Below are 72,089 nucleotides of genomic sequence, written 5' to 3' on the forward strand. Positions count from 1 at the left end.
CTCCGATGAAGTGTGATTAGTTTACCTCAGACCTTCGGGTCCATAGTTAGTAGCTAGATGGCTTCTTCTCTCTCTTTGAATCTCAATACAAAGTTCTCCCCCTCTCTTGTGGAGATCTATTCGATGTAATCTTCTTTTTGCGGTGTGTTTGTTGAGATCGATGAATTGTGGGTTTATGATCAAGTCTATCTATGAATAATATTTGAATCTTCTCTGAATTTTTTTATGTATGATTGGTTATATTTGCAAGTCTCTTCGAATTATCCGTTTGGTTTGGCCAACTAGATTGGTTGTTCTTGCCATGGGAGAAGTGCTTAGCTTTGGGTTCGATCTTGCGGTGTCCTTACCCAGTGAAAAAAGGGGCAGCAAGGCACGTATTGTATCGTTGCCATCGAGGATAACAAGATGGGGTTTATTTCATATTGCATGAATTTATCTCTCTACATCAGGTCATCTTGCTTAAGGCGTTACTCTATTTTTAACTTAATACTCTAGATGCATGCTGGATAGCGGTCGATGAGTGGAGTAATAGTAGTAGATGCAGAATCGTTTCGATCTACTTGTCACGGACGTGATGCCTATATACATGATCATGCCTAGATATTCTCATAACTATGCTCAATTCTGTCAATTGCTCAACAGTAATTTGTTCACCCACCATAGAATACTTATGCTCTTGAGAGAAGCCACTAGTGAAACCTATGGCCCCCGGGTCTATTCTCATCATATCAATCTCCATCACTTTAATCTTGCTTTGCTTTTTTACTTTGCTTTTACTTTTTACTTTGCATCTTTATACCAAAAATATTATATCTATCAGATCTCACTCTCGTAAGTGACCGTGAAGGGATTGACAACCCCTAATCGCGTTGGTTGCGAGTAGCTATCGCTTTGTGCAGGTACGAGGGACTTGAGCATGGGCTCCTACTGGATTGATACCTTGGTTCTCAAAAACTGAGGGAAATACTTACGCTACTCTGCTGCATCATCCCTTCCTCTTCGGGGAAAACCAACACAAGCTCAAGACGTAGCAGTAATCATGTGAACTTGATATGTGTTCGATATTTTGATGGTATGTATGTTGTGATTCCCTTAGCGGTGTCATGTGAACGTCGACTACATGACACTTCACCATCTTTGGGCCTGAGGGAATGCATTGTGGAGTAGCTATTAGATGATGGGTTGCGAGAGTGACAGAAGCTTAAACCCTAGTTTATGCGCTATTCCGTAAGGGACCGATTGGATCCAAAAGTTTAATGATATGGTTAGAATTTGTTCTTAATACTTTTCACGTAGTTGCGGATGCTTGCGAGGGGGTTAATCAAAAGTAGGAGGTTTGTTCAAGTAATAACAACACCTAAGCACCGATCCACCCACATATCAAATTATCGAAGTAGCGAACACAAATCAAACCAACATGATGAAAGTGACTAGATGAAATTCCCGTGTACCCTCAAGAACACTTTGCTTGTCATAAGAGACGATTTTGGCCTGTCCTTTGCCTCAAAACGATTGGGCTACCTTGCTTCACTTTTTTTACTATTATCGTTACTTTCTCGTTACAAATTATCGTGCTATCAAACTACTCGTTACTTACAATTTCAGTGCTTGCAGACATTACCTTGCTGAAAACCACTTGTCATTTCCTTCTTCTCCTCGTTGGGTTCGACACTCTTACTTATCAAAAGGACTACATTGATCCCCTATACTTGTGGGTCATCAACGCTCTTTTTTGGCACCGTTGCTGGGGAGTGAAGCGGTCTTGGTAAGTGGAAATTAGTAAGGAAAAATTATTACTACGTGCTGAAATTTGTTGTCACTTGTTACTTTGGAAAGCAATCCTTTGAAGGGTTTGTTTGGGGTATCTTCATCTTGACTGGAACCACAATTATTCACCCCTTAACCTACTTCACCTACTGAAAATATTGAATATGAAATTCCTTCGGGTATGATAGAATAACTTCTAGCTAATCCTTATGCAGGAGATGGAACCGAACATCATGATATGCAGTTGATATATGTGGAAGAAATTTACGGATTGTTTAAGCTTGCAAGTTTACCCAGGGGTGAAGTTAAGCAGAAGATTTTCCCTTTATCTTTGAAGGAAAAAGCATTGGCATGCTATAGGCTATGCGATGATACTGGATCTTGGAATTGGAATCAATTGAAATTGGAGTTTCACCAAAAAAATTATCCTATGCATCTAGTTCATCGTGATCGGAATTATATGTATAATTTTTGGCCTCGTGAAGGAGAAAGTATCACTCTAGCTTTGTGGAGGCTTAAGTCAATGTTATAATCATGCCCCAATAATGAGCTCTCGAAGGAAATTATCATTCAAAAATTTTATGCTCGGCTTTATCATGATGATCGATCCATGCTTGATACTTCTTGTATTGCTTCCTCAATGAAGAAGACTATTGAATTCCGATCGGATCTTTTGGAAAGAATTAAACGAAACTCTGAATATTGGGAACTCGATGAAGGTAAAGATTCAGGTATTAAACTTAAGTATGATTGTGTTAAATCTTTTATGAACACCGATGCTTTTCAAAAATTTAGGACTAAATATGGACTTGACTCTGAGATAGTAGCTTCCTTTTGTGAATCATTTGCTACTCATGTTGATCTCCCTAAAGAGAAGTGGTTTAAATATCACCCACCTATTAAAGAAGAAATTAAAGAACCATTACCAGTTAAAGAAGAAACTATAATTTATAATGTTGATCCAGTTGTTCCTACTGCTTATATTGAGAAACCTCCTTTCCCTATTAGGATAAAGGAACATGCTAAAGTTTCAACTATGGTCAGAAAAAGCTATATTAGAACACCTAAACCTGATGAAAAAAATTAAAGTAGAACCTACTATTGCTATGGTTAAGGATCTCTTGGAAGAAAATGTAGATGGGCATGTTATTTTCTTCTATGAAGAAGCTGCTAGAATTGCCAAACCAGATAAAAAGGATAAACATAGACCTGTTGTTGGCATGCCCGTTGTCTCAATTAAAATAGGAGATCACTATTATCGTGGTTTATGTGACATAGGTGCTAGCGTGAGTGCTATTGCTTATTCCTTAATCAAGAAATTATGAATGACATAGCACCCGCAGAGATAGAAGACATAGATATTACTATCAAACTTGCTAATAGAGACACTATATCACCAATTGGGATTGTTAGAGATGTTGAAGTCTTGTGTGGGAAAATAAATTACCCTACTGATTTTCTTGTTCTTGGTTCCCCACAAGATGTCTTTTGTCCCATTATCTTTGGTAGACCTTTCTTGAACACTGTTAATGCTAGAATAGACTGCGAGAAACATGTCGGTGTTAGTTTTGGTGATGAGTCTCATGAGTTTAATTTTTCCAAGTTTAGTAGAAAACTTCATGAAAAAGAATTGCCTAGTAAATATGAATTAATTGGTCTTGCTTCTATTGTTGTGCCTCCTACTGATCCACTAGAACAATATTTGCTACACCATGAAAATGATTTACATATGCATGAAAGAAATGAAAAGGATAAGATTTTCTTTGAACAACGTAATATGCTTAAACACAATTTGCCTATTGAAACTCTAGGAGGTCCTCCTCCACCTAAAGGTGATCCTGTGTTTGAATTAAAACAATTGCCAGACACTTTGAAATATGATTATCTTGATGAAAAGAAGATATATCTGTTATTATTAGTGCTAATCATTCAGAAAATTAAGAAGAAAGATTACTGAAAGTTCTATGGAAGCACCGAGCTGCTATTGGATATACTCTTGATGATTTAAGGGCATTAGTCTCACTCTATGTCAGCGCAAAATTAATATGGAACCTCATGTTAACCCGTTGTTGATCGCCAACGTCGGTTAAATTCAAAAATGAAGGAAGTGCTAAGAACGGAAATCTTAAAATGTCTGGAAGCGAGTATAATCTATCCTATAGCTGATAGTAGATGGGTAAGTCTTGTTTATTGTGTCCCTAAAAAGGGAGGTATTACTGTTGTTCCTAATGATAAGAATGAACTTATTCCACAAAGAATTGTTACAGGTTATAGAATGGTAATTGATTTTAGAAAATTAAACAAAGCAACTAGAAAAGATCATTACCCTCTGCCTTTTATTGATCAAATGCTAGAAAGATTATCTAACCACACACATTTTTGCTTCCTTGATGGATATTCTGGTTTTTCACAAATACCTGTTTCTCAACTGGATCAAGAAAAGACCGCTTTTACTTGTCCTTTTGGAACTTATGCTTATAGACGTATGCCTTTTGGTTTATGCAATGCACTTTCTACCTTTCAAAGATGTATGACTCCTATATTCTCTGACTTTTGTGACAAGATTGTTGAGGTATTCATGGATGACTTTTATGTTTATGGGAAGTCTTTTGATGATTGTTTAAGCAATCTTGATTGAGTTTTGCAGAGACGTGAGCAAACAAATCTTGTCTTAAATTGGGAGAAGTGCCACTTTATGGTTAAGGAAGGTATTGTTTTGGGACATAAATTTTCTGAAAGAGGTGTTGAGGTGGACAAAGCTAAGGTTGATGTAATTAAGAAAATGCCATGTCCTAAAAATATCAAAGGTATTCGTAGTTTCCTTGGTCATGCTGGTTTCTATAGGAGGTTTATTAAAGACTTTTCTGAAATTTCTAGGCATCTTACAAATCTTTTGCAAAAGGATATTCCATTTGTTTTTATGACGATTGTTTAGAAGCCTTTGAAATACTCAAGAAAGCCTTAATTTTTGCACCTATTGTTCAACCACTTGATTGGAACTAGCCTTTTCAAATTATGTGTGATGCTAGTGATTATGTTGTTGGTGTTGTTCTAGGATAGAGAGTTGATAAGAAACTGAATGTTATTCATTATGCTAGTAAAACTCTAGACAATGCTCAACGAAATTATGCTACTACTGAAAAATAATTCTTAGCAGTGGTATTTGCTTGTGATAAATTCAGATCTTACATTATTGATTCTAAAGTTATTGTTCACACTGATCATGCTGCTATAAAATATCTTATGGAAAAGAAAGATGCTAAACCTATACTCATTAGGTGGGTTCTCTTGCTACAAGAATTTGATTTCCATATCATTGATAGAAAAGGAGCGGAGAACCCCGTAGCTGATAACTTGTCTAGGCTTGAAAATAATCTTGATGACTCACAACCTATTAATGATGGTTTTCCAGATGAGCAATTAGCTGCAATAAATGTTTCTCATAGTACACCTTGGTATGCGGACTATGCTAATTATATTGTTGCTAAATACATACCACCTAGCTTTACTTACCAACAAAAGGAAAAAATCTTCTATGATTTAAGACATTACTTTTGGGATGACCCACATCTTTATAAAGAAGGAGTAGATGGTATTATTAGGTGTTGTGTACCTCAGCATGAACATGGACAAATGCTACGGAAATGTCACTCTGAAGCTTATGGAGGACATCATGCGGGAGATATAACTACTCACAAGGTATTGCAATATGGATTTTATTGGCCTACTCTCTTCAAGGATGCTCGTAAGTTTGTCTTATCTTGTGATGAATGTCAATGAATAGGTCATATCAGTAAGCATCAAGAAATGCCTACGAATTATTCACTTGTTGTTGAACCATTTGATGTTTGGGGTTTTGATTGCATGGGACCTTTTCCTTCCTCTAATGGGTATACTCATATCTTGGTAGTTGTTGATTATGTTACTAAGTGGGTAGAAGCTATTCCAACTAGTAGTGCTGATCACAACACCTCTATTAAAATGCTTAAGGAAGTTATTTTCCCAAGGTTTGGAGTCCCTAGATATTTAATGACTGATGGTGGTTCAAACTTTATTCATGGTGCTTTCCGTAAAATGCTTGCCAAGTATGATGTTAACCATAGAATTGCATCACCTATCACCCTTAGTCCAGTGCTAAAGTTGAACTTAGCAATAGAGAAATAAAATTAATTTTAAAAAAGAATGTCAATAGGTCCGGGAAGAATTGGTCTAAGAAATTAGATGATGCACTTTAGGCCTATAGAACAACATATAAAAATCCTATGGGTATGTCTCCTATTAAAATGGTTTATGGAAAAGCTTGCCATTTGCCTATTGAGTTAGAACATAAAGCTTATTGGACAATTAGAGAACTCAACTATGATTTCAAACTTGCCGGTGAAAAGAGGTTATTTGATATTAGCTCACTAGATGAATGGAGAACCCAAGTTTATGAAAATGCCAAGTTATTTAAAGAAAAAGTTAAAAGGTGGCATGATAAAAGAATCCAAAAGCGTGAGTTCAAAGTCGGAGAATAAGTTTGTCGGGGGTTGGGTGCGACATATGCCAAAGGTTGGCTTATCATGGTGGGAGCGAGTAGAACGTCGCCGGTGCCTAGAAGCGGGATGAGGCGTAGACACGAACGCCGGCGCACTTTACCCAGGTTCGGGGCTCTCCTAGGGGATAACACCCCTAGTCCTGCTCTGCGAGGTCTTCGCATGATCACTAAGGCACTAGTGAGTACAATGGTGCTCCTCGAGCTGTATGCGAGAGGTAGGAGAAGGCAGGAACGCTCTCTCCTTCATCTAGGTATGAGTATAGTTCTAACAGGTTGGGAACCCTTTGCATGGGTGCCCTAGGAGGTTTATATAGGCCTACCCCCAGGGGTACAATGGTAATCCAACCGAATGTAGGTCCCGGCTGTCAGTGTCACTGGTCACTGGCTTCTCCGCCGGCTGCTGGGGCCTGCCGCTTGGTGGGCCCCATCGACTGGTCTGGTACGGAGCCGATAGGCCGCTCCCGCCGCTCGCGGGTCTTGCCGACTACTGATTAATGTAGCCGTGAGGCTAATGACGCACGCTTGTTCAGGAGAGCGTGGCTACAGTCCCACCGCTTGGTGGGAGATCACTGTAGCCACTCTGGGTCTCATCTGGTTTATGCCGCACGGGTCTTGAGGAAGGAACGAGCCGCCTGCCGGGAGCTGGCCTCCCTCAGGTCCGACTGGTCAGGCTTCCACCGTCTTCCAGGCTCTCGCTGCCCAGTAGGGCCCACCACCCGCAGGCCGTACCGACAGGTCGTCGTGGGAACATGGCTCCGCCTGCCAGCAGTGACGTCAGGAATGGAGTGGCAATAGTGGCCACGCCTGGCCCCGGATACGGGGGTGATGGGCTACACTGTAGCCTTACCATGTCTTGTCTTCTTTATGGGAGCGCAGACTTTGAGGGCGCCGTGAGCTGCCGGGTAGGAGCCGGCCTCTTTGGAGGCCGCCTGCAAGAAGTCGGCCCGTCTTGGAGCCCCCTTCTTGAGCTTAGCCGCCTTCTGGCAGCTGGCCGCTTGGGACAGCCGGCCGCCGGAAGGCGACGCTTCTTCTTGGTGTCTTGAGGGGCGCAGCCAGACCGATGTCTTGAAAGGCTCAGGGACTCGGGTTAGGCTACCCTTGGCGCATTACTCCGACAGTAGTCCCCGAAGTTGGTGACACGTCGCAGCTGATTAGCCGAGAAGCCTCGGCAGTTTCCTTCTTCGAGCGCCCTGGTCTGAAGCTTCATCCGACTCCTGGCGTGCCGCACGGAAGGAGTTGGCCACAACCAGACGGACTCATCCGAAGACTTCGAGCACAACGGTGGGAACCAGGTGGCGTACTAGCGAAGCCTCCAGGACCGCCGCCCGCCGAGGGCATGCCACTTGGCGTCAGCCAGTCGGGCCAACCTGCCAGCCCACGTGCGTGATGGGACGCGATAGTAGGCTGGGCCCACCACAATCGTACCTTGGCACGCAAGCGGATCTGCTGCGGTTGAGGTGGCCAGTTGAGCTTCTCCGCGGAGTTACTGCGCGCGGTAACTCACGCGATAAACATGGGGACGTGGGGTCATGGGCACAGTTAATCTCATGATCCCACGCCCGCCCCCTCGGCTTCATATCCCGACGGCTATAAGTAGGCGGAGGAGGGCAAGCGGCGGAGCACGCACGCCCTCCTGCCCCATTCTTGCCTCTTTCTTCCTCCTCTTGCCGCAGTGCCCCCGAGCTCCACCGGAGTGCTGCCGCCGCTCGTTTCCGTCGAGCTCTTCCGCCCCGAGCCCTCTTGGCCCTGCGTCGATCCTCAGCTCCCCTACCACGCAAGCGTGGAGGAGATTGGGATGGGTCGAACATCAACGACGACCACATCGCCTTCCTCCATGATACGTGGCGCCTTCCCGGCACGGGCTACATGAAGGCGCGCATGCCTCCCGAGGGGGAGATTTCGCTGGCGCCGGGGGAAGGCGAGCGGGTCGTCTTCCGCTCGCACTTCATCCGCAGCTTTGGCCTATCGGCGAGCAGCTTCCTCCGCTCGTTCCTCGAGTTCTACCATCTCCAACCTCACCACATCACGCCCAACACCGTGATGCTTCTGTCTGGCTTCGTCACGATGTGCGAAGGCTACCTCGGCATCCTCCCCACCATCGAGTTGTGGGGGCGTTCTTTTACACCAAGTTGGGCACCTCCGCCATGGAAAAGGCGGCCTAGTGTGGTGCCTTCGTCGCGGTGCGCCGGCCGTCGCCGCGGAATGTCTTCCCCGCCATCAAGCTGCCACAGTCGGTCAAGATGTGGCAGCAATCTTACTTCTACGTGGAGAACGTCGACCCGACCATCGACTTCATCAATCTACCGCCTACGAAGCCGGCCCACCGCCTGAGCCTCGGGCCAACTGGGGCTACAAGCCGAAGCCGGTGTCAGCAAACGGCGCCGCCGCCATCAACCGACTTCGGGTGCTGACAGTAGCCGAAGGCCTCAAAGCGTCCAACTTGTTGGTCGCCTTTGTCGTGCGCCGGGTTCTCCGGCTCCAAGGCCAGCCTCACTTGATCAGTTGGATGAGCGGGCACTACGACCCGTGCCGGCTGAGTACCAAGGAGATGCCGGTTGTCGAGGTGGCAAACTTGGTGAACGAGATCTTCGACCTCAAGATGGACGGGTCCTGGCAGTTCGGCAAGCAGTCGTACTCCCGCGCGGACCTGCCGCCTTCCGTAAGATCTTCAACCTTTTCCCTCTTTAGTGCTTCATCTTGATTCCGTTTTGTTGTATCGACCAGTCGGCCTCTTACTTTTCAAACAGATCTACATGTCCGAGGCGACGACCGCCATCATGGGGGCGGGCGGCCCCTACTTACCAGACCGAGTTTTGAGCAACATGGACGACCCCAACTTGGGGGCGGCCGCCTTGGAAGATGACGCCACAAGCGGCGTCTACGGAGCAGGCGGCTCCGAAGAGGGGGCGGCGTCGAGACGTGGCCGGACGACTTCGAGGAGGAGGAGGAGCCGCTCCCTTCACGAGGCGCCGACAAGGCGGACGTGGGCCCCTCCACCGAGCAGACTGCCTGAGGCGGTACGCGAAAGCGTAAAAAGGGCGCCGCCTTGTTTGGCAGCGCGCCGAAGAAGGCCAAGAACCCGACCGCCGCAACTAGGCGGAAGGAAGCCGCCGCGAAGGCGGCCAAATTTCAGAAACTCCCGAAGGTGCCTCCCATGGTGTAGGCGTAAGTATTTTTTTTCTCGTGCCTTCCTTTCTTGTTGATTCTATCTGAGCTTCCTCTCCTTGTCTTCTTGACTTAGGGCACTGCTCTCACTCGAGAAGTCGGCCGCTGCCTCCGTTATCGGGTCGGCGGAGGCCTCCACCACTAGCCGCCGAATCGATCATGCGACCGACATCGGGGACGAACAGGAACAAAACGCGCGCGAGGTGCGTGAGGAGCAAGAGGCCGCCCGGCTGGAGAAGGCGGAGGTAGCGAAGGTGGAGGCCGCCGCGCTGAAGGAGCTGGCGAAGGTCGAGGCCGATGTCGCCGCGAAGAAGTGGCTTGAAGAAGCCGCACGCCGCCAGGAGCCGTTATTCGTCGTCCCCCTGAACTCCACGCCGCCATCGCTAGAGTTTGTGGCGCCGACTGGTGGTGCCGGTGATGATCACCCGATCATGGAGAGGGAAGACAGCGACGTCGTCATGCCGGACGTAGCCGTGCGGCCACCATCACCGTCTGAGGGAGCGCAGGACAAGCAGCCGGCCGACCCGCCAGCGCCACCGGCCAAAAGCGAGATGGTGACGGGCCTAACTCCTAAGGTCCGCACACCATCGCGCCGCCGGCTTGAAAACGCGGCTTCGGCGCCGCGCCCGCTGGAAGTCGGTGCCGCGAGCTCCTCGATCCCGAACGCCGAGGCGACCAGCGCCGCGCCCGCCGACTGGGTACGAGGACGCGGGACGGGCCCTTTGAACCAGGCGATCTTGGACGTCCAAGGCAAACATCGAGCCGAAGAAGACGCCCTGAAGCAGTGCAACCAGGCGTTCTTGAAGTCGCGAGCAGCCATCCGGGTATGTTTCTTCATTTTTGATTTTTGTATTTCTTATACTTCTCTGTGGGGGCGCGCCAGCGCACCCACAGTGTGTAGTCCCCGAGTTTCGGGCCGGCTGCCGAGCAGGTGGCTCAGAACTTCAAGTGGCAAGATCTGAGTACTAACTTCATCTGCTATCTTCATTATAGGACTATCACAACCACTGTGCGGTCGCCTTCAACTCTAACGTTCCAGAGCTGGACCAACGGGCTGTCGATTTGTCGGAGTGCCGGAGTAAGTCCTTGTTTTCTTTCTCTATGGGGGCGCGCTGGCGCACCCGCGGGCTGTAGTCCCCAAGATTCGGGCCGATTGCTAAGCAGTCGGGCCGGATCTCCCTGGCAACTGTTCTTCTTCTCCGTTGGCTGATGACGCCTTTTTCTTTTCCTCTTCTTGCAGAGGCCAACGCTGCCCTGCAGTAGCAGTTGGGTGAAGCCAACACCGCGCTGCGTGCCAAGGAGGAATACTGCAGCAAGCTGGCCGAGGAGCGTGACCGGCTGGCCACGCAACTGGCGGAGCAGGTGGAGCTTCTCAAGACGGCTCAAAAGGAGGTGGAGACAAAGGAGTACAGTCTCCTTGCCTAGTTCGAGACCGAACGCTCCACCTGGACTGATAAGGAGGCATTGCTGACTGCCGGTTTCGGCAAGATTGAAGACATGGTTGACGGTAAACTTCTTCCTTTTTCTTTCTTTGAGCTGCCGACTGCTGACCAAGCCGACCTCTAGCTTCTGGCTTCTGCCTTACTTGCTTTCCGCTCATGCAGACTTCTTCCCTGGCCACTCTGGCACCGCCAACCAGGCTATTGAGGCCTATCATGAGGAACGGGGGGGGGGGGGGGCGGAAGGAGCGCAGATTGCCGTCGATGCCCCCCAGTCCCTTAGTGAGCAGCTTCTCAGCATCCAGACCCGCCTTCGGTCGGCTCATCGGATGTTGCGTCGTCTTCAGCGTGTCGGGGCCCAGGCGATCTCCGCCCTGTGGCCAGACATGCCGGCTCCGCGCACTCCCAGCCGGACTGCCGACTGGCTGGAAGTGGCGGCCGGCCGTCTTGAGGCTTGGAAGGGCTCCTCGGCCCAGGCTGGAGCACGCCGGGCCTTGGAGTTCGTCAAGGCGTGGTAACCTGGGCTAAATCTAGCCCAGTTGACCACGTTTCGACAGGAGGCCCAGGAGGAGCTGGTGGCGGTGGAGCGTGATCTCATCAAGCGGGCGGCGGTGATCACCGAGTACACCAACACTAGCGTCTTCATCTCGGAGCTAGCTAAGAATGGTGCTGAGGCACCACGAGAGTGGTTCGGGCTGAACCCGGAGGATGGCGAGGACTCGGCCTAAGTGATCGACTCTAGCGACGAGGGATAAGATGAGGAGGACGAGGAAGGTGAAGAGGAAGTGCCATAAGCTGAAGTGGACGGCCTGCCTCAGCTCGACCGTGCCTCCAGCAACAAGCCACGCCCGAGCGAGCCGACTACCGCTGAAGGCGACCAAGCGGAGACTGACCAGCTGGCCACTCCACCAACCGGCACCACCGACTCCACCGTTCCGCCGAACCCGTCTGCTGCTCCCTAGGCTGCCAATTTATCTTTGTTTTTACCTGCTTATCAGTCTCGAAAAACTTTGTTAGCTTCACACAATTCCACCCGCGGGGTGTATTTCAAACTTCTGTTGAATGTTGGCCAAGGGCCTTTTGATATGTAAATTTTTTGGCCGAGTTCTATCTCTTCTTTCTTTTTGCTCCTTGGCCTTTTTCCTTTGCCGCCGTCCCTCAGTTCTCGTCTTGCCAGCCGAGCAGCCGCTCTGCGGACTGTGGCTGGGTCGAGTACTTAGCCACTTTCGGGAAGGCAAGTACTTAGCCGACTAGAGCGTTTAGCAATTTAAGTAGCAGCCGATCGACCGACTCCATAGTAGCCGGTCGGCAAAGCGGGGAGCTGGCTTGAGCTATGTACATGCTTTTCGGTCCTTACCCATTTTTCATGTGGGCACCCTTTTCTGCCTTTGACTCATGCCTACCGGACAGCCGCTCTGCGAGCTACGGCTTTGGCAGGAGAAGGCTTAAGTGCCAACACATTACTTGTTCGGCTGCTAGAAGCATAACATAGTACAAGGCGGCGAGCCCTCGGGTCGACTGGTCGAACCTGGTGCCAGGCGAACTAACACGTTCATAGGCATAATACTTATCATACAGATAAAGGAGGGAAGTCCCCGAGCTCTTCTCCAGGGACCCAGAGGCTTCATACTTAATACAAAAGTTGGCTTGGTACATACTGCATCAACTGTAAAACCTTCGGAGGAGGTTTGCATTCCATGGTCGTTCGGTCTCCTTGCCAGAGTCGTCTCTTTTGCGTGCTCGAGGCTTCTGAGCGTCGATCAGGTAGTAGGAGTCATTGACCACCACCTTGCTGATAATGAAGGGGCCTTCCCAAGGTGCCGAGAGCTTGTGTTAGCCGGCTATTCGCTGGATCTGCCGGAGCACAAGGTCTCCCTCTTGGAAGGATCTTGGCTTGACCTTCCGGTTGTAGTATCGGTGTAGACTCTGTTGGTAGATGGTGGACCGGCTGAGTGCCAACAGCCGGCCCTCTTCCAGCAGATTGACACCGTCTTCTTGTGCTTATTTTGCCTCCTCTTTGGTGTACATGGTGACTCGAGGGGATTCGAATTCTATGTCCATCGAGATGACGGCTTCGGCACCGTAGACGAGGAAGAAGGGCGTGAAGTCGGTTGATTTGTTCGGAGTTGTGCGCAGGCTCCAGAGGACGGCCGGTAGCTCGTTGAGCCAACAGCCGGCCGAGCGCTTTAGAGGCTCGACCAGTCGGGGCTTGATGCTGGACAAAATGAGGCCGTTTGCTTGCTCCACTTGGCTGTTTGACTACGGATGGGCAACGGACACTAAGTTCAGTCAAATGCCCTGCGTCGCACAGAAACAGGCCAAGGCGCCTTTGGCAAAGTTTGTGCCGTTGTCGATGATGATGTTGTGTGGTATGTAATACCGGATGGTGATGTCGGTGATGCAAGTCACAACAGTCGGACCATTCAACTTCTTGATTGGTTTTGCTTCTATCCACTTGGTGAACTTGTCCACCGCGACAAGCAGATGAGTCATGCCGCCGCATGCTGTCTTGAATGGTCCCACCATATCCAGCCCCCAGACAGCGAAGGGCCAGGCAATGGGGATGGTCTTGAGTGCAGAAGCCAGTTGATGTGGCTTGGAGCGGAACTTCTGGCACCCTTTGCATTTCTAGACCTAGCCTTTGGCGTCTTCTAGAGAAGTCGGCCAGAAAAACCCATGGCGGAAAGCTTTGGCAACAAGTGCTCTTGAAACCGCATGGTGGCCACACTCGCCTTGGTGGATATCTTTGAGGATTGCTTGACCTTGCTCTGGCTCCACGCAGCGCTGGTACACACCATTGACACTGCGCCTCACAAGTTCTCTTTTGACAATGGTGTACACTGCTGCCCGGCATTGGACTTGCCTCGCCGAGATATCATCAGTCGGAAGCTCTTTGTTCACTAGAAAGTTTAGGATGGGTTGTGCCCATGAAGGTGCTGCTATTTCTTCGACTGCCAGAACTACAAGTTGCACGAGGGCGGTTGGGCCGGGAGGCGGTGGGTTAGAGTCGGTTGCCGCCTGCTGAGTCGATGAAGTCCCCGGGCCGACTGCTGCAGTCCCCCGGCCGGGTTCTGAAGTCCCCGGGCCGGGTACAGCTGCTGCAGTCCCCGGGCCGCCTGCCAAATTCCCCGCGCCGGCAGCTGAGGTCCTCAAGTCAGATCCGACTGCTTTAGGAGGGGCCAGCATGAAGATGGAATCCGACTCTGGCGATGGCTTGACAGACGGCTTAAGGAGGCGTTGCAGGGCTACGCCGGCTGGTATTGCTTGCCGAGTGGAGCCGATTTGTGCCAAGGAATCTGCTTGCTCATTGTCATTTCTTGGCACATGTAGGAACTCACACCCTTCAAAGTATCCACTAAGTTGCTAGACGAGGAAGCGGTAGCTTGCCATGTTTGCATCTTTGGCGTCCCAGTCGCCTAACGACTACTGGACCACCAAGTCAGAGTCTCCATAACACAGGATCCAGCGAATGCCGAGCTCCTTGGCAAATCGGAGCCCGTGAATGAGTGCTTCGTATTCAGCAACGTTGTTGGAGGCGGCAAAGTGGATTTGAAGCACATATCTGAGCTTGTCTCCTTTGGGAGAGGTGAGGACGATGTCGGCTCCCAAACTGGTGCGCATCTTGGAACCATCAAAGTGCATCCTCCAATGGGTGGAGTCTGGCACTGGCGGCAGGTACTAGGTCTCGGCCCAGTCGACGAGGAAGTTGGCCAGTGCTTGTGACTTGATGGCGGTGCGAGGCTAGTAGTAGATGGTGTAGGGGGCCAAATCTATGGCCCATTTGTCCACTCGGCCCGAAGCATCTCGGCTTCCAATGATCTCAGCAAGAGGAGCAGTGCACACAACAGTGATTGGGTGCTCTTGAAAGTATGGCTTCAGCTTCTTGGCGGCGAAGTGTACGCCATAGCACATCTTCTGATAGTGCAGGTAGTTCTGTTTGGAGGCGCACAACACTTCACTCAGGTAATACACCGGCCTCTAGACTGGTAGTGCTTTGCCTTCTTCCTTGCGTTCCACAACTATGATTGTGCTGACCACCCGGCTGGTGGCGGCGATGTAGAGAAGCATGGGCTCCTTAGTAGTCGGAGCCGCCAGGACAGGCGGAGTGGTCATCATCTTCTTGAGCTGGAGAAAAGCTTCATTCACATTGTCGTTCTACTCGAAAAAAGTGGTCTTCTTCATGAGCTGGTACAGGGGAAGAGCCTTCTCGCCCAGCCGACTGATGAAACGACTGATGGATGCCAAGCAGCCGGTGAATTTTTGCACGTCCAGTAGACGGGTGGGCACCTCCATCCTCTCGATGGCCTTGATCTTCACAGGGTTGCACTCTATGCCGCGCTCTGAGACCAGGAAGCCAAGAAGCTGGCCGGCTGGTACTCCAGAGATGCATTTCTCCGGGTTGATCTTGATCTAAAATCGGCGCAAGTTTTCAAAGGTCTCCTTGAGGTCTTCTAGTAGCGTTCCACGCTTCTCCGTCTTCACCACAACATCGTCCACATAGACGTGGGCGTTTCTGTCGAGTTGCTTGCGGAGACACTTCTGCATGCAATGCTGAAACGTGGCATCGACATTTCTCTAGTCGAACGTCATGGTCAGGTAACAGAAGCCTCTGAATGGCGTGATGAAGGCGGTCTTCAGCCTGTCAGCCGGGTTCAGCTTGATCTGATGATACCCTGAGTATGCATCCAAAAAGCTCAACAACTCGCATTCGACTGTGGAGTCAATTACTTGGTCAATTCTTGGCAAAGCAAATGGGTCTTTGGGGCAAGCTTTGTTGAGGCTAGTATAATCAATACACATGCGCCACTGCTTATTCTTCTTCAGCACGAGGACTGGGTTGGCTAACCATTCGGGAAAGAACACCTCCATGATGAAGCCGGCTGCTAGAAGCTGGGCTATCTCTTCTCCAACAACTCTTCTCTTCTCTTCTGACAGGCGGCGCAAGGGTTGCCTGACTGGCTTGGCTTCAGTTCAGACATGTAGCTTGTGCTTGGCGAAATCTGTCGGAACACCCGGCATGTCCTTTGGAGACCATGCAAAGATGTCATGATTCTCATGGAGGAAATCGACGAGCTCGCTTTCCTATTTGCTGTCAAGGTTCGCACCTATGACAGCGTGCTTCTCTGGGTTCTCCGGGTCCAAGGGTATCTTCTTTTTTTCTTTGGACGGCTTGAATAAACCCTCAGCTTCCGACTCCTTGGGGTTGGGTGACCTTTCCGACTGCTTGCCTGCCATTGCCACAACCCGGTCAAGGAGCCGCTTCTCAGCCGCGATCACGAGGGACTCGGCTAGCCGGCTACTGTCTGTTGCGCAGGCGGATGACTTCTTGTAGTCCCCAGTTATGGTTAGGATTCCCTTGGTGCTTGGCATCTTCATCTTGAGGTAGGCATAGTGGGGGACCGCCATGAACTTGGCCAGAGCAGGTCGGCCAAGCAGTGCATGATAAGGGCTCTCAAGGTCCACCACCTCAAACCAGACTGGCTCTCAGCGAAAGTGCTCTTTGTCTCCGAAGAGGACGTCAATTTGAGTCTTGCTGATTGGTGAGCAGGAAATGCCAGGAACTATGCCATGGAATACTGTCCGACTGGGCTGAAGTTGCCTCTGTTTGATTCCTAACTTCTCCATAGTGTCTCGGTACAGGATGTTGATGCTGCTGCCACCATCTATCAGGCCTCGGGAAAAGCGAGCAGCCCGCCTCTCTGTGGCGAAAGTGGCATCCAAAACCAGGGCATAAGAACCGGGATTGGGCATCACGTCCGGGTGGTCAGCTCTGCTCCAGCTGATGGGCTTCTCAGACCAATGCATGAACTCGGGGGGTCTCTGATGCGACTGCATTTACTTCTTGTTGTCGCTGCCGTCTATTGTGCCTATCGTCAGCCATGCTGGTGAACACGACATAAGCTCCGTGCTCTTCAGGGTATTCATCTTGTCTGGCACCGACCGGCCGAACCGCCGGCTGCTAGCGAGGAGGAGGCGGTGGGCCGGCAGGCGGAGGAGGCGGGAGTCCATCACCTTTGGCGATCCTGGTGAGCCAGTGGCATTTCCGAGTGGTGTGGTTGGACGGCTTCGCGCCGCTGTGGAACTTGCAGGGGGCATCGAGTCTGCTCGTACGAGAAGGCGGGCAACCAGTTGGGCTTGCCGCCATTCTGACGCTTGGGTGGAGGCTGCCCTTCTGGCCGCTGATCTTCGACTGTCGCCACCTACCGGCTTGTGGAAGCCTGCTGTGTGGCCTTGCGCTTGGTGTCATTCGGTTGCTGACACTGACTAGTGTCGCCAACCGAAATCTGAGGAGCTTGAGGAGCCACCTTGCCAGATGCGTCAACTTTGATTTCCACCTTCATGGAGGAGTCTGCCATGGCGTACTTGTCTGCTATGATCAGCAGATCGTCGAGGGTCGCCGGCTCGTCGTAGAGAAGCCGGTGCTTGAGAAGGGTGCCTTCTCGGTACCCGGCAGTGAAGTACTCGATGGCCTGCACCTTGTGCACGCCCTCGCAAGAGTTGCGCAGCTCGGCCCAGCATGTGAGGTAGTCACGAGTCAACTCGTGGGGGCCTTGGACGCATAAGGAGAGCTGGTGAGGCTTGGGCGGCCGTTTGTACGTGCTGGTGAAGTTGCGGATGAAGGCTTCAGTGAAATCAACCCAGTTGTTGATGCTGCGGGGCTTCAGGCTGTTCAGCCACGTTCGGGCTGTGCCCTAGAGCATGAGCGGAATATACTTCACGGCAACGCGCTTGTTGCCGTTGGCGATGCTGTCAGCTGTGGAGTAGTCGACCAGCCAGTCCTCCGGCTTCACGGAGCCGGTGTACTTGGCCGTATCTCTCGGGAGTGTGAACCCTTTGGGGAAGGGCTCATCTCAGATGCGGGGGCCAAAACAAGGCGGTCCCAGCTCGTCTTCTTCTTCTAGTGCCAGGGATCGGTTGAGGCGGTCGATCCGGTGGCGGGAGTCATTCTCTTCGACTCCTTCTCGACGACCGAGGTAGTCGCCGAGTGTCGGGTGGTCAACAGGCGTCTAGGAAATGCGCCTCTCCTTGCGGGGAGGGGAAGGCGGACAGTCGTCTCGTCGCCGCACAGCTCTTGTGCGGCCGTCTTGGTCGCGCTCGATGGTGATGCGAGTCTGGCTATGGCTGGCAGCCGGCTCCTTGTCTCTCCCATCGCGGACGCCACCAGTCGGTGTCTGGGATGTCGCGCCATGGTCCCGGCAAGGAGGCGGATCATCGTTTCGCCGGTTCAGCGCTTCAGTGCGGCAACCGGCCTCTTGCTGCTCAGCAGCCGCATCAAGGAGCTGCTGGACGCGCTCCGTCATGTGGCGACGCTCGTCGCCCTCGAGCTTGTCTAGCTCTTCTGCTACTGCCTGGGCAGGTCGTAAGTTCTCTGCAGGCGTGGCATAGATGGGACGATCTGTCCCGAACATGCTGGCGATGGTCGCGCCACGCTGCCAGATCGGGCCAATGCGGCTAGGCCCACCAGGAGCTGGCATGCCACCAACGGCACGGTCCATCTCACGCTGGTAGGCCTCCGAAAGGCGTCTCATGCTGGCCAGCCGATTGGCGCTTTTGATCAGCTGGACATGGCGTGCCTCCAGCATCTCTGTGTCAGAGTCTTCCGGGATGGGCGCGGTCAGGTCTTGCATCGCCGCCTGCAACGGATCCTGGCCATCTCTGCTAGAGTGCTCGTCGTGGCTGATGACAAGCACCTCCGTGACGGTGCTGCCGCCGCTGTCCGCACGAGGAAGCGGTTCATCATAGATCACCATGTTGGTGGGGAACACGTCAAGCGATGCCGTGTCGGAGTCGACAAGCATCGGGTCGATGGAGCAAACCGACTCCAATTCCATAGCAGGCTCGTTGGCGAGGTGGTGTTGATCGAGGAGGCTAACGAGGCGGCTCTCGGGGCCTTCTATGCCTGCATCAGACGCGGGCTCGTCGGAGAGGCGAATTTCGCCAACAAGATTGGCGAGGCAGCTCGCCACATAGGTGACCTCCGCGTCATGCAGCGCGTCGGTGCAGACGCCGTCTAGCGTGTCGGGCTGGCTGTGCTCGCCAGGAAGGAACAAGGTTCCCGTCCAGAACAGGTCGAGACGGTGCACCTCGCCCCACGGTGGGCGCCAAATGTTGGGGGTTGGGTGCGACATATGCCAAAGGATGGCTTATCATGGTGGGAGCGAGTAGAACATCGCCGGTGCCTGGAAGTGGGATGAGGCATAGACACAAACACCGGCGCACCTCCAGACACAAACCCAGGTTCGGGGCTCTCCTAGGAGATAACACCCCTAGTCCTGCTTTGCGGGGTCTCCGCATGATCACTAAGGCACTAGTGAGTACAATGGTGCTCCTCGAGCTGTATGCGAGAGGTAGGAGAAGGCAGGCACACTCTCTCCTTCATCTAGGTAAGAGTCTAGTTCTAACAGGTTGGGAGCCCTTTGCATGGGTGCCCTGGGGGGTTTATATAGGCCTACCCCCAGGGGTACAATGGTAATCCGGCTGGGTGTAGGTCCCGACTGTCAGTGTCTCTGGTCTACGGCTTCTCCGCCGGCTGTTGGGGCCCGCCGCTTGGTGGGCCCCGCCGACTGGTCTGGTACGGAGCCAAGAGGCCGCTCCCGCCCCTCGCGGGTCTTGCCGGCTGCTGATTACTGTAGTCGTGAGGGTAATGACACACGCTTGGTCAGGGGAGTGTGGCTATGGTCCCGCTGCCTAGTGGGAGATCACTGTAGCCACTCCGGGTCTCATCTGGTTTATGGTGCACGGGCCCTGAGGAAGGAACGAGCCGCCTACCGGGAGCCGGCCTCCCTCAGGTCGTGAGTTTTATCGATCTGGAGCCATCAAAATAAATAATGCCGAAGGTACTAACCCGAAGGTTGTTAATGGGCAACGAATAAAACATTATATCTCAAGTACGCCCATTAATGTTGACAGCAATATTATCCAAACTATGACACCGGAAGAACACATAAAAGAAACCTTCCAGAACACTCCAGAATCGTGAAAAAGAGGAGGTACGTAATACGATAAGTAAACGGACTCTGAAAAATCCGCAAAAATATTTTTTTGTCAGTTTTGGAATATTTAAATAATTAGGAAAATGAGAAACTACCAAGGAGGTGACCCTGGTGGGGACAAGACACTAGGGCGCGCCTGGCTTGCCAGGCGTGCCTAGGTAGATTGTGACCACCTCGGGTACCTTCCGGACTCCGTTTTTCTTCCGTTTGCTTGTTTCCCAAGACAAAAAATCTTTATATACCCCCTGAACCTATTGATCACCGTATCGCGGAGAAATATTCTGTTTTCTTTTCTTGCTATTTTTGGTCAGATCCGTTGAGCCAGGCATCATGTATTCTTCTTCCTCCAACAACATGGAAGAGGATGCTTGGTTGATGAAAATCGATCTGTAGAGAGAAGAGCACGTAGAAGCCGTCAAAGGGGACAAGAGCAAGGAGGTTACCGAAGATCAATCACCGGTGGTTGAGCAGGACTGGCCTGCCAAGGAAGAAGAAGAAGATATCCTTAAACCTTACTACGATCATCTCACCCCCACCGAGATCGAAGCCTTTCGGATTATCGAATGGTTCGTGTGCAAAATAAATATCTCACTCGTGAAAATATTCTATTGCAGGAGCACATCATCATCCTCTGGAGCGTCATCCATAGATTGGAAAATCTCTTGATCATGAAGGACAAGATCGCTACCACTTTATCACCACCACCTCCTTCATCACGAAAACAAAATTGAATATCGGGTATAGGCACCCCCTTGGCTTACGCCAAGCTTCGGGAAGGTGCCCCGGTATCATATCACCTCCACTACCTTTTGCCTTTACTTATCTTAGTTCGATCCATAGTAATCTTTTGCTTTAGATGAATAAAAGTTTAGTTCGATCCTTTCTCTTCCAGACTTTACTTAGTGATCAATCTTTGTAATCGTGTGCGAGATATAATAAAGTTTAGTTTGAGTTTTGATTTCTTTACTTTTATGTTCAATAAAAAAGAAAGGAAATACATGAAAAAGATCATATGCTAATCTTATGGTAAGTAATGACACCACATAAGGAAAAGTGTAAGTAGAAATTTTTATTGAAGATTGAAAAACATAGCATTGGTCAATGATGAAACTCATGAAAGAATTAATAAGGGAAGAGAAGATTCACATGCAAATACACTATCTTGGAAATCTTTTGTGATTGTGAGCCTGCATCAAAATATTATATGCCAAAATTGTTGACATTGGACAAGGAAGACAATGTAATGATTTATGTTTGTTCATATTCACATAGAAGTTATATTGTCATAGATCCTTCAACATGTGGTGCTTTCTGCCCATCTTTGCTAGCCAGAAATTCCGCACCAAGTAGAGATACTACTTGTTCCAAAACCCTTAAACCAAAATCTTATTTTCAAGAGTCGACCATACCTACCTAAAGATTGAGTAAGATCCTTCAAGTAAGTTGTCATCGGTGTAATAAGGCAATCAAAACTTGCTTCTATAAATGTTAGATCATTTAGTGTAAGAGAAAATTGAGCATTGTACGAACTTGTGATGGCAAAGAATAAAAGAAACTGACTGCATAATAAAGGTTTCTATCACAAGGGGCAATATAATGTGACATTCTTTTGCACGAAGGGATTGAGCATACAAACAAAAAGCGCATGGCAACTTCTGCTTCCCTCTGTGAAGGGCCTACCTTTTACTTTTATGTATTTACCTTTATGCAAGAGTCAAAGTTCTTCTCTCTATTCCTTTTTATTTTCTCTTTTGGCAAGCATCATGTGGTGAGGAAAGATCGAGGTACATATATCCAGTTGGATATGGGTAGCATGAGTTATTATTGTTGACATCACCCTTGAGGTGAATACGTTGGGAGGCGAAACTATAAGACCCTATCTTTCTATGTGTCCGGTTGAAATGTTTTGCTAATGTGTATGCGGTGAGTGTTAGCAATCATAGAAGACTATATGATGGTTGAATATGTGGACTTGCCTAAAGGCTTCGATACATGCACTACAAAAAAAGACACATCCGTGACATTTTGGGCCGAACAAATTTTTTTTCTATCATACTTATGACACTTCTATGACGATAATTGTGACAAAACCCGGTATCCTCATAGATGTGGTGGTGTCCTACTTCTATGACAAAAAATCATGACAGAAAATGGGCTTTTCGTCCTGGGCGGGCCGATGACGTAGCTGCATGACATTCTTTGGGCCATCCATGATGGAAAAAATCGTGGTAGAAGCGAGGTCGAGGAAAATATCGGGGAGTTCTCAGTTACGGTGGGTGGTCGGGGGCCGAGCAATGCGCGTTTCTCTCGTACGTACGCGTGTGTGTGCGAGGCGTTGGGCTCTAACTGAACCCGAGCGATTGCACTACAGGCTACACGTTACTGAACCCGAGCGATCGATCGATCCCTTGTTGTTAACTCAACCCGAGTGATTCCTTCGCTACTGCAGCTAACTGAAGCCAATCGATGCTGCCTCTGGATGAACAGTGAGCATTGTTGGGAGGTTTGGATGAACAGTTCCCGGTGGGGGTTGGATGAACAGGACCCTGTGGTAGTAGAGGCCGTTGCCGCTGGATGAACAGTACCCCGATCGATCGAGCCGGTGGATGAACATGACCCCGTGGAGGGCTGCATGAACGGGACCCCGTGGAGGGCTGGTTGAACAGTAGCCAGTGGAAGGCTGGTTGAACAGTAGCCGGTGCAGGGCTGGATGAATGGTATCCGGTGCAGGGGTGGTTGAACAGGACCCCATGGAGAGAGCTGGTTGAACAGTAGCCGGTGGAGGAGCACGCGGTGGAGGCTGGATGAATAGGAGCCCGTGGATGAACAGGAGCCCGTGGCGGCAGTCAACGGTAGATGAATAGTAGCCCGTGGAGGTAGACGACGGCGGAGATGAACAGTATCCCATGGAGTCCCGTTTTGCGGTACGCCGCAACCCCTCCCGATGAACAGGACTCCCATTTTGACCGTATCGCTCCAACACAAGTCCGTTTCCTCCGTTTTGCGGTACGGCACTGAAAGTGCGTTATATCGACTAGAGGGGGGTGAATAGGCGATTTTTATGAAAGTCTTCAAAACGTGGAAGTTTCGAAGACAAACGATAGAAATAAACCTATTACCATGCAGTGGAAGGTAGACTACACTAGGCAAGCCATAGTCATGTATTCAAGTGAGAGCACAATGACTAGTAGCAGCAATGTAGTAAGGATCAGGTAGGAAGGTATTATGATGCCAAACAGAACACGCAGTCACTTAGTGAAGACAAAAGATAGTGCAAACATACAATGACTTCACAAGGAGTAACAGTAAGTAGAGGGACGGGAAGGATTAAACCAGTGACTCGTTGAAGACAATGATTTGTTGGACCAGTTCCAGTTGCTGTGACAACTGTACGTCTGGTTAGGGCGGCTAGGTATTTAAACCAGAGGACACACAGTCCCGGACACCCAGTCCTGAACACGCAGCTCAGGACACCCAGTCCTCACCGTATTCCCCTTGAGCTAAGGTCACATAGACCTCGCACAATCACTCTGGTAAGTCTTCAAGGTAGACTCCCAAACCTTCACAGACTTTGTTCACCGGCGATCCACAATGTCTCTTGCATGCTCAGAATGCGACGCCTAACCGGCTGGAGGATGCACAATCCTCAAGTGTAATAAGTCTTCAGATCACACAGACACGAAGACTTAAGTGATGCCTAATTCTCTTTGGCTCTGGGTGGTTAGGGCTTTATCCTCACAAGGAATTCTCTCTCAAAGGATTCAAGGTGGGTTGCTCTCAAACGACAAAAGCCGTACACTAACTCTAAGCAGCCAACCGTTTATGGTTGTAGGGGGTGGGCTATTTATAGACAATAGGAAACCCGACCTGATTTGTCTGAAATGACCCTGGGTCACTAAGGAACTGACACGTGTTCCAACGGTCAGATTTCAAACTCACACGGCAACTTTACTTGGGCTACAAGCAAAGCTGACTTGTCCGACTCTGGACAAGATTCGCTCTCATAGTCTTCACTCGAAGACATAGGTTTTGTTTAAGCATCACTTCAGTCATTCTGAATGGTTCTCTTGGACCCCACTTAACAGTACGGTGGTTCCTATGACTCAACAAGGAAGAGGAAAAAGAGCTACGAAAGATCTAAGTCTTCGAGCTCCATAGGCTTCATGCGATGTCTTCTCTTGTCATAGTCTTCAATGTGAATATCTTCATATACCACCTTTGACATCAATGTCTTCATACATTTTTAGGGGTCATCTCTGGTAGGAAAACCGAATCAATGAGGGACTTCTACCTGTGTTATCCTGCAATTCTCACAAACACATTAGTCCCTCAACTAGGTTTGTCGTCAATACTCCAAAACCAACTAGGGGTGGCACTAGATGCACTTACAATCTCCCCCTTTTTGGTGATTGATGACAAACTAGTTGAAGTTTTCAACGGGGAATATAATATGTGAAATTGTAAAGGATAAGGAATTGTCTTCATAAGTTGCAAGGGCTCCCCCTGAAGATGTGCATATAAGTAATTTGCTTTTGGAATGCAAATGCACATGGCAGGTTGTGCTTGTGGAGATCCTCTTCAACTTATGATGACAATCCACTATGCATGTGAAGGTATGTGAAGATAATGACATGCATAATGGAAAATGGACGTCTGCAAAATGATCTAAGTGCGGAATTTATCGTCGCACATGCGGAATTTATCATCGCATCACAAAATGGCAAATAGGTAGCAGACGACCATCGAGTTTAAGTGTTACAACTCAAAGAACCAAATGTATCAAAACGAGAGTTGTAAACACGAAGCAAAATATAAAGCACCCGCCCATATAGACCCGCTTGAAGACTATCAAACTCATATGCTTCTCCCCCTTTTGTCAGTAAGGACCAAAAAGGTTTGAAGACATAGAGCATCTACTCGTTCCCATGAAGAGTAGGTGAAGCAGCAGGGTCGTTGGTGGTGTTTGGCGGTGCAGAAGAGCTTGGAGCAGAGTCGAAGCGTGCTGAAGGAGGTGGCGGTGAAGTAGCATCGTCTTCATCCTCGATCACTCTGGCATTCACAGTTGCAGCAGAGGAAGAGAACTCAGAGTCTTCAAGAGATGGAGTTCGTCGCAGCACTGCCCTTCGAGGAGGTGTGGAGTCAAACTTGAAGCGCTCAGAGAAGCCATCCTCTTGAAGATCATCTTCAGAACACATCAGCGTCAGCCCTTTCCATGTGCGGCGAGAGGTTTCATGGGCAACAAAAGCATTCTTGGTGGCAAGATTGCGAATGCGATTAACATCCACCAAGAGGCTTTGCATTTGACGCTTCAGCCAGTCATGATGCCTATCCTGTTTCTGATGAAGAGCCACAAGAAGCTCTCGGTCATTGAGAACACGAGTGCGCTTCTTGGGTCGTGGAGCAGTTGTACTGTCAGTGGCTTCAGTGAGAGCAGGATGCGGTGCACGTGTAGTGCCAGCCAAAGGATACACACGAGCGACTGCTTCAACTCCTTCAATGTTCTGAGAAAAACTCTGATGCTCTGCATTCTGAAGACTTAGAGGTTCCTTGGCAGGCTCAGGATAGATGGCTTCAATAGACATATCCACATCAGGCAGAAAAATCCGATGATTGCGAGCAGATGGCTGATATGAGATAGTGGAGTGAAGTTTGATCAGCCGCATGACCCATGGGGCGTAGAACTTCAAGCCAAACAGATCAGAGCCTGATGCAGCAAGTTGGCGAATGAAGAAGTCCTGTGCATTGAAGCATTTTCCATGAAGAATATAGAAGACCAAAGTCTTCATTGCACCTTCCAGCTTGGCATGTGGAGAGTGCCCTTTGATGGGCCAGAGAGTTCGCCTTATGATGTGATAAATAGTCCTTGGCAGATACTCTAGGTCTTCAACAAAGAACTCTTTGGGATATGCAGCATCTTGGGGTAATGGCTTCATCATACTGAGCATCTGACTCATGTTAGGTTCAGGCCTCTGAAAGATGCTCTCCACAGCTTCACTGTGAAGTTGACAGCCAGATTCGTAGAGATCGCCGGGAGTGGGCAGACCAGTGAGCTCAATGATGTCAAAGGCTTTGGCTTCGTGATGAACGTTTCCTGTCATCCACTCCAGGACCCAAGTCTTCGGATCTCTGTTATACCCGCGGATGTGAAGTGTGGCATAGAATTGGAGCAGCAACTCTTCATTCCAATGCTCTTGGTCAGTGACGAATGGCAGCAATCCAACTTCTTTGAAGCAATCCAGAGCTTCTTCCAGACAGGGCAGACCAGCTATTGCTTCAATGTCAAGACGCTTGTGTGGGAAGATGCGACCTTGATTGTATAGAATGCAGGAGTAATAGCTTCGCTGCGGATAGCTCCAGAACCGATCAGATGATATTCTTTCCCTTGAGTAGGGGTTCCTGGAGCTATTGAAGAATGTGTTGTCTGCTCTGAAGCCATTGATATTGAAGGATCCAGGTGCTGATGCAGGACCTGGGAACCTGGGCAATCTTGGGATTGGCTTCTGTACCTGAGGCCTGTGCTCAACATGATAGTCGAACTGGGGACCGGCAGCAGGTGCAGGAACAGAAGCAGTGGGATCAGTGGCTTCGCTGACTTCTGGTGCTTTTGTGGGTGAGGGCTCCACATTAGCTTCAGCCATGACTGCGTCAGTGGCTTCAGTGGTGTTGGTGGTGGCAGCCTCAAGATTTTCAACCTCCACTTGACGAGCTGGAGGGTCAGTCACAATCACGTTCTCCTCGAGAACAGCTTCTTGGTGGGACGGGGAAGTAGGAGCTTCTGGGGTTTCTTCTTCATCGGCTGATGCAGCCGGAATGTCTTCAGTAGCTTTAGCTTCAGACTCAGAGATTGGAGGCCTTGGTCCTTTGCAAAGCCTGCGTAACGCTGACGACGCCTGTGGAGTTGGTGTTGGCTGGGCCTCAAAGTCTTCTTCCTCTTGTGGACGATCAGCCCATGAAGCATCCTGAGCAATTGGCGTCAGAGGATGACCAATGCTGATGAGTTCGTTGTGCTCGAGCTGAGGAAGGACTGCACCATCTCCTACATGGTCATGGTGACCAATATCTTCAGCAGCAATGGGATCAGCTACTGGAAAGTCTTCAGCTTCATGAGCCTCTGTGAAAGCAGGCTCATGGATTGTCAGTTGGCGTTCAGCGTCAGGACGAACCATGGAAATGGGTTCAACAATCAAAGGCTCTGTGGGAGCAGCCTGTTCTTTCTTGGTCTTCCTCTTCTTCTTGGAGGGGGCAGTAGGAGAGGCTTCAGGATGTTTCCTCTTCCTGGCTTCAGCCTCAGCAGTCCTTGTCTTCTTCAGCTCTGAAGCGGTTGACCGGGCATTTGGCTTCGAGCCAGTCATGCTGGTTGGGAAGACAATGGGATCTGCTTCCTGCCTTGGTGCGTCGGGTTCAGCCGTAGCGGGCTTCTTCTTCTTCTTTGCAGCCATCCTGGGGTCGATGCCAGGACGCCCAAGGGCCTTGCGCTTCTCAGCCTCATTGTAGGCTTGTACACACCTGTCAGCCAGAACCTTCATGCGCTCACGAGAACCCTGAGCTTCTGCACGTTTCGTGAGAAAGGCTTCCTTGAGCTCGTGCAGCATAATCTTGAAGTTCTTCACTTCTTGCACGCTGAGCTTGGCCATATGCTTCTTGAACTGAGATTTCTCAAAGTCAATCTTCTGCTTCAGTTCAACAACGCGCTGGGCGATAGCTAACTCTGAAGCAATGGCGCCATGGAAGGCGACACTGAGGCCAATGGGAAGTTGCAGATCGTCGAAGCTGATGTTGGGCGTGTCAAACCATTCATCAATGAAGTTGTGGATGATGGCCACGTCAAAGAGAGGCAGATTATTGAAGATTTCTGCTTCTTCTTTGCTCTTGATGAGTTGCTCAAGAGCGTCATCTGCAAGATCTTCATCACTTGACAGATCAATGGCATCATTGCGCAGAATGGCCGCAGCTGTTAGCTCTTGGCCGGTGTGTGGCAGAGGCATCTTGACCTTCTGGGGCTTGGAGATGCGTGACAAATCTTCAGACTGCACACTGTCTTCAGGAGGTGCAGTTGCCAGTGGCTTCGCCCGTGAGATTTTTGGTGCAGAGGCAGGCTTTGAAGCTTTTGGCTGCTTCAGCTTCTTTGGCTTCGGCGCTGCAGGCGCTTCATCTGATTCAGCGTCATCTGCAGGCTCATTCACGGCTGTCCCTTGAACCAAGATATGAGTGATGAGACCTTCAAGGTTGTAGAAAGGACCGACGACATTGGGTTCTGCATCACGTGTGCCGTCAGCCCTTGGAGCAGAAGGACCAGGGTTGAAGTCTAGTCCCAATGTCTTCTTGTTCTGCTTTGCTGAGTTCTGGGCAAACTGGAAGTTGCGCTTGAACAGAATGTCGTCACGACACCATAGCAGTGACGATGGGTCAGCATCCGCAGGCTGTGGTCCACGGACCATGCAGGGATAGAAGCCTTGTTCAATGGCTTCATCTCTGGTCCTGGGTTGAAGATTTTTGTAGAGGATGTCTCCCCATGGTCGCTTGATGGCATTCTTTTCAGCATATTCCTTGGTCACAAATCTGTACTTGAACCACTGTTCTGCCCAATAGCGTCGAATCCATTGGATTCGTGTCTTGCGCTGATTGTAATCCTCTTCAGGATCTGTCTTGTACAGCTCTGAGAGGTCATCGGGCAGATCTCTTGATGTTTCTCCTCGACGCTTTCTGCCACCCTTCCTTGCAGATTTCTCTGAAGCCATGAATTTTAAACTGAAAGGCTTCAATACGTTCAAAGGCTTCAAAGGTTTTCGCTTGCTGGACAAACAGGAACTGGCTTCGGGAGAATTTATATGATGCTGTAAGAATTCTGCAAATGAATGCAGACTATGAGAACCAAGGGATTCTCCCACGGACATGTACCTGTGACAGCATTAAGGTGCGAGGGAAGGGGAAGAGGTCATATGCATTCTCAGAAGATTTTGAAGATAAATCAGTTTAGAAGACATTGACCTCATCGTGCGAAGACATTCACTCATAGATAAGGAGTTGGTTCCAGATTTGTACGAATCCAGAGATCAGTACAAGTGAGGAATCTAACTACTTTGTGAAGCATAAGTGAATATACTAGGCATGTTATGAGATGCAGTATGAAAGAGATCCAACTTGTGTGAATAGAAACTGCTTGTGGTAGAAAGTGACAAAGCTATAGGATCAACGGGGCCGTAAAAAGGAAGTTTTATTTACCACACGAAGAACTGCTAGACGGAGTGGAAGAGGAGGCCGAGCAGTTCGATCTTCCGTGCCCTAACTTGGCGACGGAGGACACCTACGGCGACGGCGGAGAGGACGTTGTCCGCGGTCGGTGTGAAGACGGCATCGGAGAGGTTGCGGCAGCGAAGCGCTTCGTCACCGGCGCCGTCGAGGGCTAGCGGTGGCGCTAGGGTTCGTGCGAGAGTGGAAGAAGAGATAATGACTGTGGTGAGGCGTGTATTTATAGGTACAGGGGCGGCACTGTGTTATTACCTAGGTGCCCCTGGCGATTCACATCTGATGGGCACGTGGCTGTCATGCAGCATATCAGGGGTTGTTCCATGTCCCACGCACGCCTGGATTGTCGGGTGGTCGTTCCCACTTCTCCGGGTTTCAGGTGAAGGAATGAGCATTGAAAACGGACTTAATGTTTGTCTCTGTATCTTCTGCTGACAAGGACGCAGAGAAGACATTCGACAGTTTCAATAGAATGCATATGATTTGGAGAGATAGAGTTTGAGATAGAAAGCATAGAGAGGTTAGGGTCCGATCACATTCACTTAGTTCAAAAGATTCAACAAGAAGACATAGCTATAAGTGAATGTTGTAGAGGACAGAACACTAGTATATATATATAATCAACATACTGAAGATAATCATGAAGACATGTTGAGATTGAAGCCAAACCAAATGTGAAGACATAGCTAATGTAACACCATGAGTGAAGCACTTCAAACAGAAAGTTTGGTGGTGGCGTTACCCACCGTATAGGAAGTATTAGACCCAGACACGGCGCACAATTATCATGGCGCTCCGAAGTCAAATTCCACATTAATGTATTCACACTTAGAATGTATGTCTTCATTGATTGAAGATATACTTTTCTTCGTGTGTTGCACATCTAAGTCATCAATATGCATAAGTGTTAGGATGTGTGCCTAATCACAGGACATTTGAGGATTCCAAGATATTTAGCTCACACCGTAACTTGCAAAATCTCTTCTCATCCAAGGGCTTGGTGAAGATATCTGCCAATTGCTCTTCAGTGTTGACGTGTATGATATCAATATCTTCCTTCACAACATGATCTCTGAGAAAGTGATGACGAATTTCAATGTGCTTTGTCTTCGAGTGCTGAACTGGGTTGTTGGCAATCTTGATGGCGCTTTCGTTGTCGCAGTAGAGTGGCACTTGCTTCAGATGAATGCCATAGTCCTTGAGTGTTTGCTTCATCCACAGAAGCTGAGCGCAGCAAGATCCAGCAGCAATGTATTCAGATTCAGCAGTAGAGAGAGATACACGGTTCTGCTTCTTTGAAGACCAACATACAAGTGATCGTCCCAGAAAATGACATGTGCCTGATGTAGACTTGCGATCCACCTTGTCACCAGCATAATCAGCATCCGAGAATCCAACCAGATCAAACTCTGAGCCCTTTGGATACCATAATCCTAGAGTTGGGGTGTGAGCCAAATATCGAAGAATTCGCTTCACAGCTAAGTGATGCGACTCCTTTGGTGCGCTTGAAATCGAGCACACATGCAAACACTAAGCATAATATCTAGCCTAGAATGCACATAGATAAAAGCAAAGAACCAATCATGGAGCGGTAACCTTTTGATTGAACTCTTTACCATTGTCGTCAGGACCAGATGATGCTTGGCTGGCATTGGCGTCGTGGAAGCCTTTGCAGTCTTGCATGACCAACTTCTTCAGGCAATTCTTTGATAAACTCTTCTTGAGAATGAAGATGTCGTTGCGTTGCTGTCCTATTTGAAGACCGAGGAAGAACTTAGCTTTCTCCATATGGACATGCTGATTATGCTCTTGCTCATAGTATCAACTCTTCACTGTAGTTCTGATTGGTGCGGCCGAAGATAATGTCATCCACATATATTGGCCACAACAGTTCACATCAATATGTCTTCGTGAAGAGAGGGGGTTAGGGAACCAGGTATGAAGCCTTTGCTCTCAGGAAGATTGAGTGTGTCATACCGCCCGAGGGGCTTGTTTGACGCCATACAGTGCCTTGTTGAGCTTTGTATACCATATGTAGGGTGTTTTGGATCTTCAAAGCTAAGGCAGTTGTGCAAAGTACACGTTTCTTCAATTTTGCCATTGAGAAAGGCGCTCTTCACATTTTGATATAGAATTATTTATGATGATTTTCATTAGGCCAGCAGTATGCGTATGGGCTTCAAGTTAGCCACGAGGAGCAAATGTTAATCGAGTCATGCCTTCCGTTGAGTATATCCTTGAGCAACGAGACGAGCTTTGTTTCTGACAACTTGACCATGCTCATTTGCTTGTTGGGTATAATCTTTTGGTGCTATTATGTTGTGCTCGAGGATACAGACGCTTAACCAGTTCCATCATGTTTCAGCTCAAACTGTTGAAGCTCTTCTTGCATAGCTTGAATCTTCAGTCCATGAAGGCTTCTTAAACTTCTTGGGTTTGTTATTGAACAATGCGAAGTGACCACAAAATTGCTACTGAGTTGTGCTTGATCGAGTGAGTGGACTGGTGCATTGATGCTATCATTAATTCTCTCATTCTGACTTCACTGGCAAGGAGGATGTACAGGACGAAGATTTTGCTCTTCTGATATTGTCGTTGTTAGAGGGATTGTCTTCAGGCTGAGCTTGTTTCAGGTTGATCCAGGTGTGGAGATGATTAGTTCCTCTCAGGCTGAGCTCAGGAGGGCATGATTTCTCCGTTCCATCAGCTTGATGATTGCTTGGATGGAATTCATCTAGCAATTTCCCAGGTATTCTCTGAGCTCAGAGGGCATGATTCTCTTTGTGAACCGTTAGTCTCATCAAATTGCACATCCACTGTTTCAACCACTTTATAATGAAAGAGATTTAAGACTCTGTAGGAGTGTGAATCCTTTCCATATCCAAGCATAAAACCCTCATGTGCTTTTGGTGCAAATTTTGAAGTGTGATGTGGATCCTTGATCCAGCACCTGGCGCCAAATACTCTGAAGTAGCTGACATTTGGCTTCTTGCCAGTAAGGAGCTCATAAGATGTCTTGTTCAGAAGCTTGTGAAGATAAACACGATTGATTGTATGGCATGCAATATCAATGGCTTCAGGCCAGAAATTTCTTAGGGTCTTGTATTCATCTAGCATCGTTCTGGCCATCTCAATGAGTGTTCTGTTCTTGCGTTCGACGACGCCATTCTGCTGTGGCGTGTACGGGGCTGAGAATTCATGTGTGATGCCCAAGGTATCAAGATATGTATCAAGGCCAGTGTTCTTGAATTCAGTGCCATTGTCACTTTTGATGTGCTTTATCTTGGCGCCATAATTGTTCATTGCTCGATTGGCGAAGCGTCTGAAGACATCCTGCACTTCAGTCTTGTAGAGGATTATGTGCACCCAAGTATATCTAGAATAATCATCAACAATAACAAAGCCATAGAGGCAAGCAGCAGTAGTAAGAGTTGAGTAATGAGTGGGACCGAAAAGATCCATGTGGAGCAGTTCGAAGGGTCGAGTGGTTGTCATGATTGTCTTCGAGGGATGTTTGGCCCTCGTCATCTTCCCTGCTTCACAGGCACCGCATAAGTGATCTTTCTTGAACTTGACGCCCTCGATGCCTATGACATGCTTCTTCTTTGCAAGGGTGTGGAGGTTCCTCATGCCGGCATGCCCTAGCCTCCGATGCCAGAGCCAGCATTCTAAAGCCTTTGCTAGAAGACATACGGCAAGCTGTGGTCCTGCTGAGAAATCTACCACATACAAGTCATCTTTCCGATACCCTTCAAACACTAGAGACTTGTCAGATTCCATTAGAACAAGGCAGCGATATTTTCCAAATATTACGATCATGTTCAAATCGCAAAGCATTGAGACAGACATTAAGTTGAAGCCAAGGGATTCAACAAGCATGACTTTATCCATGTGTTGATCCTTTGAGATTGCAACTCTACCTAGACCCAATACCTTACTTTTACCAGTGTCAGCAAATGTGATGTGACTCTTGTCGGATGGACGTAAGGTTGAGTCCATAAGAAGGCTTCTTTTGCCAGTCATGTGATTGGTACACCCACTATCAATAATCCATTCTGAAGACGCTGGTGTCGTACCCTACAGTGCAGTTAGGGGGATAGGCTTCACGAAGAGAATTGTGAAGCAAAAACATTTGACGAACCAGTGGGTTATGAAAGCTTAGATCCAGATTAGGACTGATAGGGAGAGTAGCAAGCAGATTCAGGAACGAAGTACATAGTAAGACCATTCGGGCATTTGATCTTGCGCCCTACAAGATGTTTAAGGTCCCCAGCAATAGCGTCAGACGATTTTGGTTTCTGCTGGAGACCTTTCCCTGCAAAAGAGAGTTAAGCTTTCTTAGCCACCCACATCTTCAAGGGTGCCTTAGAAGCAATAAGTCTAAGTGCAGCGTCTGAGAATTTTGGCTTTGGAGCCCTAGCAAAAAGTCTTGCAGGCGGACAATAGTACTCATAAGAATACGCAGAATAGTTCTTGGTCTTATGAACATGGCGGTTTGATGAACCGCGCTCATATTCATAGGCCTGAGTATGGTTTCCCTGCAAAACATTTGCGTTAGTGCGACTCAAGTGAGTCCTCTGTCTGTATGAAGCCTTTGGACCGTATGAAGCCTGTGGTCTGAGGTTTGTCTTCTTCACGTGTGGTGTCATGATGAAATTCACAGGAAGATTCTCCAGACACTTTCTCGGAACCCAGATCTTCTTCATAGGCGGTCCATTCCTGCAGTTAGTACCAATGTACCTGGCAAACACTTCACCTTTCTGACTCTTAAACAGTTTATAGTTTGCATCAAAGGATTCATCAATGACAACGGGGTTAGCACAAGTGAATCCAGATAGATTTGATGGATCTGCTGAAGGTTCCTTTGCAGCAACCCATGTGGTTTTGGGGTACTGCTCAGGTTTCCAGTAAGAGCCACCAGCATTCATTTTCCTTACGAACCCAACACCCTCTTTCCTAGGGTTTCGGTTCAGGATCTGTCTTTTGAGGACATCACATAGTGTCTGATGCCCTTTGAGACTTTTGTACATCCCTGTTTCAAGCAATGTCTTCAACCTAGCATTCTCATCAGCAATAGCAGTGGTATCCTCAATAGAGGGGTTAGTTCCCACATCAGCAGTTGAAGATATTGCAACAGTAGCAGCAGTAGAACATTCAGCAACAGAAGTAGCTTTTCATGCTCAATGCATTTAAGACATGGTGGTTCAAATCCTTCCTGAGCGGAACTGATCTGTTTGGCGCGAAGTGACTCATTTTCTTTTTGAAGATCTTCATGAGCTGCTCTCAATTTCTCAAGATCTTGCTTCCTTTGAAGATAATCATAGGAAAGCTTTTCATGAGTTGTTGAGAGCGTTTCATGACGACTTTCAAGTTCCTCATACTTAACGTGAAGATTTTTTATGTCTTCAATTAAGGACTTAGATCGAGTCATTTCAGCGCCTAACAGATCATCGCTTTTGTCTAACAGTTTTTCAATATGTTCCATGGCTTTCTGTTGTTCAGTTGCAATTTTAGCAAGTGTTTTGTAGCTGGGTTTTGAACCACAATCAGAGTCATCGTCACTTGATGTTTGATAGTGAGTAGTGCGTTAGTTTAACTTGGCACCGCGTGCCATGAAGCAGTAGGTAGGAGCAGAGTAGTCCTTGTCATTTGCATCGATGTCGGTGGTGAAGTCATTGTCTTCAGTGTTGAAGATGGACTTGGCAACGTATGCTGTAGCCAGACTTGCAACGCCAGAATCGGACTCCTCCTCAGACTCCACCTCCGCCTCCTCAGAAGCGGACTCCTCCTCTGAATCCATTTCCTTGCCAACAAACGCACGTGCCTTGCCAGATGAGCTCTTCTTGTGTGATGAAGTCTTTGAGGAAGACTTGGAAGAATACTTTGAGTATTTCTTCTTCTTCTTGTCGTCAGAGTCATATTCCTTGCTCTTCTTCTTCTTTCTGTTCTCATTGTCCCACTGCGGACACTCAGAGATGAAGTGGCCAGTTTTCTTGCACTTGTGGCATGTTTTCTTCTTGTAGTCATGAGCAGAAGCTTCATCATTCCTTGAGCTTGATCGTGAAGACTTTCTGAAGCCTTTCTTCTTGGTGAATTTTTGGAACTTCTTCACAAGCATAGCAAGTTCCTTTCCAAGGTCTTCAGGATCATCAGAACTGCTGTCAGATTCTTCTTCAGATGAGGAGACAACTTTTGCCTTCAAGGCACGAGTTCGCTCATAGTTTGGACCGTAGATATCTCTTTTCTCAGAAAGCTGAAACTCATGGGTGTTGAGCCTCTCAAGTATGTCGGACGGATCGAGTGTCTTGAAATCAGGTCGTTCTTGAATCATCAGGGCTAGGGTGTCAAACGAACTGTCAAGTGATCTCAGTAGTGTCTTGACGACTTCATGCTTGGTGATCTCAGTAGCGCCGAGGGCTTGAAGCTCATTTGTGATGTCAGTGAGTCGATCAAACGTGAGCTGGACATTCTCATTGTCATTTCGCTTGAAGCGGTTGAAGAGGTTGCGAAGGACACTAATTCTCTGATCTCTCTGGGTTGAGACGCCTTCGTTGACCATGGAGAGCCAGTCCCAGACCAGCTTAGATGTTTCCAAAGCACTCACACGACCATACTGTCCTTTGGTCAGATGACCACAGATGATATTCTTGGCGGTAGAGTCCAGTTGAACGAACTTCTTGACATCAGCAGCAGTGACACCTTCTCCAGCCTTGGGAACGCCGTTCTTGACGACATACCATAGGTCGACGTCAATGGCTTCAAGATGCATGCGCATCTTATTCTTCCAGTAGGGATATTCAGTTCCATCGAAGACGGGGCACACAACGGAATCTTTGATTATCCCTGCAGTCGACATAGCTAAAACTCCAGGTGGTTAAACTGAATCACACTGAACAAGGGAGTACCTTGCTCTGATACCAATTGAAAGTGCGTTATATCGACTAGAGGGGGGTGAATGGGCGATTTTTATGAAAGTCTTCAAAACATGGAAGTTTCGAAGACAAACGATAGAAATAAACCTATTACCATGCAGCGGAAGGTAGACTACACTAGGCAAGCCATAGTCAAGTATTCAAGTGAGAGCACAATGACTAATAGCAGCAATGCAGTAAGGATTAGGTAGGAAGATATTATGAAGCCAAACAGAACACGCAGTCACTTAGTGAAGACAAAAGATAGTGCGATCATACAATGACTTCACAAGGAGTAACAGTAAGTAGAGGGATGGGAAGGATGAAACCAGTGACTCGTTGAAGACAATGATTTGTTGGACCAGTTCCAGTTGCTGTGACAAATGTACGTCTGGTTAGGGCGGCTAGGTATTTAAACCTGAGGACACACAGTCCCGGACACCCAGTCGTGAACACGCAGCTCAGGACACCCAGTCCTCACCGTATTCCCCTTGAGCTAAGGTCACATAGACCTCGCCCAATCACTCTGGTAAGTCTTCAAGGTAGACTCCCAAACCTTCACAGACTTCGTTCACCGGCGATCCACAATGTCTCTTGGATGCTCAGAACACGACGCCTAACCGGCTGGAGGATGCACAGTCCTCAAGTGTAATAAGTCTTCAGATCACACAGACACGAAGACCTAAGTGATGCCTAATTCTCTTTGGCTCTGGGTGGTTAGGGCTTTATCCTCGCAAGGAATTCTCTCTCAAAGGCTTCTAGGTGGGTTGCTCTCAAACGACAAAAGCCGTACACTAACTCTGAGCAGCCAACCGTTTATGGTTGTAGGGGGTGGGCTATTTATAGCCACTAGGCAACCCGACCTGATTTGTCCGAAATGACCCTGGGTCACTAAGGAACTGACACGTGTTCCAACGGTCAGATTTCAAACTCACACGGCAACTTTACTTGGGCTACAAGCAAAGCTGACTTGTCCGACTCTGGACAAGATTCGCTCTCATAGTCTTCACTCGAAGACATAGGTTTTGTTTAAGCATCACTTCAGTCATTCTGAATGGTTCTCTTGGACCCCACTTAACAGTACGGTGGTTCCTATGACTCAACAAGGAAGAGGAAAAAGAGCTACGAAAGATCTAAGTCTTCGAGCTCCACAGGCTTCATGCGATGTCTTCTCTTGTCATAGTCTTCAATGTGAATATCTTCATATACCACCTTTGACATCAATGTCTTCATACATTTTTAGGGGTCATCTCTGGTAAGAAAACCGAATCAATGAGGGACTTCTACCTGTGTTATTCTGCAATTCTCACAAACACATTAGTCCCTCAACTAGGTTTGTCGTCAATACTCCAAAACCAACTAGGGATGGCACTAGATGCACTTACAGGCACACCCCTCCCGATCAACGGGACCCTGTTTTGACTGTAGGAGGTTCGTTTCCTCCGTTTTGCGGTACGCCAGACCCCTCCCGGTGAACAGGATCCCGTTTCGACCTTGGCCGGTCGAACACAAGGCCGTTTCCTCCGTTCTGCAGTACGCCAGGCCACGTTTCCATCGGTTGTCCCGTCCAAGCCGGTTGGCTCCCGATGAACACGACGACGCATTTCGTTCTGACCCAGCCGGTTGCCTCCCCATGATCACTACGACGGCGCAGTTTCTCTGTTCCGACCCAGCCATGTACACGAGCCCTTGTCGTACGTATACGCGAGTAGGCATTCGAGACCCTGCACGTATGTAAATGCATGGCCGTATTTACTTTCTTGCACCCTGGCCGCTGTACGTACGTGTACACGCTACGTGTGCGCCTGTACTACAACACGTTCCCTTCCTTACACGCCCACAGTTCATTGCAGACAGACCGATCGTATGTACGTACACATTCGCGACCAGAATGACAACGCTACGTACGCTTCGACCAGGTGGGTCCCGACTATCAGGCACTTCCTTGCGTGCGAAGATGTAGCTGGTGGGTCCCAGCAGTCAGGGGGGCGAATCATTTTTTGCCCGTAATATGGACGCACTTCCTTGCATGCGAAGATGTAGCTGGTGGGTCCCAGTAGTCAGGGGGGAAACATTTTTTCACAAAATACGGTGGCCCGTCTAGTTGGTCCCTGCTGTCAGGTGGAGGAATAATTATTTTGCGTGTAATAAGGAGGCACTTCCTTGCTGCGGCCGTGGACCCAGTTGTCAGTCTCTCAACGTACAATACTCTTCTGATGGAAGTCGTTTGTTGACCACATTGACCATGCCGCACCGAGACCACGCAGTGGTGGAAGACAGCGAGGCAGAACGACGCGGAGCCGGGGAAGACGCGGTAGTGGATGCCCACACGGAGAGGAGTACAAGGGTTCACTGGTTCGACTGTGGTGTGAGGCTGCCATCGCCGCAGGGCCTGGCTAGCGGTGGGAGTAGTAGGGGCGGTGAGGCCTCCGCGGCAGCACATCCGGCCACAGGAGGCAAGAGCACGCGGTGGTTTGGACGGCTGGATCAAGAAAATTAAAGGTTGAAGAAGCAGGACGACCGTTGGATGTTAACAATCCAACGGTCACTGGTGATAGAATCGTTTGTTGACCAAGTTGACAAAGCGCTCTGTCTGCGTCAACTTAGTAGGCCCACAAGTCAGCCTCCCACTATGGTGGGTCCCAGCTAGCAGGGGAGTATTCATTTTTTTGTCTAATAAGGAGGCACTTCCTTGCGTGCGAAGATATAGCTGGTGGGTCCGAGCTGTCATCGGGATTATTCATTCTTTTTGGTGTAATAAGGAGGAGGTACTTGCTTGCATGTGGCCCCAGACCATGTGGGTCCCAACTATCAGCCTCTCCATGTACGTCCCTTTTTCGATGTTGTCGTTTGTTGACAACGTTGACCACGCCGTGCCGAGAACACCAGCGCGATGGACGACGGCGAGACCCAGGAAGGGAATGACCCGGAAGCGGCAAAGCCACATCAGTGGAGGGATGTGGGTTAGTAGGGGGATGGCCTGGCCAGCGGTGGGAGTAGTAGGGGCGGTAAGGCCTGATACGTCCATTTTGCATCATGCTTTTATATCGATATTTATTGCATTATAGGTTGTTATTACACATTATATCACACTACTTATGCCTATTCTCTCTTATTTTACAAGGTTTACATGAAGAGGGAGAATGTTGGCAGCTGGAATTCTGGGCTGGAAAAGGAACAAATATTAGAGACCTATTCTGCACAACTCCAAAAGTCCTGAAACTTCACGGGAGCAAGTTTAATAATATATAAAAAATATTGGGCGAAAGAAGTACCAGAGGGGGGCCACCCACCGTCCACGAGGGTGGGGGCGCGCCCTACCCCCTGGGCGCGCCCCCTGCCTCGTGGGCCCCCTGCCAGCCCTCTGATGCCCATCTTTGGCTATACGGAGTCTTTCGTCAAGAAATAAATCATAAGCAAGCTCACGGGGAGAAACTCCACCGCCATGAGGCGGAACCTTGGCGGAACCAATCTAGGGCTCCGGCGGAGCTGTTCTGCTAAGGAAACTTCCCTCCGGGAGGGGGTAATCATCACCATCGTCATCACCAACAATCCTCTCATTGGGAGGGGGTCAATCTCCATCAACATCTTCACCAGCACCATCTCATCTCAAACCCTAATTCATCTCTTGTATCTAATATTTGTCCCAAAGCCTCAGATTGGTACCTGTGGGTTGCTAGTAGTGTTGATTACTCCTTGTAGTTGATGCTAGTTGGTTTACTTGGTGGAAGATCATATGTTCAGATCCTTTATGCATATTAATACCCCTCTGATTATGAACATGAATATGATTTGTGAGTAGTTACGTTTGTTCTCGAGGACATGGGAGAAGTCTTGCCATAAGTAGTCATGTGAATTTGGTATTCGTTCGATATTTTGATGAGATGTATGTTGTCTTTCCTCTAGTGGTGTCATGTGAAGGTCGACTACATGACACTTCACCATTGTTTAGGACTAGAGGAAGGCATTGGGAAGTAATAAGTAGATGATGGGTTGCTAGGGTGACAAAAGCTTAAACCCTAGTTTATGTGTTGCTTCGTAAGGGGCTGATTTGGATCCATATGTTTCATGCTATGGTTAGGTTTACCTTAATACTTCTATTGTAGTTGCAGATGCTTGCAATAGGGGTTAATCATAAGTGGGACGCTTGTCCAAGGAAGGATGGTACCCAAGCACCGGTCCACCCACATATCAAATTATCAAAGTACCAAACGTGAATCATATGAACGTGATGAAAACTAGCTTGACGATAATTCCCATGTGTCCTCGGGAGCGCTTTCCTTTATATAAGAGTTTATCCAGGCTTGTCCTTTGCTAAAAAAAGGATTGGGCCACCTTGCTGCACCTTATTTACTTTTATTAATTGTTACTCATTACAAATTACCTTATCACAAAACTATCTGTTACCGATAATTTCAATGTGTGCAGAGAATACCTTGCTGAAAACTGCTTATCATTTCCTTCTGCTCCTCATTGGGTTCGACACTCTTACTTATCGAAAAGGCTACGATCGATCCCCTACACTTTTGGGTCATCAAGACTCTTTTCTGGCACCGTTGCCGGGGAAAGCGCCTTTGGTAGGTGGAATTTGATAAGGAAAAAATTATATAGTGTGCTGAAATTTACTGTCACTTGTTACTATGGAACATAATCCTTTGAGGGGCTTGTTCGGGGTATCTTCACCCCGACCAGTAGAGCAAACAGTTGCCCCTCAACCTACTAAACCTACTGAAAATGTTTACTTTGAAATTCCTTCGGGTATGATAGAGAAAGTGCTAGCTAATCCTTTCATAGGTGATGGAACATTACATCCCGATTTGCACGTAATCTATGTGGATGAAGTTTGTGGATTATTTAAGCTTGCAGGTATGCCCGAGGATGTTATCAAGAAGAAGGTCTTCCCTTTATCTTTGAAGGGAAAGGCATTGACATGGTTTAGGCTATGTGATGACATGGGATCATGGAATTACAACCGATTGAAATTGGAATGTCATCCGAAGTTTTATCCTATGCATCTTGTTCATCGCGATCGTAATTATATATATAATTTTGGCCTCGCGAAGGATAAAGCATCGCTCAAGCTTGCGGGAGGCTTAAGTCAATGTTATATTCATACCCCAATCATGAGCTCTCAAGAGAAATTATTATTCAAAAATTTTATGCTCGGCTTTCTCTCGATAATCACTTCATGCTCGATACTTCTTGTACTGGCTCTTTTATGATGAAGACTATTGAATTCAGATGGGATTTATTGGAAAGAATTTAACGCAACTCCGAAGATTGGGATCTTGATGAAGGTAAGGATTCGGGTATAACACCTAAGTTTGATTGTGTTAAATCTTTTATGGATACCGATGCTTTCTGTCAAATTTAGCACTAAATATGGACTTGACTCTGAGATAGTAGCTTCTTTCTGTGAATCCTTTGCCACTCATGTTGATCTCCCTAAGGAGAAGTGGTTTAAATATAATCCTCCCATAGAGGTAAAAGTGGTTGCACCTATTAAAGTTGAAGAAAAGACTATCACTTATAATGATCCTGTTGTTCCTACTGCTTATATTGCACCTATTATTGCTATGGTTAAAGATATCTTGGAAGATAATATTGATGGGCGTGTTATTTACTTCTGTGATGAAGCTGCTAGAATTGCTAGACCTGATACTAAAAATAAACATAGACCTATTGTAGGCATGCCTATTATTTCTGTTAAAGTAGGAGATCATTGCTATCATGGATTATGTGATATGGGTGCTAGTGCAAGTGCAATACCTCATTCCTTGTATAAAGAAATTATGCACGATATTGCACCTACTGAGATAGAGGAAATTGATGTTATAATTAAGCTTGCCAATAGAGACACTATTTCCCTAGTTGGGATTGTTAGAGATGTTGAAGTCTTGTGTGGGAAAGTTAAATATCCTGCTGATTTTCTTGTTCTTGGTTCCCCACAAGATAACTTCTGTCCCATTATATTTGGTAGACCCTTCTTGAATACTGTTAATGCTAAGATAGACTACAATAAGGATATTGTATCTGTTGGTTTAGGGGATATGTCTCATGAATTTAATTTTGCTAAATTTTGTGGACAACCCCATGATAAAGAATTGCCTAGTAAAGATGAAATTATTGGTCTTGCTTCTATTGATGTGCCTCCTAGTGATCCTTTAGAACAATATTTTCTAGACCATGAAAATGATATGTTTATGAATGAAAGAAGGGAAATAGATGAAGTATTCTTTAAACAGGGACCTGTTTTGAAACACAACTTGCCTGTTGAAATCCTAGGGGATCCTACTCCACCTAAGGGTGATCCCGTGTTTGAGCTTAAACCTTTACCAGATACTCTTAAATATGCTTATCTTGATGAGAAAGAGATATATCCTGTTATTATTAGTGCTAACCTTTTGGAGCATGAGGAAAAGAAATTATTGAAAACTCTGAAGAAGCACCGTGCTGCTATTGGATATACTTTTGATGATCTTAAGGGCATTAGTCCCACTCTATGCCAGCACAAAATAAAATTGGAGAAGGATGCGAAACCGGTTGTTGATCACCAACGACGGTTAAATCCTAAGATGAAAGAAGTGGTAAGAAAAGAAATACTAAAGCTTCTGGAGGCAGGTATAATTTATCCCATTGTTGATAGTCAGTGGGTAAGCCATGTCCATTGTGTCCCTAAGAAGGGAGGCATTACTGTTGTTACTAATGATAAAGATGAATTGATCCCACAAAGAATTGTTACAGGTTATAGAATGGTAATTGATTTCCGAAAATTAAATAAAGCTACTAAAAGGATCATTACCCTTTACCTTTTATTGATCAAATGCTAGAAATATTATCCAAAGATACACATTTTTGCTTTCTAGATGGTTATTCTGGTTTCTCTCAAATACCTGTGTCAAAAGAGGATAAAGAAAAGACAACTTTTACTTGCCCTTTCAGTACCTTTGCTTATAGACGTATGCCTTTTGGCTTATGCAATGCACCTACTACCTTTCAAAGATGTATGACTGCTATATTTTCTAACTTCTGCAAAAATATTGTTCAGGTATTCATGGATGATTTTTCTGTATATGGAACTTCTTTTGATGATTGCTTAAGCAACCTTGATCGAGTTTGGCAGAGATGTGAAGAAACTAATCTTGTCTTGAATTGGGAGAAGTGCCACTTTATGGTTAATAAAGGTATTGTCTTGGGCATAAAATTTCTAAAAGAGGTATTGAAGTTGATAAAGCTAAAGTTGATGCTATTGAAAAGATGTCGTGTCCTAAGGACATTAAAGGTATAAGAAGCTTCCTTGGTCACACCGGTTTTTATAGTAGGTTCATTAAGGACTTCTCTAAAATTTCTAGGCCTCTGACTAATCTCTTACAAAAAGATGTTCCTTTTGTCTTTGATGATGATTGTGTACAAGCATTTGAAATACTTAAGAAAGCTTTGATTTCTGGACCTATTGTTCAGCCTCCTGATTGGAATCTACCATTTCAAATTATGTGTGATGCTAGTGATTATGCTATAGGGGCTGTTCTAGGACAAAGAGTTGATAAGAAATTAAATGCTATCCAATATGCTAGTAAAACTCTAGACAGTGCCCAAAGAAATTATGCTACTACTGAAAAGGAATTTTTAGCAGTTGTATTTGCTTGTGATAAGTTCAAACCTTATATTGTTGATTCTAAAGTAACTGTTCACACTGATCATGCTGCTATTAAATATCTTATGGAAAAGGAAGATGCTAAACCTAGACTTATTAGATGGGTTCTCCTACTACAAGAATTTGATTTGCATATTATTGATAGAAAAGGAGCTGAGAACCCCCTTGCAAACAACTTGTCTAGGTTAGAGAATGTTCTTGATGACCCACTACCTATTGATGATAGCTTTCCTGATGAACAACTAGTTGTCATAAATGATTCTCGTACTGATCCATGGTATGCTGATTATGCTAATTACATAGTTGCTAAATTTATACCACCTAGTTTCACATACCAACAGAAGAAAAAGTTTTTCTATGATTTAAGAAATTACTTCTGGGATGACCCACACCTCTATAAAGAAGGAGTAGATGGTGTTATTAGACGATGTGTACCTGAACATGAACAGGAACAGATCGTATGCAAGTGTCACTCTGAGGCTTATGGGGGACACCATGCTGGAGATAGAACTGCACATAAGGTATTGCAATATGGTTTTTATTGGCCTACTCTCTTCAAGGATGCTCGTAAGTTTGTCTTGTCTTGTGATGAATGTCAAAGAATTGGTAATATTAGTAGACGTCAAGAAATGCCTATGAATTATTCACTTGTTATTGAACCATTTGATGTTTGGGGCTTTGATTATATGGGACCATTTCCTTCCTCTAATGGGTATACAAATATTTTAGTTGTTGTTGATTACGTTACTAAGTGGGTAGAAGCTATTCCAACTAGTAGTGTTGATCATAACACCTCTATTAAGATGCTTAAAGAAGTTATTTTTCTGAGGTTTGGAGTCCCTAGATGTTGGGGATTGAGGGAGTCCTGGATTAGGGGGTCTCCGGACACCCAGATTATATCCTTTGGCCGGACTATTGGACTATGAAGATACAAGATTGAAGACTTCGTCTTGTGTCCGGATGGGACTCTACTTGGCGTGGAAGGCAAGCTAGGCAATACGGATATGTATATCTCCTATTTTGTAACCGACCTTGTGTAACCCTAGCCCTCTCCGGTGTCTATATAAACTAGAGGGTTTTAGTCCGTAGGACAACATACAGTCATACCATAGGCTAGCTTCTAGGGTTTAGCCTCTCTAATCTCGTGGTAGATCTACTCTTGTACTACCCATATCATCAATATTAATCAAGCAGGACATAGGGTTTTACCTCCATCAAGAGGGCCCGAACCTGGGTGAAACTTCGTGTCCCCTGCCTCCTGTTACCATCTGCCTAGACGCACAGTTCGGGACCCCCTACCCGAGATCCGCTGGTTTTGACACCGACATTGGTGCTTTCATTGAGAGTTCCTCTGTGTCGTCGCCGTTTAGGCTTGATGGATCCTTCTATCATCATTAGCAATGGAGCCCAGGGTGAGACTTTTCACCCCGGACAGATTTTTGTATTCGGTGGCTTTGCACTGCGGGCCAATTCGCTTAGCCATCTGGAGCAGATTGAAAGCTACGCCCCTGGCCATCAGGTCAGGTTTGGAAGCTTAAAATACACGGCTGATATCCGCGGAGACTTGATCTTCAACAGATTCGAGCCTCTACCTTGTGCGTCACGCGGTCATGATGAGTATGATTTAGCTCTACCATCCGACAATGTTTAGGAGATCGCACCGGCAGCCGCTCGGACCCTCAATTCGGAGCCAGTTGCGCCATCCATGGACGGGTGGATGGACCCCGCCACGGAGGCCTTACCCTCATCGGTGATCGAGCTGAACATCGACCTTACTCTGCATGAGAGCCGTGTAGACAAACTGCCGGATCTCTCTCCGGCCACGGACTCCAAACCGCCTGCGCCCGTTCCTAGCGAATCCGATTGGGCTCCGATCATGGAGTTTACCTCCGTGGATATTTTTCAGCACTCACCCTTTGGAGACATACTGAACTCGTTAAGGTCTCTCTCCTTGTTAGGAGGATCCTGGCCGAACTATGTCCGACAGGATTGGGATGCGGACGATGAAGAAATTCGCGGCCCTTCCACCACCCACTTAGTAGCCACTGTCGATGACTTAACCGACATGCTCGACTTTGACTCCGAAGACATCGACGGTATGGACGACGATGCGGGAGACGAAGATGAACCACTGCCCACAGGGAACTGGACAACCACCTCATCATACGATATATACATGGTGTACACACCCAAAGAACGCAATGGCGAGGAGACAGCGGGGGATGACCCCTCCAAGAAGCAACCCAAGCGCCGACGTCAGCGGCGCCGCTCTAAGTCCCGCCAAAGCAAAAGTGGTGATACCGGCACAGGAGATAATAACATTCCGGATAGTGCCGAAGATAACAACAATCCCCTCCAGCAAGATTTAGAGCAGGAGGATGGAGGAGCCAGCCCTCCTGAGAGAGCGGCAGATGGAGAAGCGGAGGATGATAATTACATGCCCCCCTCCGAAGACGAGGCAAGCCTTGGCGATGACGAATTCACCGTGCCAGAGGATCCCGTCGAACAAGAGCGCTTCAAGCGCCGGCTTATAGCCACGGCAAATAGCCTTAAGAAAAAGCAGCAGCAGCTTCAAGCTGATCAAGATCTGCTAGCTGACAGATGGACTGAAGTCCTCGCGGCCGAGGAATATAAACCCGAGCGCCCCTCCAAGAGTTACCCAAAATGCAGGTTGCTACCCCGACTGGAGGAAGAAGCGTATGACGCGGCTGATCGGCCACCTCGTGGCCGCGATAGAGAGGCATTCCAGCCAAAAACTCAGCCTGCACCCCGACGCCATTCAAATAAAAAGGCATGGGGAAATACGCCAGACCTGCGAGACGTATTGGAGGACAAAGCAAAACATGCAAGATCGATCTACGGATCACGAGGGCGCGCCACTATGCGAGACGATAAACGTCACGCCGGATACAGTAAAAGTCAATCCGGCCGGGCCGAACACAGCGGGCAAGACCCATTCGAGCTGCGTCGCGATATAGCCCAATACAGAGGCGCCGCACACCCCCTATGCTTCACAGACGAAGTAATGGATCATCAAATCCCAGAGGGTTTCAAACCCGTAAATATTGAATCATACGACGCACAACAGATCCTGCGGTATGGATCGAGGATTTTCTCCTCCATATCCACATGGCCCGCGGTGATGACTTACACGCCATCAAATACCTCCCACTAAAGCTCAAAGGACCAGCGCGGCATTGGCTTAACAGCTTGCCAGCAGAGTCCATTAACTGTTGGGAAGATCTGGAAGCCGCATTCCTCGACAACTTTCAGGGCACTTATGTGCGACCACCAGACGCCGATGACTTGAGCCACATAATTCAGTAGCCAGAAGAATCGGCCAGGCAATTCTGGACACGGTTCCTAACAAAGAAAAATCAAATCGTCGACTGTTCGGATGCAGAGGCCCAACAGCCTTCAAGCATAACATCCGCGATGAGTGGCTTGCCCGGCACCTTGGACAGGAAAAGCCGAAATCTATGGAAGACCTCACGACACTCATGACCCGCTTTTGTGCGGGAGAAGACAGCTAGCTGGCTCGCAGTAACAACATATCAAAAAACCATGGTACTTTGGATACCAAAGATGACAATAGAAGGTCACGTCGCAACAAACATAAGCGCCGCATTAACAGCGATAATACTGAGGATACGGCAGTCAATGCCGGATTCAAAGGCTCTAAACCCGGTCAGCGGAAAAAGCCATTTAAAAGAAGCACTCCGGGCCCATCCAGTTTGGACCGCATACTCGATCGCTCATGTCAAATACACGGTACCCCTGACAAGCCAGCCAACCACACCAACAGGGAATGCTGGGTGTTCAAGCAGGCCGGCAAGTTAATTGCCGAAGATAAAGATAAGGGGTCACACAGCGATGACGAAGAGGAGCCCCGGCAGCCGAACACCGGAGGACAGAAGAGGTTCCCCCCCACAAGTGCGGACGGTGAACATGATATACGCAACCCACATCCCCAAGAGGGAGCGGAAGCGTGCGCTCAGGGACGTATATGCGTTGGAGCCAGTCGCCCCAAAGTTCAACCCATGGTCCTCCTGCCCGATCACCTTCGATCGCAGGGACCACCCCACTAGTATCCGTCATGGCGGATTCGCCTCACTGGTCTTAGACCCAATCATTGACGGATTTCACCTCACTCGAGTCCTTATGGATGGCGGCAGCAGCCTGAACCTACTTTACCAGGACAGAGTGCGCAAAATGGGTATAGGCCCCTCAAGGATCAAACCCACAAAAACGACCTTTAAAGGCATCATTCCAGGTGTAGAGGCCCATTGCACAGGCTCAATTACACTGGAAGTGGTCTTCGGATCCCCGGATAACTTCCGAAGCGAAGAATTAATCTTCGATGTAGTCCCGTTCCGCGGTGGCTATCATGCACTGCTCGGGCGAACCGCATTTGCGAGATTCAATGCGGTACCGCATTATGCATACCTCAAGCTCAAGATGCCAGGACCCCGGGGGGTCATCACAGTTAACGGAAACACAGAGCGCTCTCTCCGCACGGAGGAGCACACTGCGGCCCTCGCAGCAGAAGCGCAAACCAGCCTCTCAAGGCAATCCACCAGTTCGGCGTTTCAAGACCCGGACACCTTCAAACGCGCTCGGAGTAATCGGCAACTAGACCGCCTGGCACGGTCTGAGCTCGCATAGCAATGCGACCCCCACCCCGGCCCAAGACAAAAGGCGAAATTCGTGCCACTCGTACATAATTACACATTAAAAATACCATCGGCACAGGTGGGGAGGGGGGCACAACTACGGCAAGCTCCAAGACGCGGCCTAAACCGCACTAGGGGCTTCCCGCTTTGTTATTTTTCTCTTTCAGGACTTTCATCTCTGGAAACCTTGTCCGGCAGCATGATTGCCGAACACATGATGCAGCAACCAAGAGAGGCAGAAAGCTACTTCACACCACGGAACTCCCAGGTGGATTACGATAACAAGTGAAATATTTGCTTTAATACTATTCCTCAGCTTGCCCTTGGAAGGGACATAGTCCTACTTTTTGGTTATTGCACTATCTGTATCATTCTGCTTTAACGCACCTCTTTGAATAAACAATGCATAACATTACGACTATTATGGCATTATTGTTATATATATGTGTTCATTAATGACACCTTGCAACCGTACACTTTGGTACGGCCAACACACCAGGGGCTTAAGTACCCCACAATATGGTGTGAGAAGTCCGAACACTTTCACAAGTGCGGCACCCCGAACTTATAGCATTATATGCATCAGCTCCGAATCATGTCTTTCGTCAAACGTTGGGTTTGTCCGGCTCCTAAGTTTTGGTACCTTACGTTCCGCTCTATCGGCTAAGGTAGCGCTAGAAGAACTACTGCGATTGTGCGCCGGTTCTGCTGGGCTAAGCACCTCAGTAGAGAAAGCTAAAACTGACTGTCATGATAAGGCGAGAGACTGGTCGCTGTTCGGCGAGGTTTTGAGTCCCTAAAGACTTATGCCGCTTAGAGCGAGGAGCCGGTCCTGTCCAGCTTAAAGGCGTGTATCGCACTCCGAATTCGGCCTTCCGAATACCAGGGGATTCGCTGAAATTTAAAATTATAGAATTCTATGGCTAAGTGAGAGTGATAAAGCATTATTAGTCCGGTTGCCTTGTTCGCTGTGCTGAGCACCTCACTCGAAGGACCCAACAATGGGAACAAGAGTGCTCAGGTTTATCCCGAACACCCCAGCACTCGTGGCATGGGGTCAGAAGCCGAGGACTAGCCATCTCTCAGATTGGATAAACAGCCAAACAGAAGGTAATATTTTAAATTCAAACAAGCATTGCATAGCGCATATGAAACAAGTTTTCATCATACAGGATCACACGAGCAAGTTTACTCAAATATTACATCCTTTGAACATTCGTCCGCTACAAGACGGGCACCCTTCAGGACACCCTCATAATAAATTTCGGGGGTGCGATGCTCCTTGCCCTGCGGCGGTCCCTCCTTGATCAGCTCACAACGTCTATCTTGGCCCATTGCACCTTCACGCGGGCGAATGCCCGGCGTGCACCTTCGATGCAGACAGACTGCTTGATGAACTCCAGCCGTGGGCAGGCGTCCACTAGCCACCTCACCAGGCCGAAGTAGCTATTCGGAAGGGCGTCACCAGGCCACAGGCGGACTATAAAGCCCTTCATGGCCTGTTCGGCCGCTTTGTGTAGCTGGACCAGCTGCTTCAGCTGGTCGCTCATAGGCACCGGGTGTTCGGTCCCAGTATACTGAGACTAGAACAACTTCTCCGTTGAGCTTCCCTCCTCGGCCTGGTAAAACTGTGCGACATCTGACACGCTGCAGGGCAAATCTGCGAATGCTCCTGGAGAGCTCCGGATTCGGGTAAGTAATAGGTAATTTACTTTCACATGCTTGCTTTGCATATAGAATGCCTTACCCGCCGCTATTTTCTTCGTCGCGTCAATCTCCTGGAGGGCCTTTTGGGCTTCGGCCTTGTCACTTTTCGCGCTCTCGAGGGCCGCGACAAGCTCAGACTCTCGCATCTTCGAGTCAAGCTCCAACGCCTCGTGCTTCATCACGAGAGCTTGGAGCTCTTGCTGCACCTCGCCCACCCGAGCCTCTTGCCTTTCCCGCTCGGTGCGCTCCTTGGCTGCTTTATCTTTGGCCTCGGACAACGCTTGCCTTAAGGTTTCCACTTCGGTCGTGTCCCCTGGCAAATTCATGATGTTCCTGTCATTTTGCAATCACATTCATTTTATACATATCCATAAACTAGGTATTACTTACTTTTGTTCTCCTCGAGCTACCTCTTTGCAAGGCTGAGCTCGTCCTTGGACACTTCAAGGTCCTGCTTCAGTGCGGCGACCTCCGCAATCAGTGCGGCAGATGCCAGCAGCGAAGCCGGCATATGCATATTGACATACTTATATTAGACTCCTACGATGTTGTTTGATCCTCTGTTCGGCTTTCTTTGTGAACACTGAACAGAGCATCAGGGGCTACAGTCTATGCGGTAATATTTTTCCTATATTTTAAACACTTACCACAAAGCCTGTTAGAAGGCTGGCACAGGCTTCAGTCAATCCGTTCTTGGCAGACTGAACCTTCTGGACCACCGCACTCATAATAGTATGGTGCTCCTCGTCGATGGAAGCGCTGCGAAGCGCTCCCAGCAGATTGTCGGGTGCCTCTGGATGGACAGAGGTCACTGCCACAGGCGTCTCGCCCCTCTTGGAAGGAGGCCGCCAGCCCGAGTCCGGAACCACTGGAGGTTCCGGCGCGGTGTTCGGCTGAGGGCAGAACTCGGAGCCCTCAGGGGCCTTGTCCCCTCTGCTCCCGGAGTCCGGAAGGTCGCCTTGAGGAGCCTCCAGGACTGTCTCCTCTCGACCCAGTGCCTCTTGAGACAGCACCTCAGTGTCGTCCGCAGGGCAAGGGGAGGTAGCGGTCGGAAGTGGATTGCTATCCATATCCGATGAGCCCAGGGAGCCGTCTGATGATACATCGATATGAGCTCGTGGCGGCCTGCATAATCATATTCGGCGTTAGGGAAAGTAGTGTGACAAAGGAATGCTATGAGTTACTTTGGTATCCGAATACTTATGACCTCCCCAGGGGCTTGGCCCTGGGCAACCACTCAGCTTCGCCTTCGACGGCGGCGGTGGAACTGTCCGGAAGGAGAGTCCTTCCCTTCTTGGACCCTTCGCCCCCCAGTTGGGGCCGCCTTCCTTTTCTTATCTCCCCCGCCTGGAGGGGGAGCATCTTCTTCTTCCTCCTCGTCTTCGGGGGATGAGTGTGCCATAGAGTCATCAGACGGTGAGTTCGATGACGCCTGGCGTCGGGAACTCTTTCTGGTTCCCTTGGCCTTCTTGGTCTTCTCCGGCACCGTATAAGGAGCCGGAGTCAGCATCTTTGCCAGGAGAGCGTCTGCTTGGCCTTCGGGCAAAGGAGCCGGACAATCGATCTGTCCGGCCATCTCCTGCCAGTCCTGTCAAAGGTACGGGAGCTTAGATCCCGCATAGAGTCAAACTATGGAAAACAAGTATCCTGTGAGAGGTAAAACAGCTTACCGCGCTGGCTTGGCGCTTCGCGCGGAATCCGCGGTCCTCGGTAGTGGGAGGGGGAACCTCGGCGCTCTTGAATAGCACCTTCCAGGCATCTTCGTGAGTTGTGTCGAAGAGCCTGTTCGGAGTTCGGTGCTGGGCCGGGTCGAACTCCCACAAGTTGAAAGCCCGTTGTTGGCACGGGAGGATCCGGCGGATGAGCATGACCTGGACCACGTTGACAAGTTTGAGCTTCTTGTTCACCATGTTTTGAATGCATGTTTGGAGTTCGGTCAGCTCTCCTGAACTACCCCAGGACAGGCCCTTCTCTTGCCAGGAGATGAGCCACGTGGGGAAGCCAGATCGGAACTCGGGGGCCGCTGCCCATTTAGGGTCGCGTGGCTCGGTGATGTAGAACCACCCCGATTGCCACACCTTTATGGTCTCCACGAAGGAGCCCTCGAGCCATGTGACGTTGGGCATCTTGCCCACCATGGCACCTCTGCACTCCGCTTGACGGCCGCTCACTACCTTCCACTTGACGTTGAAGGTCTTCAGCCATAAGCCGAAGTGGGGTTTGATGCGGAGGAAGGCCTCGCAAATGACGATAAACGCCGACATGTTGAGGATGAAGTTCGGGGCCAGATCGTGGAAATCCAGGCCGTAGTAGAACATGAGCCCCCGGACGAATGGGTGGAGAGGGAATCCCAGTCCGCGGAGGAGGTGGGTAAGGAACACTACCCTCTCATGGGGCCTGGGGTGGGGATGAGTTGCCCCTCATCTGGGAGCCGGTGCGCGATGTCGTCGGGCAGGTATCCGGCTCTCCTCAGCTTCTTGATGTGTCCCTCGTGATGGAGGAGACCATCCACCTACCTCCCGCTCCGGACATGATTGGAGAAGGTCGAGGTGGGAAATGCGGACTTGGGCGCTGGAGCTCGAGTGTGCGAAAGTGGATGAGCGGAGGAAGAAGGCGTGGATGAAAAGGTGAATCCTTGTCCCTTTATATGGGCGGCCGAAACTATGCGCCCCCACTAGCCTGGTAAAACTCGCTTATCCCCCAAGCGCCGTAATCGATGGCGCGGTTGGGTTAGCGACGCCCGTATCGATGAGAATCCCGTGATAAGGGGACACGATCTCTGCTTTGACAAGACGTGTCAAAAAACTGCCTCGCGTTCTATGCAGGGCTAGTTAAAGGAAACGGTTCGAATAATCACCAGGCCATGACATAATGTCGTGTTGCCAAGACGTGTCAGCAGATTAGATTTGTGGCAGTATTATTCTCTCTACGGTGGTATGTGGAACTTATTATACAGGGTCGGACACTATCCTTGTATTCAAATTCTTCCGTGATGTATTTGGAGGAGGAACCCGCCTTGCAATGCCGAAGACAATACTGCACGCTGGACTCATCGTTATTGAAAGCCTAGTTCAGGGGCTACTGAGGGAGTCCTGGATTAGGGGGTCTCCGGGTAGCCGGATTATATCCTTTGGCCGGACTATTGGACTATGAAGATACGAAATTGAACACTTTGTCTCGTGTCCGGATGGGACTCTACTTGGCGTGGAAGGAAAGCTAGGCAATACGGATATGTATATCTCCTCTTTTGTAACCGACCTTATGTAACCCTAGCCCTCTCCGGTGTCTATATAAACTGGAGGGTTTTAGCCCGTAGGACAACATACAGTCATACCATAGGCTAGCTTCTGGGTTTAGCCTCTCTGATCTCGTGGTAGATCTACTCTTGTACTACCCATATCATCAATATTAATCAAGTAGGACTTAGGGTTTTACCTCCATCAAGAGGGCCCGAACCTGGGTAAAACTTCGTGTCCCCTGCCTCTTGTTACCATCTGCCTAGATGCACAGTTCGGGACCCCCTACCCGAGTTCCGCCTGTTTTGACACCCACAGGGATCGTTGTAGAAATTAAAAAATTTCTACGCACCACCAAGATCAATCTATGGAGTTTACTAGAAACAAGAGGGGAGTGCATCTTCATACCTTTGAAGATCGCGATGCCAAAGCATTGCAAGAACGCGGTCAGTGGAGTCGTACACGAAGCGATTCAGATCGCGGCCGATTGCGATCTAAGCACCGAACAACGGTGCCTCCGCATTCAACACACGAGCAGCCCGGTGACGTCTCATGTGCCTTGATCCAGCAAGGAGAGAGGGGGAGGTTGGGGAAGACTCCGTCCAGCAACAGCACCACGGCATGGTGGTGGTGGAGGAGCATGGCACTCCAGCAGGGGTTCGCCAAGCACTGCGAGAGACGAGGAGGGAGAGGGGTAGCGCTGTGCCAGGAGAAGGGGTAGGTTTCCCTCCCACTCCCCCCCACTATTTATAGGGGGAAGGGGAGAGGGGGCCGGCCCCCTTGATCCATCTAGAGGTGGGGCGGCGGCCCCTCAGGGGGGCAGTGGCCCCCTTAGGGATTCCAACTAGGGGGGCGCCCGCCCTGGGGTGGGGCAGTGGCCCCCTAGGGTTTCCAACCCTAGGCACCATAGGCCCTTGGGGGGCGCACCATCCCACTAACGAGCTGGTTCCCACCTAACTACAGCCCATTAGGTCCTTCAGGGTAGGTGGACCCTCCCGGTGGACCCCCGGAACCCCTTCGGTGGTCCCGGTACAATAACGATAAACCCCGAAACCTTTCCGGTGACTGAAACTGGACTTCCCATATATAAATCTTTACCTCCGGACCATTCCGGAACTCGTCGTGACATCCGGGATCTCATCCGGGACTCCGAACAACATTCGGTAACCACATACATCTATTCCCTATAACCCTAGCATCATCGAACCTTAAGTGTGCAGACCCTACGGGTTCGGGAGGCATGCAGACATGACTAAGACATCTCTCCGGCCAATAGCCAACAGCGGGATCTGGATACCCATGTTGGCTCCCACATGCTCCATGATCTCATCGGATGAACCACGATGTCAAGGATTCAATCAATCCCGTATACGATTCCCTTTGTCTATCGGTATAGCACTTGCCCGAGATTCGATCGTCGGTATACCGATACCTTGTTCAATCTCGTTACGGCAAATCTCTTTACTCGTTCCGTAACACATCATCCCGTGATCAACTCCTTGATCACACTGAGCTCATTATGATGATGTCCTACTGAGTGGGCCCAGAGATACCTCTCCGTCATACGGAGTGACAAATCCCAGTCTCGATTCATGCCAACCCAACAGATACTTTCAAGGATACCCGCAGTGTACCTTTATAGCCACCCAGTTACGTTGTGCCATTTGGCACACCCAAAGTACTCCTACAGTATCCGGGAGTTGCACAATCTCATGGTCTAAGGAAAAAGATACTTGACATTAGAAAAGCTTTAGCAGATGAACTACACAATCTAATGCTATGCTTAGGATTGGGTCTTGTCCATCACATCATTCTCCTAATGATGTGATCCCGTTATCAATGACATCCAATGTCCATGGTTAGGAAACCGTAACCATCTATTGATCAATGAGCTAGTCAACTAGAGGCTCACTAGGGACATGTTGTGGTCTATGTATTCACACATGTATTACGATTTCCGGATAACACAATTATAGCATGAACAATAGACAATTATCATTAACAAGGAAATATAATAATAACCATTTTATTATTGCCTCTAGGGCATATTTCCAACAGTCTCCCACTTGCACTAGAGTCAATAAACTAGTTACATTGTGATGAGTTGAACACCCATAGAGTTCTGGTGTTGATCATGTTTTGCACGTGGAAGAGGTTTAGTCAACGGATCTACGACATTCAGGTCCGTATGCACTTTACAAATCTCTATGTCTCCATCTTGAGAATTTTCACGAATGGAGTTGAAGCGACGCTTGATATGCCTGGTCTTCTTGTGAAACCTGGGCTCCTTGACAAGGGCAATAGCTCTAGTGTTGTCACAGAAGAGAGTCATCGGGGCCGACGCATTGGGAATAACTCCTAGGTCGGTAATGAACTCCTTCATCCAGATTGCTTCATGTGCTGCCTCTGAGGCTGCCATGTACTCCGCTTCACATGTAGGTCCCGCCACGACACTTTGCTTGCAACTACACCAGCTGACTGCCCCACCATTCAAAATATACATGTATCCGGTTTGTGACTTGGAGTCATCCAGATCTGTGTCGAAACTAGCATCGATGTAACCCTTTACGACGAGCTCTTCGTCACCTCCATAAATGAGAAACATATCCTTAGTACTTTTCAGGTACTTCAAGATATTCTTGACCGCTGTCTAGTGTTCCATGCCGGGATTACTTTGGTACCATCCTACCAAACTTACGGCAAGGTTTACATCAGGTCTGGTACACAACATGGCATACATAATAGACCCTATGGCCGAGGCATAGGGGATGACACTCATCTTTTCTCTATCTTCTGCCGTGGTCGGGCATTGAGCCGTGCTAATCTCACACCTTGCAATACAAGCAAGAACCCCTTCTTGGACTAATCCATATTGAACTTTTTCAATATCTTGTCAAGGTACGTGCTTTGTGAAAGACCAATGAGGTGTCTCTATCTATCTCTATAGATCTTGATGCCTAATATATAAGCAGCTTCTCCAAGGTCCTTCATTTAAAAACACTTATTCAAGTAGGCCTTTATGCTTTCCAAGAATTCGATATCATTTCCCATCAATAGTATGTCATCCACATATAATATGAGAAATGCTATAGAGCTCCCACTCACTTTCTTGTAAACACAGGCTTCTCCATAAGTCTTCGTAAACCCAAACGCTTTGATCATCTCATCAAATCGAATGTTCCAACTTCGAGATGCTTGCACCCGCCCATAGATTGAGCGTTGGAGCTTGCACACCTTGCCAGCATTCTTAGGATCGACAAAACCTTCTGGCTGCATCATATACAGTTCTTCCTTAAGGAAACCATTAAGGAATGCCGTTTTGATGTCCATTTGCCATATCTCATAATCATAGAATGCGACAATTGCTAACATGATTCGGACGGACTTCAGCTTCGCTACGGGTGAGAAAGTCTCATCGTAGTCAACCCCTTGAACTTGTCGATAACCCTTAGCGACAAGCTGGGCTTTATAGATGGCCACATTGCCATCCACGTCTGTCTTCTTCTTAAAGATCCATTTATTTTCTATGGCTTGCCGATCATCAGGCAAGTTTGTCAAAATCCATACATTGTTTTCATACATGGATACTATCTCGGATTTCATGGCTTCAAGCCATTTGTTGGAATCTGGGCCTGCCATAGCTTCTTCATAGTTCGAAGGTTCACCGTTGTCTAACAACATTATTTCTAGGACAGGGTTGCCATACCATTCTGGTGTGGAACGTGTCCTTGTGGACCTACGAAGTTCAGTAGTAACTTGATCCGAAGTTCCTTGATCATCATCATTAACTTCATCTCTAGTCGGTGCAGGCACCACAGAAACATTTTCTTGAGCTGCGCTACTTTCCGGTTCAAGAGGCAATACTTCATCAAGTTCTACTTTCCTCCCACTTACTTCTTTCGAGAGAGACTCTTTCTCTAGAAAGGATGCATTCTTGGCAACAAAGATCTCTCCTTCGGATCTAAGGTAGAAGGTATACCCAATAGTTTCCTTAGGGTATCCTATGAAGACACATTTTTCTGATTTGGGTTCGAGCTTTTCAGGTTGAAGTTTCTTGACATAAGCATCTCATCCCCAAACTTTCAGAAATGACAGCTTAGGTTTCTTCCCAAACCACAATTCATACGGTGTCGTCTCAACGGATTTCGATGGAGCCCTATTAAAGTGAATGCGGCAGTCTCTGTAGCATAACCCCAAAATGATAGCGGTAGATCGGTAAGAGACATCATAGATCACACCATATCCAATAGAGTGCGATTACGACGTTCGGACACACCATTACGCTGAGGTGTTCCAGGCGGCGTGAGTTGTGAAACAATTCCACATTTCCTTAAGTGCGTGCCAAATTCGTGACTCAAATATTCTCCCCCACGATCTGATCGTAAGACGTTGATTCTCAACCTCATTCTGAAATTCCTTGAACTTTTCAAAGGTCTCAAACTTGTGTTTCATTAAGTAGACATACCCATATCAACTCAAGTCATCAGTGAGGGTGAGAACATAACGATAGCCACCGAGAGCCTCAACACTCAATGGACCGCACACAACAGTATGTATGATTTCCAATAAGTTGGTTGCTCGCTCCATTGTTCCGGAGAATGGAGTCTTGGTCATTTTTCCCATGAGGTGTGGCTCGCACGTGTCAAATGATTCATAATCAAGAGACTCCAAAAGTCCATCTGCATGGAGTTTCTTCATGCGTTTGACACCAATTTGACCAAGGCGGCAGTGCCACAAGTATGTGGGACTATCATTATCAACCTTACACTTCTTGGTATTCACACTATGAACATGTGTAACATCACGTTCGAGATTAAACAAGAATAAACCATTGACCAGCGGGGCATGACCATAAAACATATCTCTCATATAAATGGAACAACCATTATTCTTGGATTTAAATGAGTAGCCAGCTCGCATTAAACGGGATCTAGATACAATCTTCATGCTCAAAGATGGCACTAAATAACAATTATTGAGGTTTAAAACTAATCTCGTAGGTAAATGTAGAGGCAGCGTGCCGACGGTGATCACATCGACCTTGGAACCATTCCCGATGCGCATCGTCACCTCGTCCTTCGCCAGTCTCCACTTATTCTGCAGCTCCTGTTTTGAGTTACAAATACGAGCAACCGCACTGGTATCAAATACCCAGGAGCTACTACGAGCACTGGTTAGGTACACATCAATAACATGTATATCACATATACCTTTGGTATTGCCGGCCTTCTTATCCGCTAAGTACTTGGGGCAGTTCCGCTTCCAGTGACCATTTCCCTTGCAATAAAAGCACTCAGTCTCAGGCTTGGGTCCATGCTTTGGCTTCTTCCCGACAACTGGCTTACCAGGCGCGGCAACTCCCTTGCCGTCCTTCTTGAAGTTCTTCATACCCTTGCCTTTCTTGAACGTAGTGGTTTTATTCACCATCAACACTTGATGTTCCTTTTTTATCTCCACCTCCGCTGATTTCAGCATTGAATATACCTCAGGAATGGTCTTTTCCATCCCCTGCATATTGAAGTTCATCACAAAGCTCTTGTAGCTAGGTGGGAGCGACTGAAGGATTCTTTCAACGACCGCATCATCCGTGAGATTAAATCCCAGCTGAGACAAGCGGTTGTGCAACCCAGACATTTTGAGTATGTGCTCGCTGACGGAACTATTCTCCTCCATCTTACAACTGTAGAACTTGTCGGAGATTTCATATCTCTCAAACCAGGCATGAGCTTGGAAAACCATTTTCAGCTCTTGGAACATCTCATATGCTCCGTGTTGCTCAAAACGCTTTTGGAGCCCTGGTTCTAAGCTGTAAAGCATGCCACACTGAACCAATGAGTAATCATCACTACACGACTGCGAGGCGTTCATAACGTCTTGAGTTGCTGGGAAAACAGGTGCTTCACCTAGCGGTGCATCAAGGGCATATGCTTTCTTGGCAGCTATAAGGATAATCCTCGGGTTACCGACCCAGTCCGTGTAGTTGCTGCCATCGTCTTTTAGCTTGGTTTTCTCTAGGAACGCGTTGAAGTTGAGGGAAACATTAGCAAGGGCCATTTGATCTACAAGATATATTGCAAAGATTTTAGACTATGTTCATGATAATTAAGTTCATCTAATCAAATTATTTAATGAACTCCCACTTAGATAGACATCCCTCTAGTCATCTAAGTGATACATGATCCGAGTCAACTAGGTCGTGTCTGATCATCACCTGAGACGGACTAGTCATCATCGGTGAACATCTTCATGTTGATCGTATCTTCTATACGACTCATGTTCAACCTTTCGATCTTCCGTGTTCCGAGGCCATGTCTGTACATGCTAGGCACGTCAAGTCAACCTAAGTGTATTGTGTGTGTAAATCTGGCTTACACCTATTGTATGCGAACGTTAGAACCTATCACACCCGATCATCACGTGGTGCTTCAGAACAACGGACCTTAGCAACAGTGCACAGTTAGGGGAACACAATTCTTGATATTTTAATGAGGGATCATCTTATTTATGCTACCGTCATTCTAAGCAAATAAGATGTAAAAACATGATAAACATCACATGTAATCAAATAGTGACATGATATGGCCAATATCATTTTGTTCCTTTTGATCTCCATCTTCGGGGCACCATGATCATCATCATCATCACCGGCATGACACCATGATCTCCATCATCATGATCTCCATCACCATGTCTTCATGAAGTTGTCTCGTCAACTATTACTTCTACTACTATGGCTAACGGTTTAGCAATAAAGTAAAGTAATTACATGATGTTTATGTTGACACGCAGGTCATAAATAAATTAAGACAATGCCTATGGCTCCTGCCGGTTGTCATACTCATCGACATGCAAGTCGTGATTCCTATTACAAGAACATGATCAATCTCATACATCACATATATCATTCGTCACATCCTTTTGGCCATATCACATCACACGACATATGCTGCAAAAACAAGTTAGACGTCCTCTAGTTGTTGTTGCAAATTTTTACGTGGCTGCTATAGGTTTCTTAGCAAGAACATTTCTTACCTACTCCAAAACCACAATGTGATATGCCAATTTCTATTTACCCTTCATAAGGACCCTTTTCATCGAATCCGATCCGACTAAAGTGGGAGAGACAGACACCCGCTAGCCACCTTATGCAACTAGTACATGTCAGTCGGTGGAACCTCTCTCACGTAAGTGTACGTGTAAGGTCGGTCCGGGCCGCTTCATCCCACAAAGCTGCCGGATCAAGATAAGACTAGTAACGGCAAGTAAATTGACAAAATTGATGCCCACAACAACTTGTGTTCTACTCGTGCACAGAAACTACACATAGACCTAGCTCATGATGCCACTGTTGGGGATCGTTGCAGAAATTAAAAAATTTCTACGCATCACCAAGATCAATCTATGGAGTTTACTAGCAATGAGAGGGCAGTGCATCTTCATACCTTTGAAGATCGCGATGTGGAAGCATTGCAAGAACTCGGTCGGTGGAGTCGTACACGAAGCGATTCGTATCGCGGCCGATTCCGATCTAAGCACCGAACAACGGTGCCTCTGCGTTCAACACACGTGCAGCCCGGTGACGTATCCCGCACCTTGATCTAGCAAGGAGAGAGGGAGAGGTTGGGGAAGACTCCGTCCAGCAGCATCACGACGGCGTGGTGGTGGTGGAGGAGCGTGGCACTCCAGCAGGGCTTCGCCAAGCACTGCGAGAGACAAGGAGGGAGAGGGGTAGGGCTACGCCAGGAGAAGGGGTAGGTTGCCCTTCCACACCCCTCCACTATTTATAGGGGTAAGGGGAGAGGGGGACGCCCACCTAGATCCATCTAGAGGGGGGGCGGCCCCTCGGGGGGGGGGGGTGGGGGGCAGCGGCCCCCTTAGGGTTTCCAACTAGGGGGGCGCCCGCCCCGGGGGGGGGGGGGGGGGGGGGTAGCGGCCCCCTAGGGTTTCCAACCCTGGGAACCTTGGGCCCTTGGGGGCGCACCAGCCCACTAAAAGGTTGGTTCCCACCCAACTACAGCCCATTAGGTCCTTCGGGGCAGGTGGACACTCCCGGTGGACCCCCGGAACCCCTTCGGTGGTCCCAGTACAATACCGATAAACCCCGAAACCTTTCCGGTGACTGAAACTGGACTTCCCATATATAAATCTTTACCTCCGGACCATTCCGGAGATCCTCGTGACGTCCGGGGTCTCATCCGGGACTCTGAACAACATTTGTTAACCATGTACATCTATTCCCTATAACCCTAGCGTCATCGAACCTTAAGTGTGTAGACCCTATGGGTTAGGGAGGCATGCAGACATGACTGAGACATCTCTCCGGCCAATAGCCAACAACGGGATCTAGATACCCACGTTGGCTCCCACATGCTCCACGATGATATCATCGGATGAACCACAATGTCAAGGATTCAATCAATCCCGTATACGATTCCCTTCGTCTACCGGTATAGCACTTGCCCGAGATTCGATCGTCGGTATACGGATACCTTGTTCAATCTTGTTATGGCAAATCTCTTTACTCTTTCCGTAACAAATCATCCCGTGATCAACTCCTTGATCACACTGAGCTCATTATGATGATTTCCTACTGAGTGGGCCCAGAGATACCTCTCCATCATACGGAGTGACAAATCCCAGTCTCGATTCATGCCAACCCAACAGATACTTTCGAGGATACCCGCAGTGTACCTTTATAGCCACCCAGTTACGTTGTGACGTTTGGCACACCCAAAGTACTCCTACGGTATCCGGGACTTGCACAATCTCATAGTCTAAGGAAAAAGATACTTGACATTAGAAAAGCTGTAGCAAACGAACTACACAATCTAATGCTATGCTTAGGATTGGGTCTTGTCCATCACATCATTCTCCTAATGATGTGATCCCGTTATCAATAACATCCAATGTCCATGGTTAGGAAACCGTAACCATCTATTGATCAACGAGCTAGTCAACTAGAGGCTCACTAGGGACATGTTGTGGTCTATGTATTCACACATGTATTACGATTTCCGGATAACACAATTATAGCATGAACAATAGAAAATTATCATGAACAAGGAAATATAATAATAACCATTTTATTATTGCCTCTTGGTCATATTTCCAACACTAGATACTTAATGACTGATGGTGGTTCACATTTTATTCATGGTGCCTTTCGTAAAATGTTTGCTAAGTATGATGTTAATCATAGAATTGCATCTCTTTATCACCCACAGTCTAGTGATCACTTAGAATTGAGTAATAGAGAGCTTAAATTAATTTTGCAAAAGATTTTTAATAGATCTAGAAAGAATTGGTCAAGAAACTTGATGATGCATTGTGGGCTTATAGAACTGCATATAAAAATCCTATGGGTATGTCTCCGTATAAAATGGTTTATGGAAAAGCATGTGACTTACCTATTGAACTAGAACATAAGGCATATTGGGCCATTAAAGAGATAAAATATGATTTCAATCTTCCCGGTGAGAAGAGGCTTTTTGACATTAGCTCACTTGATGAATGGAGAACCCAGGCTTATGAGAATGCCAAACTGTTTAAAGAAAAAGTTAAAAGATGGCATGACAAAAGGATACAAAAACGTGAGTTTAATGTAGGTGATTATGTATTGTTATACAACTCTCGTTTAAGATTTTTTGCACAAAAACTCCTCTCTAAATGGGAAGGTCCTTACGTCATCGAGGAGGTCTATCGTTCCAGTGCTATAAAAATCAACAACTTCAAAGGCACAAATCTGAGGGTGGTGAACGGTCAAAGAATCAAACATTATATCTCAGGTAATCCTATAAATGCTGAAACTAATGTTGTTTAAACCGTAACCCCAGAGGAATACATAAGGGACACTTTCCAGATCGTTTCACACTCCGAAAAGGAAGAGGTATGTGGTACGGTAAGTAAACCGACTCCAAAACAGTTCTAATAGCAATTTTTCTCCATTTTGGAATGTTTAAAAAAATGAAAATAAGAAGTAGTCCAGGAAAGATACGAGGCGTCCACGAGGGTGGAGGGCATGCCCTACCCCCCGGGCGCGCCCCCTGCCTCGTGGGCACCTCGTGTGGTCTCCGGACTCCGTTTTCTTGCATGATACTTATTTTGGTCAGTAAAAATTCATTATATAATCTCCCGAAGGTTTTGACCACCGTACCATGCAAATATCTCATGTTTTTTATTTCGAGCTGTTTTCTGCCAGGGTTGTCAAGGCCAGGCATCATGTCGTATCCCTCCTCCTCCAACAATGAGGGCAACGATGCTTGGCTAATGAAGATAGAGCTGAAGAGAGAAGAGCCCGAAGAGATCAACAAGGGTGATGGGATCAAGAAGGCCATGGGGGATCAAGTTCCAGCAGTAGTAGAAGAAGACATGTTTCAACCTCACCACAATCTCTTTACCCCATCGGAGATTGAAGCTTTCAAGATGATTGAGTTAGCTCGCATTCAAAACAAGTATCTCACAAGTGAAAATATTTTGTTGAAGGAGCATATCATCACACTCAAGGGCATTACCCGCAAATTGGAGGATCTCCTATGCTCGATGTGCGACTATCCATCATCACCAACACCTTCTTCACCAACAAAGAAGAACTGAGTATCGGGTATGGGCACTCCCCTTGGAAACTACCAAGCTTGGGGGAGTGCCCGGGTATCGTATCACCATCACACTTTTATCTTTACTGTTTTTCTTGGTTCGATCCTTTTGGTAATATCTTGATCTAGTAGAATAAAGTTTTAGTATGATCTAGTTTTGAGTTTTTGCTTTATGATCCTTCTATGTAATCGAGTCCGTAAGCTATATATAATAAAGATTAGTTTTGAGTCAAGGGCTTGACTATCTTGCTATGATCTTCAGCAAATAAAATAGAAGAGAAAGAATAAAAAGAAATAAAGAGATCATATGGATCTTATGGAGAGTAATGACTTCACATATAAAGAGTATGATGAATAAAAGTTGTTGAAAGTTGACAAACATAGTTTTGGTCATCGTTGCAATTAATAGGAAGTAATAAAGAAACAGAGGTTTTCACATATAAATATACTATCTGGGACATCTTTTATGATTGTGAGCACTAATTAAAATATGACATGCTAAAGAGTTGATGTTAGACAAGGAAGACAACGTAATGGCTTATGCTTTCGTAAATCTGAAATAAATTATATTTTTTTCATGGATCATCCAACATATTGAGCTTGCCTTTCCCTCTCATGCTAGCTAAATTCTTTGCACCAAGTAGAGATACTACTTGTGCTTCCAAATATCCTTAAACCCAGTTTTGTCATGAGATTCCACCATATCTACCTATGGATTAAGTAAGATCCTTCAAGTAAGTTGTCATCATTGCAAGCAATAAAAATTGCTCTCTAAATATGTGTGATTTATTAGTGTGGATAAAATAAGCTTTATACGATCTTGTGATGTGGAAGAAATAAAAGCGACGGACTGCATAATAAAGGTCCATATCACAAGTGGCAATATAAAGTGACATTGTTTCGCATTAATATTTTGTGCATCCAACCATAAAAAAGCACATGAAAACCTATGCTTCCCTCTACGAAGGGCCTATCTTTTATTCTTGTCTTATACTTCATACAAGAGTCATGGTGATCTTCACCTTTCCTTTTTACATTTTATCCTGTGGCAAGTACAATGTGTTGGAAAGATCCTGATATATATAGCTAATGGGATGTAAGTTTTCATGAACCATTATTATTGACATTACCCTTGAGGTAAAAGGTTGGGAGGCAAAACTATAAGCCCCTATCTTTCTCTGTGTCCGATTAAAACTTCATAACCATAAATATCGCATGAGTGTTAGCAATTGTAAAAGACTAAATGATAGTTGAATATGTGGACTTGCTGAAAAGCTCTTATATTGACTCTATCCTATGTTACGATAAATTGCAATTGCTTCAATGACTGAGATTATAGTTTGTTGGTTCTCAATGAAGTTTCTGATTCATACTTGAAACTGTCAATGAATTGTTACTTTAGCATAAGACATCATATGACAATATATATATATATGTATGTTGATGTTCTAAGAATGATCATGATGCTCTCATGTTTGTATTTTATTTTATCGACACCTCTATCTTTAAACACATGGACATATTTTTCCATATCGGCTTTCGCTTGAGGACAAGCGAGGTCTAAGCTTGGGGGACTTCATACGTCCATTTTGCATCATGCTTTTATATCGATATTTATTGCATTATGGGATGTTATTACACATTATGTCACAATAATTATGCCTATTCTCTCTAATTTTACAAGGTTGACATGAAGAGGGAGAATGTTGGCAGCTGGAATTCTGGGCTGGAAAAGGAGCAAATATTAGAGACCTATTCTGCACAACTCCAAAAGTCCTGAAACTTCACGGGAGCAAGTTTAAGAATATATAAAAAATATTGGGCGAAAGAAGTACCAGAGGGGGGCCACCCACCATCCATGAGGGTGGGCGGCGTGCCCTACCACCCTGGGCGCGTCCCCTGCCTCGTGGGCCCCCTAACAGCCCTATGATGCCCATCTTTGGCTATATGGAGTCTTTTGTTGAGAAAAAAAATCATAAGCAAGCTCACGGGACGAAACTCCTCCACCACGAGGTGGAACTTTGGCGGAACCAATCTAGGGCTCCGGCAGAGCTGTTCTGCCGGGGAAACTTCCCTCCAGGAGGGGGAAATCATCACCATCATCATCACCAACGATCCTCTCATTGGGAGGGGGTCAATCTCCATCAACATCTTCACCACCACCATCTCATCTCAAACCCTAGTTCATCTCTTGTATCCAATCTTTGTCCCAAGGCCCCAGATTGGTACATGTGGGTTGCTAGTACTGTTGATTACTCCTTGTAGTTGATGCTAGTTGGTTTACTTGGTGGAAGATCATATGTCAGATCCATTATGCATATTAATACCCCTCTGATTATGAACATGAATATGATTTGTGAATAGTTACGTTTGTTCCTGAGGACATGGGAGCAGTCTTGCTATAAGTAGTCATGTGAATTTGGTATTCGTTTGATATTTTGATGAGATGTATGTTGTCTTTCCTATAGTGGTGTCATGTGAATGTCGACTGCATGACACTTCACCATTGTTTGGGCCTAGAGGAAGGCATTGGTAAGTAATAAGTAGATGATGGGTTGCTAGAGTGACAGAAGCTTAAACCCTAGTTTATGCGTTGCTTCGTAAGGGGCTGATTTGGATCCATATGTTTCATGCTATGGTTACGTTTACCTTAATACTTCTGTTGTAGTTGGGGATGCTTGCAATAGGGTTAATCATAAGTGGGATGCTTGACCAAGGAAGCACAGTACCCAAGCACCAGTCCACCCACATATCAAATTATCAAAGTACCGAACGCGAATCATATGAATGTGATGAAAACTAGCTTGCCGATAATTCCCATGTGTCCTCGGGAGCGCTTTACTTTATATTTTGAGTTTATCCAGGCTTGTCCTTTGCTACAAAAAGGATTGGGCCATCTTGTTGCACCTTATTTACTTTTATTACTTGTTACTCGTTACAAATTACCTTATCACAAAACTATCTGTTACCGATAATTTCAGTGCTTGCAGAGAATTCCTTGCTGAAAACCGCTTATCATTTCCTTATGCTCCTCGTTGGGTTCGACACTCTTACTTATCGAAAAGGCTACGATCGATCCCCTACGCGGCAGCACAGCCAACCACGGGAGGCGGGAGCAGGCGGTCCCGTCACCGCTGGATTTGGCGGCTGGAGCAAGAAGATCAGAGATTGAACAAACACGGCGGCCGTTGGATTGACATCCAACGGTTACTTCTGCTAGAATCGTTTGTTGTCATATATAATAAGTAAAAAAATATTGCATACGCGTCAACTTAATAGGCCCACAAGTTAGACCATTCCCTATTTTTTTAATAATTATATATATAGCTCATTGCAACTTCTTACGCAATTTATTGCAGTCCGTTTTTTTGTTGGCCAGGGCCAGGGTTAAAAATTTAAACGAAATTTCGCATATTTCTATGTGTTCCAAACTATTTTTAATATCGAAATGTCGAGCCAAATTTAAAGGACTTTGATTATATATTTGAATTAGGTTAAAGCCCAGTGAAATTGGAATCCGAAAATGTGAAAAAATGCAGAAATTATAAAGTAATTGCCAATTTTTCATCTGTTTTTTATATTTACAACCCATTTCATATTACTTTCAAGATTTGCATGCGTCTTGAAAGAGTTGCAGACCATCAGGGCATAGAAAAATAAGTATTCCTGGATTGGGTATTCTTCAGAAAAAATAAAGTGGGCTCATTTTCACAAATAAAAAATAGCTGGGCTGGTCATGTGGTGAACATAAAATATAAGCCTGGGCTAGACGGGCCACAGCCCAGTTGAAACCCTACTCCGTCTCAGCAATTAAAAACTAAAATACTGCTCGAGTAGCTACGTCCCAGGTGTCAGCCAATCTTGTGATGTTCTCTTGTCTATTCACTATATACGCTGACAATGTCGTGGGTCCCATATGTCAGGAAACCACTAGCAGGAAGCATTTTCTTTTTCCATAAGCTGACAATGGAGTATATATATAACAAAAAATGAGGAACTTCCTTGTGTCCGGCCATGGACATGGTGGGCCCCTACTGTCATCCTCTCCACGTACAGTCCTCTGTCGATTCCTCTTGTTTGTTGACCATGTTGACAACACGAGAGGGCAGCACCGCGGCGAGCGCAGCAAAGTGCGTGGAGGACGACGACGAGGCCACGGAGGTCAGCGTTCATGATTTAGGAGACGGTGGAGCGGCAATGCGTGCACTGAGGCGTAGCTAGCCGTGGGAGGCGGAAGCAGGCGGCCCCACCGGCGCTGGTTTGGTTTTTGTGGCTGGAGGAAGACATGACTGAAGGAACATGACAGACTGTAAAAGCAGCAGGAGTACTTAACAACCTTAACTGAAACCAACAGGGGCACTTAACAACCATAGCTAAAAGTAGTATGAGTACTTATATAGGTTCAACCGTACAAAGCACACCTCAAACGGTGCTACTTTGCCTATAGTTAACCAAAGGGTGAGGCCGCCAAGCCCCAGGACAAGGCCCAGGCGCCACCCCGCACATCCACAACCATCTGAAAGCGGCTTCATCTCGCAATGTGGTCAATAAACAGGATATTCGCTTTAGAGCCATGGAAAAGCAGGAACATAATCTTCTGTCCTATTCTCCAAGATGGTCGGGCCTTCATTATTTGAGACCACCCATGAATAAGTATCTTTTCACCTCCAAGGGGAATGGAGTAGGTCGACATAAACATCATGTTGTGACCAAGCGCAAGTCTGAGCCGACCATGGTCAGGCATCTGTATAGGAACAATAGACCTGGGCAGTTCCCGTTTCAAGAAGATCACCGCTGTAAAACTATGCATAAGCTAGAGTTTATGAACAACATATATAATAGAAAATAGCTCGTACCATAAGTTTCTCAACACAGTTGGACTTGTTCAACGAGTGCAGCAGTGGCACACATATCACACATGGCCTTTGATGTCTACTACCAACCTTCTTCTTGTAGACGTTATTGGGCCTCCAAGTGTAGAGGTTTGTAGGACATTAGCAAATTTCCCTCAAGTGGATGACCTACGGTTTATCAATCCGTCGGAGGTGTAGGATGAAGATGGTCTCTCTCGAGCAACCCTGCAACCAAATAACAAAGAGTCTCTTGTGTCCCCAACACACCCAATACAATGGTAAATTGTATAGGTTCACTAGTTTGGCGAAGAGATGGTGATACAAGTGCAATATGGATGATAGATATAGGTTTTTGTAATCTCAAATTATAAAAACAGCAAGGTAGCAAGTGATAAAAGTGAGCGTAAACGGTATTGCAATGCTAGGAAACAAGGCCTAGGGTTCATACTTTCACTAGTGCAAGTTCTCTCAACAATAATAACATAATTGGATCATATAACTATCCCTCAACATGCAATAAAGAGTCACTCCAAAGTCACTAATAGTGGAGAACAAATGAAGATATTATTGTAGGGTATGAAACCACCTCAAAGTTATTCTTTCAGATCGATCTATTCAATAGTCCGTAGTAAAATAACATGAAGCTATTCTTTCCGTTCAATCTATCATAGAGTTCATACTAGAATAACACCTTAAGACACAAATCAACCAAAACCCTAATGTCACCTAGATACTCCAATGTCACCACAAGTATTCGTGTGTATGATTATACGATATGCATCACACAATCTCAGATTCATCTATTCAACCAACACAAAGAACTTCAAAGAGTACCCCAAAGTTTCTACCGGAGAGTCAAGACGAAAACGTGTGCCAACCCCAAGGCATAAGTTCACGAGGTCACGGAACTCGCATGTTGATCACCAAAACATACATCAAGTGGATCACGTGATATCCCATTATCACCATAGATAAGCACATGCAAGACATACATCAAGTGTTCTCAAATCCTTAAAGACTCAATCCGATAAGATAAATTCAAAGGGAAAACTCAATCCATTACAAGTGAGTAGAGGGGGAGAAGCATCATAAAATCCAACTATAGCAAAGCTCGCGATACATCAAGATCGTGCCGACTCAAGAACACGAGAGAGAGAGATCAAACACATAGCTGGGCCTCCTCGTCATGGAGAACGCCGGGATGATGAAGATGGCCACTAGAGAGGGATTCCCCCTCTGAAAGGGTGCCAGAACGGGTCTAGATTGGTTTTCGGTGGCTACAGAGGCTTCTGGCGGCGGAACTCCTGATCTAGGTTATTTTCTGGAGGTTTCTGTATTTATAGGAAATTTTGGCGTCGGTCTCACGTCAAGGTGCCCGAGTCATCCACGAGGCAGGTCCACGCGCCCAGGGGGGTAGGCGCGCCCCCCACCCTCGTGGACGGCCTGGGACTCTTCTGGCCCAACTCTTTTACTCCGGGGTCTTCTTTTGGTCCATAAAAAATCATCAAAAATTGGCGCGTCAAATGGACACCGTTTGTTATCCCTTTTCTGCAAAACTCAAAAACAAGTAAAAGACAGAAGCTGGCACTGGGCTCTAGGTTAATAGGTTAGTCCCAAAAATCATATAAAATAGCATATAAATGCATATAAAACATCCAAGGTTGATAATATAATATCATGGAACAATCAAAAAATATAGATACGTTGGAGACGTATCAGCCTTCCACCATTGAAACGCCCCACAAGGACCTCAAGACGATCAATAAAGTGTAGGAACTTGTGGATGTCGTCCAAGTCAACTTCAGTGCCATGAGTAACAGCTGAGTTCTTATAGAATAACAAACGAGTAGCCTGCTTAACTCTGAAAAAACCTACATGTGCCACCAATTATAAGAAAATATTAGTTAGAAGTAGCATCTTCATGAGAGATTCGTTGCTACTTCTAAAGTTAAATTGTGATTAGTTAGACAGAATAGGTGGATTAAGAAGTAATCGAGGCAAGAAGCAAGAACCAGATACAAAAATAACATGGATGAACAATTGGAACAACGTCTGGGTGGAAGATCGCAGTGAAGATGAGACCAGGTTCTGCTATTTCCATCAACATTCGTGCGCCAACTTTCAGTCTGTAACACTTGAGAAAGTCTATCCAAGTTCGGCCATAAAAAAGCAGCGATTTTCTTGGTTCATGAACCCAACTCGAAACTTATATCCATGGTTTGTCTTCACTGTGACTATTAAACTGGTGTATTTAGTTATGGCAAGGCCGAGTATCTTGAGTACATGTGTTCTGGCAGAGCAAGGAATGCACTATAGGAAAAATAATAGGAGAACACAATGTATTCCCTATATCCAAATCTAGAAATAATTTCCTCCTTCACGTCAGTGTTGACCATGGTACTAGTACCTTTTATCCAAATATAGCAATCCAAATTTCCAAATTAGTCGACATCATGTTCAAAAAACCCCACCCTCCCGGATAGAAAAGAGGATTCTAGGAACATACTGTGCGTGTTTGAAAATCTTGTGTTAGGATGACAAGAAACAAGTGTGGCGTCTCGCCGAGGGCGCAGAAACCTGTAGGGTCCTCGCACTTTGGGCACTACAAATGAAACACACTAGATTCAATAGGAAGAAAAATGCATCAATGGCGGCGGCTACCATCCTAGGAGTACCCATGACCAAGGGACTTGGATTTATCGGGGATGGATGAAGAACTCGTACTAGGTTCTCCATGAGAAAACCCTATGCAATTGTCGAGCGGGGTTTTCTTTTTCTTTGACAGGCGGGGGTTTTCTCTGAACAAACCGACGAGGGAGAAGGGGATTCAGGCCTAGTGAAATATTGCCGCTTCATCCATCCAGCTTACTGCTAAAGCTAGAAAGGTGGGGGGTTTTGTGATTTGACGGCTCATTGGGCATTACTGCGGCGCTACGACCGGGTATGTCTACCGTGTAGTTGTGCACTCTAATTTGGTGCATATGGAACGTGGACCCCGTTGCCGAATGCCCCACATATCGGCGAAAGGAAGTAGAAAGACAGGAGTAACTAGTTACACATAAAAAAATTCACAGAGAGATACTCCCTCTGTAAAGAAATATAAAGATCTTTTATATCACAACTTTATACATAAGAAAAACCAAGGGGAATATATATAACATATATAATTATAAAAACAGAGTTTTTTTAACACGGTATAGACGAGTTGGTGATGACGGTGTGCCTGCCATCCTGCAATATAGGTTGTCCGATTTATATCTGACGGATAGGAAGGAAACTATGGCAATTTTGCAAAAAGGTACCCACACACCTCTCC

This window comes from Triticum aestivum, chromosome 3A (assembly GCF_018294505.1).
Source record: "Triticum aestivum cultivar Chinese Spring chromosome 3A, IWGSC CS RefSeq v2.1, whole genome shotgun sequence".
Lineage (NCBI taxonomy): Eukaryota > Viridiplantae > Streptophyta > Magnoliopsida > Poales > Poaceae > Triticum > Triticum aestivum.